The 68,562-nt window shown below is 41.6% G+C and overlaps 1 protein-coding gene across 1 annotated transcript; it reads left to right on the plus strand.

Moving 5' to 3' along the window:
• Positions 1-12,329: 12,329 nt before the first annotated feature.
• Positions 12,330-28,011, plus strand: LOC128124011 (uncharacterized protein C2orf78 homolog). The gene is made up of 4 exons (XM_052760244.1): positions 12,330-12,518; positions 12,743-12,902; positions 24,022-24,900; positions 26,135-28,011. The coding sequence occupies exons 1-4, from the start codon at positions 12,330-12,332 to the stop codon at positions 28,009-28,011; spliced, it is 3,105 nt and encodes a 1,034-aa protein (XP_052616204.1).
• The last annotated feature ends 40,551 nt before the right edge of the window (positions 28,012-68,562 follow it).

The following is a 68,562-nucleotide window of genomic DNA, read 5'->3' on the forward strand; positions in this document are numbered from 1 at the left end:
CTAACAATCATTAGTCATTTAATATCCCTTAATATCAATGGACTTAATTCACCTATAAAAAGACAAAGGCTAACAGAATGGATACAAAAGCAGGACCCATCTTTCTGCTGCATACAAAAAACACACCTCAATTTCAAAGATAGACACTACCTAAGAATAAAAGGCTGGGAAAAGTCTTTCCAATCAAATGGTCTTAAGAAGCAAGCTGGTTCAGCTATCCTAATATCCAACAAAATAGACTTCAAACTAAAATCAATCAAAAGAGATCAAGAAGGACATTATATATTCATCACAGGAAAGACACACCAATATGAAGTTTCAGTTCTGAACATTTATGCCCCAAACACAAGGGCAACCACATATGTAAAAGAAATATTACTAAAGCTTAAATCACACATATAACCATACACATTAATAGTGGGAGACTTCAACAACCCACTCTCACCACTGGACAGATCTGACACATTGAAAATTAACAGAGAAATATGGGGCTTAACCAAAGTTATGACACAAATGGACTTAATAGATATCTACATAACTTTCCACCCTAACACAAAAGAATATACCTTCTTCTCAGCACACAATGGAACCTTCTCTAAAATTGACCACATACTCAATCACAAAGCAAATCTGAACAGATACAAAAAATAGGAATAACCTCCTGTATTCTATCAGACCACCATGGTTTAAAGTTAGATTTCAACAACAACAAAAATTACAGAAAGCCTACAATCACATGAAAACTGAATAATGCTCAATTTAACCACCAATGGGTAAAGGAAGAAATAAAGAAATTAACAACTTTGTAGAATTCAATGAAAATGAATGTACTACATACACAAAATTATGGGACACTATGAAAGCAGTGCTAAGAGAGAAAGTCATAGCACTAAAAGCCATATAAAGAAGACTGAGAAATCTCACACTACTGACTTAACAGCACAACTGAAAGCTCTAGAACAAGAAGAAGCAAACTCACCCAGGAGGAATAGATGCCAGAAAATAATCAAATTGAGAGCTGAAATCAATAAAATAGAAACAAAGAGACAATACAAAGAATCAATGAAACAAAGAGTTGGTTCTTTGAGAAAATCAACAAGATAAACAAGCCCTTATCCTGACTAACAAAAAGGCAGAGAGAGAGTATGCAAATTAGCAAAATCAGAAATGAAAAGGGAGACATAACAACTGACAATGAAGAAATCCAGAGAAACATCAGGTCATATTTCAAAAACTTCTACTCCACAAAATTGGAAAATCTAAAAAGAACTGACAATTTTCTGGATAGCTACCACATACCTAAGTTAAATCAAGACCAGATGAACTATTTAAATAGACCAATAACCCCTAAGGAAATAGAGTCATTAAAAGTCTCCAAACCAAAAAAAGCCCAGGACCAGATGGTTTCAATGCAGAATTCTACCAGATCTTCAAAGAAGAGTTAATGCCAATAATCTTCAAATTGTTCCACACAATGGAAACAGAAGGAACATTACCAAACTCCTTCTCTGAGGCTATACTTACTCTGATTCCCAAGTCAAACAATGATGCAACAAAGAAAGAAGATTAAGACCAATCTCCTTCATGGATATTGATGCAAAAATACTCAATAAAATATTGGAAAACAGACTCCAAGAACACATCAAAACAATTATCCACCATGATCAAGTAGGCTTCATCCCAGAGAGGCAAGGTTGGTTAAATATACAAAAGTTTCTCAATGTAATTGACCATATAAACAAACTCAAAGAAAAAAACCACATCATCATTTCATTCGATGCTGAAAAAGCCTTTGACAAAATCCAACACCTCTTCATGATAAAATCAGGAACAAGACAAGACTGTCCACTTTCCCCATATTTATTTAATATAGTACTTAAAGTTCTACCTAGAGCAATAAGACAACAAAGGGAGATCAATGGGATACAAATTGGAAAGGAAGATGTCAAACTTTCACAATTTGCAGATGACATGATACATAATATACATAGTATACATAAGTGACCCCAAAAATTCGATGAAGGAACTCTTACAGGTGATAAACACCTTCAGAAATATAGGATACAAGATTAACTCAAAAAAAATCAGTAGCCCTCCTATATATAAATGACAAATGGGCTGAGAAAGAAATCAGAGAAACATCACCCTTTACAATAGCCACAAATAATAAAAAATACAGTTGGGGTAACTCTAGCTAAGCAAGCAAAAAACTAACCTGTATGACAAAAACTTTAAAGAGAGAAATTGAAGAAGACATCAGAAGAAGATATGAGAAAATGGAAAGGTCTCCCATGCTCATGGATAGGTAGGATTAACATAGTAAAAATGGCAATCTTACCAAAAGCAATCTATAGATTCAATGCAATCCCCATCAAAATACCAACACAATTCTTCACAGACCTGGAAAGAACAATACTCAACTTCATATGGAAAAACAAAAAACCCAGGATAGCTAAAAAAATCCTGTACAGTAAAGCAAACTTTGAAGGTATCATGATCCCTGACTTCAAGCTCTACAAGAGCTACATTAATAAAAACAGCTTGGTACTGGCATAGAAAACCGACATGTGAACCAATGGAATCAAATTGAAGACCGTGACATTAATCCCCACATGAATAAACACCTAATTTTTGACAAAGAAGCCAAAACTATAAAATGGAAAAAGGAAAACATATTCAACAAATGGTGCTGGCATTGTCAACATGTAGAAGATTGCAAATAGATCCATATCTGTCACCATGCACAAAACTTAAGTCCAAGTGGATCAAAGACCTCAAAATAAATCCAGTTACTCTGAACCTGATAGAAGAGAAAGTAGGAAGTAATCTTGAATTCATTGGCAATGTAAATCACTTCTTAAATACAACACCAGTAGCACAGACACTGAGAGCAACAATTAATACATGGGACCTCTTGAAACTGAGAAGTTTTTGTAGGGCAACAGACACGGTCAATAAGACAAAACAACAGCCTACAGAATGGGAAAAGATCTTCACCAACCCCACATCTGACAGAGGGCTGATATCCAGAATATATAAATAACTCAAGAAATTAGAATGAACAGTCTAATTAAAAATGGGCTATAGGGCTAAACAGAATACTCAACAGAAGAATCTCAAATGTCTGAAAGACATTTATGGAATTGCTCAATATCCTTAGTCATCAAGGAAATGTAAATCAAAACAACACTGAGATACCATCTTACACGTGTCATGAATGGCTAAGATCAAAAACACTGAAGACAGCTTATGTTGGAGAGGATGTGGAGCAAGGGGAACACTCCTACACTGTTGGTGGGAATGCAAACTTGTACAGCCACTTTGGAAATCAGTATGGCGGTTTCTCAGAAAATTGAGAATCAGTCTCCCTCAGGACCCAGCTATAGCACTCTTGGGCATACACCCAAGGAATGCTCAATCATACCACAAGGACACATGCTCAACTATGTTCATAACAGCATTATTTGTGATAGCCAGAAACTGGAAACAACCTAAATGTCCTTCAATTGAAGAATGGATAAATAAAATGTGGTTCATATACACAATGGAGTACTACTCAACAGAGAAAAACAACATCATGAGATTTGCAGGCAAATGGATGGAACTAGAAAATATCATTCTGAGTGAGAAAACACAGACTCAGAAGGACAAACATGGTATGTACTCACTCATAACTAGATACTCGATGTAAAACAAAGGATAACCAGACTGCAACCCACAGCTCCAGAGAGGCTAAGTAGTAAGGAGGACCCTAGGAAGGACACATAGATCATCTACTGTAGGAGAAATACATGAGATCTACTTGAGCAGACTGGGGCTGGTGGGGCAAAATGTAGGGCAAGGGTTGAGTGAAGAGAACATAGAGGAATGGGAGGTTCAGTCAGGAACAGGGAGAGAGTGGGAGAGCAAGGAAAGAGATACCATGATAAACGAAGACATCATGGAAATAGGGAGAAACAGAGTGATAGAGAAGTTCACAGAAATCCACAAGGATTATCCCACCATATACTACTGGCAATAGTCAAAAGGGTGCCTGAGCTGGCTTACTCTGGTGATCAGGTGGCTGAATAACCTAATTGTCATCATAGAGCCCTCATCTAGTGACTGATGGAAGCAGATGCAGAGATCCACAGCTGGGTGCCAGGCCGAGCTCCAGGAGTCCAATCCACAAAAGAGAGGAGGAGATATACCCAGAGAGGCCTGCCCTTAGGTCCCATCCCTGGGCACCAGTCATTCCGAGGAAGACCTGCCCAACTTGGCTCCAGGTTCTGGCCATCAGGTGGGCCCGTGGGAAGGTTCCCCTTTTTCAAGACCCCTTGGCAGAACCTGCAATGTCCACACCCTGCCACCACACCTATCCGCCCGAACCCCAGCCACTTCCTGAGACTTAGAGACCAGTCCCCAGCTCCCATCCAGCCCTGAACTCCCATCTGGACTGGAGCTGAGTACCTGGGGTCATACCCAGGGAGGCCTGCCCCTAGGTCCCATCCCTGGGCACCAGTCATTCTGGGGAAGACCTGCCCAACTTGGTCGCAGGTTCTGGCCATCGGGCGAGACCCCTCTCCCCCGAAGGTTCCCCTCCTCAAAGACCCCCCTGGCAGACCCTGCAATCTCCACACCCTGCCCCGACACCCATCAGTCTGAGACCCCTGCCACTTCCTGAGATTCAGAGACCAGCCCCCAGCTCCCATCCGGCCCAGAACTCCCACCTGGACCAGAGGCCCCACCACTTCCTGAAACTTAGAGAACAGCCAGGCTCCAATTCCACCTGGAACTCCCATCTGGACGAGAGGTGAGTGCCTGAGGCCATACCCAGAGAGGCCTGCGCCTAGGTCCCATCCCCAGGCACCAGCCTTTCTGGGGAAGACCTGCCCAACTTGGCCCCAGATTCTGGCCATAGGGCAGGACGCCCCCCTAACCCCCACCGGGAAGGTTCCCCTTCTCCAAGACCCCCAGGCAGACCCTGCATCTCCACACCCTGCACCCATACACATCTGCCCGAGACCCCAGCCACTTCCTGAGACTGACATGACAAGAGAGAGATCGGTCTGTAGTTCTCTTTCTTTGTTGTATCTTTGTTTGGTTTATGAATCAGGGTAAATATAGCCTCATAGAAGGAGCTTGGTAATGTTCCTTCTGCTTCTATTGTGTGGAACAATTTAAAGAGTATTGGTATTAACTCTTCTTTGAATATCTGGTAGAATTCTGTGCTGAAACTATCTGGTCTTGGGCTTTTTTTTGGTTGGGAGACTTTTAATGACTGATTCTATTTCCTTAGGGGTTATTGGACTATTTAAATAGTTTATCTGGTCTTGATTTAACTTAGGTATGTGGTCCCTATCCTAAAAATTATCCATTTCTTTTAGATTTTCCAATTTTGTGGAGTAGAGGTTTTTGAATTATGACCTGATGATTCTCTGGATTTCCTCATTGTCTGCTGTTATGTCCCCCTTTTCATTTCTGATTTTGTTAATTTGAATGCTCTCTCTCACTGTCTTTTGGTTAGTTTGGATAAGGGCTTGTCTATCTTGTTGATTTTCTCAAAGAACCAACTCTTTGTTTCATTAATTTTTGTATTGTTCTCTTTGTTTCTATTTTATTGATTTCAGCTCTCAACTTGATATTTTCCTGGCATCTGTTCTTCCTGGGGGATTTTGTTTCTTTTTGTTCTAGAGCTTTCAGTTGTGCTGTTAAGTCACTAGTGTGAGATTTCTGTGGGCATTTAGTGCTATGAATTTCCCTCTTAGCACTGCTTTCATAGTGTCCCATAAGTTTGGGTATATGGTGCATTCATTTTCATTGGTCTCTATGAAGTCTTTAATTTCTTCCTTAACCCATTGGTGATTCAGTTGAGCATTATTCAGTTTCCATGAGATTGTAGGTTTTCTGTAGTTTTTGTTGCTGTTGAATTCTAACTTTAGACCATGGTGGTCTAATAGAACGCAGGAGGTTATTCCAATTGTTTTGTGTCTGTTGGGATTTGCTTTGTGGTCAAGTATGTGGCTGATTTTAGAGAAGGTTCCATGGGGTGCTGAGAAGAAGGTATATTCTTTTTTGTTAGGGTGGAATGTTCTGTAGATATCGATTAAGTCCATTTGAGTCATAACATAAGTTAAGTCCTTTATTTCTCTATTAAGTTTGGGAGATCTGTCCAGTGGTGAAAGTGGGTTGTTGAAGTCTCCCATTATTAATGTGTGTGGTTTTATGTGTGATTTAAGCTTTAGTAATATTTCTTTTACATATGTGGTTGCCCTTGTGTTTAGAGCATAAATGTTCAGAATTGAAACTTCATATTGATGGATCTTTCCTGTGATGAGTGTGTAATGCCCTTCTTGATCTCTTTTGATTGATTTTAGTTTAAAGTCTATTTTGCTGGATATTAGGATGGCTATACCAGCTTGCTTCTTAAGACCATTTGATTGGAAAGACTTTTCTCAGCCTTTTATTCTTAGGTAGTGTCTATCTTTGAATTTGAGGTGTGTTTCTTGTATGCAGCAGAAAGATGGGTCCTGCTTTTGTATCCATTCTGTTAGCCTTTGTCTTTTTATAGGTGAATTAAGTCCATTGATATTAGGGGATATTTATGACCAGTGATTGTTAGTTCCTGTTATCTTTTGGTGATAGAGTGTGTGTATTTCTCTTCTTTGGGATTGACCACTGTAGTGTTATCTATTGCCTGTGTTTTCTTGGGTGTATCTGACTTTCTTTGGTTGAAATTTTCCTTCTAGTGCTTTCTGTAGGACTGGGTTTGTGGATAGATATTTTTTAAATCTGGTTTTGTCTTGGAATGTCTTGTTCACTATGTCTGTGGTGATTGAAAGTTTTGCTGGGTATATTAGTCTAGGCTGGCATCCATATTCTCTTAGTGTCTGCACTACATCTGTCCAGGACCTTCCAGCTTTCAAAGTCTCCGTTGAGAAGTCAGTGTTATTTTGATGTATCTGCCTTTATAAGTCACTTGGCCTTTTTCCTTTGCTGCTCTTAATATTCTTTCTTTGTGCTGTATGTTTAGTGGTTTAATTATTATGTTGCAAGGGGACTTTGGGGAAGATCTAGTCTATTTAGTGTTGTATAAGCTTCTTGTATCTTCATGGGCATTTCCTTCTTTAAGTTGGGATAGTTTTCTTCCATTATTTTGTTAAATATATTTTCTGTGCTTTGAGTAAATATTCTCCTTCCTCTGTCCCTATTACTCTTAGGTTTGGCTTTTTCATGATGTCCCAGATTTCCTGGACATTTTGTGCTATTACTTTTTTGGCTCTGGTGTTTTCTTTGACTGACAAATCTATTTCCTCTATTGTATCCTCTACACCAGAGATTCTTTCTTCCATCTCTCTTATTCTGTTGGTTATGCTTTCATCTGTGTTTCCTGTTCATTTACTCAGATTTTCTATTTCCAGCATTCCCTCTGTGTCTTCTTCAAAGTTTCTATTTCACTTTTCAGATGTTGGGCTTTTTCCATCACATGTTTAATTGCTTTTTTATGGTTTTCTTGGCTTTCTTCAAGGTATTTATTGATTTCTTCCAATTTTTGTTTGTCTTTTCCTCAATTTCTTTTAGATTTCTTCCAATTATTTGTTGTCTTTTCTTCAATTTCTTTAAGGGGATTTTTCATTTCTTCTTTAAAGGCCTCTAGCATCTTCATGAAGTTATTTTTAAGGTCACTTTCTTCTGTTTCTTCTACATTGTGATATTCAGGTCTTGCTGTTGTAGGAGGGTTAGGTTCTGGTGATTCCATATTGTTCTTTATGTTATTGTATATATTTTTGCACTGATGTCTATCCATCTCTTCCTCTAATAGGTGCAAGAGGTGACTGTGTCTGAGTGAGCTTCTATTGGTCCACTCTGTGCTTGCTGTGTCTGTGTCTCAGAGGGCCCCTCTGGGTCCAATCTTAGCTCTTGGTCTAATTGGAGATGGCAGATTCTGTACCTCAGGGAGCTGCTCTTGGTCCAACCCAAGCAAGCTGATTCTGTGACTCATGGAACTGCTCTTGGTCTCAGGGCTCTTGGTTCAGTCAGAGCTGGTGGATTCTGTGTCTCAGGAAGCCTCTTGGTCCAATGAGAGCTGACAGATTCTGTGTCTCAAGAAGCAACTGTTGTCACAGGTATTGGGGTAGGGCATGTGTCTTGTAGTTTGCTTGGTCCATTGGGTGGGAGGTTGGTTGGGAAGCCTGCCCACAGGAATCTTCCCTGCTGTCCAGCAACTCAGGCAGAGATTGGTGTGGGTTCCCTGGAACTGGCTGTGTCCCAGGGCCTTGGTCCTAGAGGCAGGACTCTTGGTTCAATGAGAGCTGGCAGGTTCCTTGTCTCAGAAAGTTACTGGGGTAGCAGGCAGATGTGTGTTGGGTTAAGGGGTGGGTCTTGCAGATTGCAGGGTCCAATGGTGGGTTTTGGTTGGGGAGTCTGGCCACAGGAATTTTCCCTGCTCACAAGCAACTAGGGCAGAATAGACTGGGGGTTCCCTGGGTCTGGCTGTGTCCCAGGGCCTGGGTCCAAGAGCCAAGACTCTCTGAGTAGGAGAAGAGTCACTCACCTCTTAGTCCAATGAGAACTGGCAGATTCTTTGTCTCAGGAAGTTACTGGAGTAGTAGGCAGATAGGTGTTAGGGTAGGTGTTAGGATTCTGCCACCACTCCAGCTGCATCACCACAAATGCACAGTTCATCAGCTAAGTAAGGGGTCTTACATCTTGCATCATCAGTACACTGCATGATTGTGCACTGTTACAGCATGGGCATTTGTGGCATAGCTCCATAAGCTTACCTGTGCATGTGCACAGGAATCCTTAAAAAGACAGGCACAGACTCCTCCTCCCTCCTCTGCTCTCTTCCCCCCAGGCCTGGTTCTTTTGTCCCCCCCCCAATAAAGCTCTGATACTGGATTTTGTCATGGCTCATGCCCAATGACCTTTCTGCACAGTAACCAGTGCCACTTATCATTTTTTAAAACAACATTGGTGCTGTGACAAGACAGGCTCTCTCAGCACTCTGCTTTCAGGGCTCTGTGTCCAGGACCCTGTACCAAGGTTTATTGGACCTGCAACTGCCTACTCTGCTTTTCTCATTTGCCCAGCCTCCAGACCACTACACACAATACATCATCTGCCAAAATTGGTGAGTTTTCCCCTTTTGGATCCCTTGCCATTTCTCAAGACTATAGCCTGAGATATACATCTTACACCAAGCCCCAGGGGGTCCTAGGTTGTGTACTACAACACATTCTCTCTTGACAAAGTATTGAATGCTGTCCGGACTCCCAGAGAGTCCTCTGGTACGTATGCCCCCTAGCCCTTGCCCTTCTCATGATGACAATTGGAGTAACTTGTGCTGATGCTGGTCCACAGATTACCTATCCTCGGGGATGCCTGAGATAAGGGCCTGGGATCCCATTTGTTATTTTTTTTATTTTTTTCTCTCAGCTGCAGTCATGGGACATGGATGCTTCCTCCTCTTGCTTCCACTCCTCCTTTGAAAAATGCCTTAAGTATCCTCAGATAGATACCAGTAATTTTAGTCACTTAACAGCTGCTTCAATCCCAATACTTCACAGGAATTATCTAACTTCTGCCAGTGAACAGGCAAATGAAAAGTTGACCTTATCCCCATGCTTTTACCTAAGCTCTAAACCCTCCTTTTCTGATTCTCTCTCTCCCCTGCCCACTTACATTCCTGAACCTAAAGAATCTCTGACTCAAAAGAACCTTATCTGTTCTCCAGTGCTGGGCAGGCTGCTAAGCATGGACAGGTCAGGAAGCGGCTAGGATGCATGCAAATTAGTTTAATATCAGGCCCACATTGGGGTCATAATAATCTGGATGGCTCTCTAGCCAGAGATCAGTTTACAGCCTGCCTCCTGGCAGGTCTTCCTAAAGCTGTCCTCAAGCCAGCAAACTATCAAAAAAAAAAAAAAACGTAGTTCAAGACACAGAATAAAATCTGTTTCTTGTCTCCCAAAGCTCCCTGATATTAGGGCCAAAACTTCAGCATCTGGAGAGTAAGGCTCCTAACCCCATAGGCAGAAGTTTCAGCTCTGGTACTTAAGATATACCATGGGAGTGATGAGAATGCCCATGAACAGAATTGCCAAATGCTGGCACACACTATCCAAGCAGCTGCATAAGGGCTTCCAGGTCTCTGTTTTAGAAGGTCATGTGGGCTAGTGCATGCCCTGCTGGGCCATCAGTTGAGCCTTGTTCAAAGTGCCACCTAGAGGGATAACTGGTCAGCCCTGGGGGACCCAGTGGCATGGGGACATCAAACTAAGACATCCAGCAGATCTCCTAGGCTTGGCCACAGGCTCTTTGGGAACTCAGGATGCAGCATGGGGTGATCTGTTTCCTTCCTGTTCAAAACCAAGTCACTTACTCACTCCTGAGGGAGTTTTGGGGTCCTACCTCTCCTCATTTCCCTGCTGTTGGGATAGGGGAACAGCCTTACCCACCACACCAGACTTAATTGTACTTTCAAAGTTACTTAATGGGAAGAGATTTTCCAGCTAAGGTAAGAGCTTTCATTAAATTTGCTCCCTCCATGTGCCTCACTCCAGACCAGTCAGAAGTGCTTCTCCTTCTCATATACAGTGACACAGACAGGACCCTGCTCTCTCTCTCTCTCTCTCTCTCTCTCTCTCTCTCTCTCTCTCTCTATCTATCTATCTATCTATCTATCTCTCTCTCTCTCAAGTTCCAGAGGACACCAGGATCCACTGCCTTGTCACCAATTCCAGAAGATTTTCTCTTCCTGGTTCCCTCTTCTAATTAACTACTCAGGTAATTGTTACATGATCACCATAAAGCTGGAGTCCAAGGATCATCAAGTATATACCCAGGTGCTAAGAAACAATAACAGTTAAAAGGTATTTACACCTCCAGACCCAAAAGTGTCTGGGCTCTGAAAAAAATAGACTTTAATATAACCATCTATTACTGTTAAATGCTCTCAACGATTGATCATCTGTGTCTCCTGGATGCTAAACTAATAAAGGAAACAGGTGCCTTAAAATAATCTGCCTCTGATAAAGCTTATCTCAGATAAAAATTAAGAACATGTTCCAATCTATCTCTATCTCTCTCTCATTAACACTAACCAATATAAGCAGAGTACTAAACACTACAATGATCACTAGCCCAAGACTTTAATTTTCTTGTAGCTGCTTCTTAATATGTTCAATTTCTTTTTTTTTTTTTTTTTGAGCTCCAGAAAATCCACCTGGACAGGTCAGCAAGCTCCAGAACCGGCTTGAATCCACCTGGACAGCACCTTGTCAGACGATTTCCAAGGCAGCAGGTGACCCCAGGATGCCTGTCTACCCCAGAATCCCCCTACCCTACCCCCCAAGAGTCAACCAATGCCTACCACCTCAGCTGGAAGCAGTTTTTCCAGGAGAAATGATGCCCCTATTCCTGTTTACCTGCTTTTTATAATAAGCAAAATATCTGGAATGTTAGAATTCTGCTGCCACTCTAGCTGCATGGCTGCACATGCACAGTTCAGCAGCTAAGCAAGGGGTCTTATGTCTTGTGTCATCAGTGCACTGCATGATCACACACTGTGTGCAGCATAGTAACACAATCAGTGCATGTGTGGCATAGCTCTGTAAGCTTGCCTGTGCATATGCACAGGAATCCTTAAAATGTCGGACACAGACTCCTCCTTCCTCCTCTGCTCTCTCTCTCTCTCTCTCTCTCTCTCTCTCTCTCTCTCTCTCTCTCTCTCTCTCTGTGTGTGTGTGTGTGCTCTCTGCACATGCTTCTTCCCCAGGACTGGTGCTTTTGGCCCCCCTTCCTCCTAATAAAGCTCTGATACTGGATTTTGTCATGGCTTGTGCCTCATGACCTTTCCACACGGTAAACAGTGCTGCTTATCACATTTTAAAACAAGAGTTGGGTGGGTCTTGTAGATTGCAGGGTCCACTAGGGGATTGGGGGGGCTGGCCAAAGGAGTTTTCCCTGCTGGCCAGCAACTGGGGCAGAGTTGAGTGGGAGTTCCCTGGGACTGGCTGTGTCCCAGGGTCTGGGTCCTAGAGCCAGGACTCTCTGGGTGGGAGAAGAGTCACTCACCTCTTAGTCCAATGACAGCTGGTGGATTCCTTGTCTGAGGAAGTTACTGGGGTGGTAGGCAGATGGGTGTTGGGTAGGAAGTGAGTCTTGTAGACTGCAGGGTCTGCTGGGGAGGAGGTTGGTGCAGGAGCCTGGCCACAGGAATTTTCCCTGCTGGCCAGCAACTAGGACAAAAGTTGGGGCAAGTTTTTGTTGACCAATGTGATACGGAGAGAGAAGACTTGCTCTCAAATGTTGACATATTCTCAGTAGCTTCAGAGATTGTGAAAAATATGCTGAAGAAGCTGGAGTCCATCATTGAGAAAAAATGTGTGCAGGTGTTTTCACAAGAAGATTTGACAGTTGATATTAAAACAAATTTCTCAGATAATGCTGAATATTTCTCATCCTTAGATACAAAACCTTCAGAAGATACACTGACTTCTACCTTGGAGCCAATGTGCAATATTGCAGAAGATATGGTAGGTGCCATTTTAGAGAAGTTGATGACTCTTGCATCTTATAAGAAAAGTGAACTTTCTCTTGAAGACACAACTAAACATTTCCACCAACAAACTAAGACAGAGCCAATGTTTGATAAATTTTATCAAAAAAACCGACCAAAAGAAATCTAGTCCTGAATCTGATACTGCTAAACTAATTGTGAAAGACGAAATACAAAACTTAATATCGAATTTTTTCACAGTCCTCTCTAGTTGGTTATGAAGAAGAAATAAGCACTATATTAGGCTATGTACAAACTGAATTTAATAATGAGAGACTAATTGCAACTGAAGAAACAGTAGTACTTCTTCAGATACTGGATGATGTCTTAGCTCAACTTCACCAGGGGCCAGCAAAAGCAGGTATTAAAAAAAACATAGACAACCTTGAATAAGAAATCTTCCTGACTGGGAATCAATCTCCCCCAAGATCCAGCTATACCACTCTTGGGCATATACCCAAGGAATGCTCAATCATACCACAAGAGCACTTGTTCAGCTATGTTCATATCACCATTGTTTGTAATAGCCAGAACATGGAAACAACCTAGATGCCCTTCAACTGAAGAATGGATAAACAAAATGTGGTACATATATACAATGGAATACTACTCAGCAGAGAAAAACAATGACATCATGAGGTTTGCAGGCAAATGGATGGATCCAGAAAAATTCATCCTGAGTGAGGTAACCCAGACTCAGAAAGACAAACTGGGTATGTACTCACTCATAGGAGGATACTAGATGTGGAACAAGGATGACTCACATCACCAGGGAGGCTACCTGGAAAACAGGACCCCAAAAAAGACACAGGGATCACCCAATGATGGAGAAATGGAAGAGATCTACATGAACAGCCTGGACATGAGTGGGGGTAAGGTAGGGTGAGGGTCGAGGGAAAGAGAGTTTGGGTTAGCAGGAGATCCCAGCTGGATCAACAACAGAGAGGGAGAACAAGGAATAGGAGACCATGGTAAATGAAGACCACATGAGAATAGGAAGAAGCAAAGTGCTAGAGAGGCCCACAGAAATCCACAAAGATACCCCCACAACAGACTGCTGGCAATGGTTGAGAGACAGCCCAAACTGACCTACTCTGGTGATGGGATGGCCAAACACCCTAATTGTCGTGCTAGAAACCCCATTCAAAGACTGAGGGATCTGGATGCAGAGATCCATGGCTAGGCCCCAGGTGGATCTCTGGGAGTCCAATTATTGAAAATGAGGAGGGTTTATATGAGCGAGAATTGTTGAGACCAAGGTTGGATAAAGCACAGGGACAAATAGCCAAACGAATGGAAACACATGAACTATGAACCAATGGCTGAGGGGTCCCCAACTGGATCAGGCCCTCTGAATGGGTGAGACAGTTGATTGGCTTGATCTGTTTGGGAGGCATCCAGGCAATGGGATCGAGTCCTATGCTCATTGCATGAGTTGGCTGTTTGAAACCTGGGGCCTATGCAGGGTCGCTTGGCTCGGCCTGGGAGGAGGGGACTGGACCTACCTGGACTGAGTCTACCAGGTTGATCTCAGTCCTCGGGGGAGGCTTTGCCCTGGAGGAGGTGGGAATGGGGGGTGGGTTTGGGGGAAGGTGAGGAGGGCAGGAGGGGGGAGAACAAGGGAATCCATGGCTGATATGTAGAACTGAATTGTATTGCAACATAAAAAAAAAATGAACTCAAAAAAAAAAAAGAAATCTTCCTGATGCTGAAGAAAAGTATAGACTCACTAGCACTAGCTCATTTCATGGTATTAGAACTAAAAGACCGTTTCCCCCTCAGGCATGGTTCTTTGTTCTGAAGATGAGGAGAAGGAAGTAGATAACCTTGTGAAAAGTGTGCTTGATTCATCCTTCAGTGATAAAAAAATAAAATCACAAGAGCAGATTCCTAACCATTGGCCTACAAGGAGAGACACTTGTTTTGAATCCAAAAGGAGCAATAAACTACCAACAAAACCTACTTCTCAAAGCAAAGTTGGATCTCATGACTGCAGATTAAAGTTGGAGGTATCTCTTATTAGTGAAGACTTTATGAAGACAAAGCATTGCTTGACTAACGATACTTCAATTTTCAGCCAAGATAAAAAGCATCAAATACAAAAGGCTTCAGAAAACATAGTCAAACACATTTTAACAGAAATGCTCAAGGATATGACTTCTGTTTCATTTCATTACCCAGGAAGCAAAATTGGTGAAGAAACCTCTGCCTTTACCTCAGAAAAATCTCAAGGATTATCAGATCAAGAATGGATGGAAGAGATGTTTTCTGGGTCAGAAATCTGTGCATTTGCACATGAAATAACTGATTCTGTGATAAATATACTTCACAAGGCCTCAAAGTGCACTCCTAATACCATTAAAAATGTCATTTCATAAGTTCATCAAACCTGTCTAGATCATTCCCAAACCACCAAAGAAACATCAAGTAAAATGCCATTCAAAGTATGGTTTGACAGTGAAAAGAAAATGAAATATTTATCTTCACTCAATGGTAGAACTTGAAAAGACTTTCCAGTTAAAATCTCAAGAACGTGAACCTATGCATGTAACTGATATTACTGATAAGATCATTAATACAATTTTTTTTTAAAGTCTGAGGTTATTTGTCCAAAATTACAGACGGGCAAAATAGTCAACATTGTTTTAGATGCTATACAGAATGAACTAGAATTCACCAAGATAAACCCAAATCCTAGGAAGACAGATTATACCAAGTGTCATACAAGCAAAGGATTGTTTGTTGATTCCAATGAAGCAGTAGACTCCCATACCACCAGCATCAATGACATTATAGAAAGTCCATTAAAGACATGCATTTGTGAAATGATATCAAGTACAAATGAAAATCAAACAAATACTTCAACCTCTACAGATAAGGCAGTTTCTACAATATCATGTGGGTCTGAAAATGCTAATAAACAGAACATTTTCTCAAGTAAACAGGATAAAAATTCTTTTTGACAATATTTGACTACACCTTGTATTCACCACAGTGTCATTAATGGAAAGGATTTGAAAGATAGTTCCAAGTTGCAGGTGTTAGATCGAACTGGAGAAACACTGCATGAAATGTTAAGCAAACTCACAAGTTCCCACCCTGATTATCAGCCATCTTGTAGTCAGCAAAACACAGAGAAGTTACATAAAGATCCTCCAACACTATCTAATGTAAAATTCATTTCCAAAGCAATTCTGGAATATGTCCTTGCAAAATTATGTAATATTAACATAGATACCAGCATTGTAAATTCTGGATTGAAAACTGGTTCAGAGTCACTTGACATTGACAACCTATCATTTGCTTCAACTATGGAGGAAATGACCAAATGCACCAACATCATCGCTAATATAATTTCCAAAATGATGATGGGTAATAAAGAGATTTGTGCCCAAATAAACTGAAAACTATTGCTTCAGATATTCTTAACATGGTTTTTGCTAAACTGGAATGATTTGCCAGTGGAAATGTAGAAAATATTGGTGTTCTTAATGATGAAAATAAAAGAGAGAATAAAATGGATTGGGAATGTGAAAGCAAAAATTCTCCCACAGATTCACATGATAAATCATTACAGTCTACTTTATACACTCACACAAAGAAGGCATCAAGTGCTATTTTGAAAGCCACTCAAACAGAATTAAATATTAACCCATCAGATTGTAAGAAAAAAACAAAAACTCGCCACAGGAGACAAAAATGCTTACAAACATAGTTGATTTAATTTTAGATGTAGTATCTTCAGATATGTTTATTGAACCTGAATCTGAGGACAGAGACACTGAAAATTATTGATATTGACCAATTTATGGAAGTTTTCTTCCTGGAGGAGCTAAATAATGGTCATTTCTAGATGATGTCACATAAAATAAAGAATTAACTGGAGACAGAACATGACCCAAAGAAGAAACTAGAACCTTTTCTACTGATCAGTGGGTTCTAGAATGAATATTGAACAAAAATCGAAGTGAAACTCAAAGAACCATACAAATCTCCAATTGTTCTCATTATAAGAAATATTTTGAATGAAATTTTTCCAAGTGCTTTAGTCAATTAAATGTAGTTTCTCTCACATATTATTTTAGTAGTATGCCTTATAATGTTCCTATGTCAACTACTCAAACATCTGCTCAATTTTTGGATCCTTTGATGGGCCCTTTAGTGTCTGACACAGATGAAACTATAGTGTTAAATGATGTTGTTAGGACTGTATTTCACAAACTGTATTCAGTGCCATGACAGAAAAACATGAAAGTGAAAAAGATGCGAAACAATCATCTCTTCAGTCAATGTTTCTTTTCGTGATCATACCTACCCAGGAAATGGACCTGTCAGTGTCTTAAATGGAAATGTATGTGACATTCAGTTGAGCTGGAATGTTGACAGACAAAAATAAATGTAGTTGAAGATACTGTGCAGGCAATATGAGAAAATTTAGAAACTTTTGCTGCTTCCAAAGTAGAATCTCTCTTTCACCCCCAAGTCAACTTCAGAGTTCCAATGACTTTGCCAGCACAGCAGGAAGGGGGGAACATTAAGCAAAACATTGTCAGGCAAAGACTCATATTCTGATAAGCAATTCCCCTGTTGTTCAGTGTATTATAGCAACCCAGGAAAGATGGACTCATGGTGTCAACTGTCTGTATCTAAATTAAATATTTATGCAAAAGAAGTGGCTAAGAAAATTTTACAAGGCATCAAGCATGATCTCCCATGCTCATGGATAGGCAGGATTAACATAGTAAAAATGGCAATCTTACCAAAAGCAATCTATAGATTCAATGCAATCCCCATCAAAATCCCAACACAATTCTTCATAGACCTTGAAAGAACAATACTCAACTTTATATGGAAAAACAAAAAACATAGGATAGCTAAAAGAATCCTATATAATATAGCAAACTCTGGAGGCATAGTGATCCCTGACCTTAAGCTCTACTATAGAGCCACAGTAATAAAAACAGCTTGGTACTGGCATAAAAAATGGCATGTGGGTCAATGGAATCAAATTGAAGACCCTGACATTTATCTGCACACGTATAAACACCTAATTTTTGACAAAGAAGCCAAAATTGTACAATGGAAAAAAGAAAGCATCTTCAACAAATTGTGCTGGCATAACTGGATGTCACCATGCAGAAGATTGCAAATAGATCCATGTCTGTCGCCATGCACAAAACTCAAGTCCAAGTGAATCAAAGACCTCAACATAAATCCAGTAACACTGACCCTAATAGAAGAGAAAGTATGAAGTAGTCTTGAATGCACTGGCACAGGAGATCACTTCATAAATATAACACCAGTAGCACAGACACTGAGAGCAATAATTAATAAATGGGACCTCTTGAAACTGAGAAGCTTTTGTAGACCAAATGACATGGTCAATAAGACAAAATGACAGCCTACAGAATAGGGAAAGATCTTCACCAACCCCACATCTGACAGATGGTTGATCTCCAAATATATAAAGAACTGAAAAAACTGACTTCAAAATACCCAACAGTCCAATTAAAAAGTGGGCTAACAGAGCTTAGCAGAGAATTCTCAACAGAAGAATCTCAAATGGCTGAAAGACATTTAAGGAATTGCTCAACATCCTTAATCATCAGGGAATTACAAATCAAGACAACTCTGAGACACCATCTTACACCTGTCAGAATGGCTAAGATCAAAAACACTGAAGACAGTTTATGTTGGAGAGGATATGGAGCAAGAGGAACACTGCTACACTGTTGGTGGGAATGCAAACTTGTACAACCACTCTGGAAACCAATATGGGTTTCTCAGAAAATTGGGAATAAGTCTTCCTCAAGACCCAGCTATTCCACTCTTGGGCATATACCCAAGAAGTGCTCAATCTTACCACAAAGACATATGCTCAACTATGTTCATAGCAGCATTGTTTGTAATAGCCAGAACCTAGAAACAACCTAGATGCCCCTCAACTGAAGAATGGATAAATAAAATGTGGTACATATACACAGTGGAGTGTTTTTTACTCCTCAGCAGTAAAAAAAAAAAAAAAAAACAATGATATCATGAAATTTGCAGGCAAATGGATGGAACTAGAAAAAAATCATCTTGAGTGAGGCAACCCAGACTCAGAAGGACAAACATAGTATGTACTCACTCATAAGTGGATACTAGATGTGAAAGAAGTGATGGCCAGACTGTAACCCACAGCTTCAGAGAGGCTAGCTAACATGGATGGCCCAGCGAAGGAGAAGTGGATGAGATCTACATGAGCGGACTGGGAGTAGGGGGTTGGCAGAGGGTGAGGAGTGGGGGATGACAACATAGGGGAATGGGAGGGTCAAGCTGGAACAGGGAAAGAGTGGGAGGTCAGGGAGGGAGATACCATGATAGATTAGGACATCATGGGAATAGGAAGAGGCAGAGGGCTGGGGAGGCACTCAGGAATCCACAAGGATGACACCATCTTGGACTGCTGGCAGTGGTCCAGAGGGTGCCTGGACTGGTCTACTCTGGTGTCCAGTCTAGTGAATACCCTAACTGTCATCATACAAGCCTTTGTCCAGTGACTGATGGAGGCAGATGCAGAGATCCACAGCCAGGCACCAGGCTGAGCTCTGGAAACCCAATCAATGAGTGAAAGGAGGAATTCTGCAGGCAAGGGACATTGAGATCATGATGGAAGACATGCAGAGATGATTGGTCACACTAGTGGAATCCCATAAACTGTGGACTAGTGGCTGTGGAGCTCCCCATGGGCCAGACTAAGCCCTCTGGAAACGGAAGACAGTTGTTTGGTTCGAACTGTTTGAGTGGCACCCAGGCAGGGGGATCGGGATCCATTCCCAGTGCATGAGCAGGCTGTTGGGAGCCTGGTGCCTGCAGTGTGGTGCCTTGCGCAACCTTGGTGCAGTGGGGAGGGGCTTGGACCTGCCTAGGCTCAATGTGCTGGGCTCTGCAGACTCCCCATGGGAGACCTTGATTTGGAGTATGTGAGGTGGCTTGGGAAGGAGGGCTGGGGGGTGGGAGCAGGGAGGAGGTTGGATCTGTGGGTGGTATGTAGAGTGAGTAGAAAATTTCTTAATTAAGAAAAATGAAAAAGAAAAAACACAAAAATGATGAGAATTTAAAAAAGAACAGTTTTTCTTATCTATCTATCTATCTATTCATCTATCTATCTATCTATCTATCTACCCATCTATCATTTTCTCTCCACTCTCAGACATCTCAATAACACAGTTCCAGTGACATTCTACTCACTTGTGTCTACACTGCTACAGGAGGACAAGTGTTTTTTCTGAAAAGTCTACAACCAGGAGCCTGGACTGAAAGGAGACTTTGAGTCATTGCCACTTGGAATGTTTCACATTATCTGACAAGTCATGAGTCATGAAGAAAACTGGAAGGGGAAAGACAGAAGCAGTCAGCTGGCCTATAAAAAAGGACATTATTATTGCAAAGTCTTGCCAAGCACTACAAAAGAACTATGAACTAATGGCTGAGGGGTCCCCACTGGATCAGGCCCTCTGAATGGATGAGACAGTTGATTGGCTTGATCTGTTTGGGAGGCATCCAGGCAGTGGGACCAGATCTTGTGCTCATTGCATGAGTTGGCTGTTTGAAACCTGGGGCCTATGCAGGATTGTTTGGCTCGGCCTGGGAGGAGGGGACTAGACCTACCTGGACTGAGTCTACCAGGTTGACCTCAGTCTGTGGGGAAGGCTTTGCCCTGGAGGAGATGGGAATGGGGGGGGGGTTGGGGGGAAGGTGAGGGGGACGGGAGGGGGGAGAACAAGGGAATCCGTGGCTGATATGTAGAACTGAATTGTATTGCAAAATAAATTAAAAAATAAATAAATAAATAAAAAACAATCTGCATGGAGGAACAGGTCTACTGATCTGGGAGTGTAGCTGCATGCTACAGCATTAGCTCAGTGTAAAAGAGGTCCCAAGGGAAAGTGCTGACAACTCATGTGAATGCAGGAGGAGAGCTAAACAGGCTCCAGGGTCATTTTCAATAAGGACTGACACACACTGTCATAGTAGTGCTTGTTGAGGCAGTTATAATAAGAAATGTATATAAATGCATACTACACTTATGCCATAATACAGTCTATGAACCCACCAGTGAATGACTAAAAAGAATAACAATCTAAACCAAAATGAGGAAACACACAAGATTTCCCCATATTTCAACAAAATGTCTCATTCCTATCTGTGAAGATACACTGAGATGGAAAATGGGCTGTTCTTTTTTTTTTTTCAAATATAAAGCAAAATTGTAGGATAAAAGAGCCAGCCAAAGAAACATGCTGACCCTGAAACCAGAGCCAAAGAAACACACTCTGCCCCTGACTCAGCACAAAAACCAACCAATCCCTGAGCACAAAATCTAACCAATCTCCAAATTTTCCAAACTAGGGAACTGAAATTTGAGAAGCTTCACCCTGTAAAAACTCCCCCACTAAGAAGCCCTAAATAAGCCTTGTACTTGTTCAGTTGGGAACTGACTTTTTCCACCCTGGTGGAGGCAGGTACCCTCCTCTAATCTTCCCTCCCAATAAATCTCTTGAATGAGGTTTGGGTGAGACCTTCTTTTGCCAGAATGGAGCAGCTCAGAGAAGTAACATTAGCCAGAGTGGGAGCAGAGCAGAACAGAACTGTAACACTTTCACTGGGGAAACCTTCCTGTAGCAAACCAGAGTTGTTACATTGGAGAAACCTTTCCCTGGAGCAAGAATGTAAGCTGCTATGCATAAGTTGACTTTGTAGTATTCCTTGGCTCTCAACTGCCAGGATCCCATTCCACCAGTTGCAACACTTACAAAAACACCTACATTGCTTTTTTCATGTAACCCAACACCACACACCAACAAAAGCCTTCCTGCTCCAGGTGTTCCATCTCTATTTAGCCTTTTCTCAGAAAAAAAAAAAGCATGGTGGAGAATGCTAGAAGACCAGGATTCTGCAGAGACTGTTGCCAGGAGGAAGAAGGTTCAGTAACTGCCACACTCATTATACTTGTGGATGAAGAGAGAAGGCAGCCAGACGCAATGCCTAATAACCACTATAATATAAGAAGGGAGGCAAGATAAAAAGAATGCCCACATGTCTGAAGCCAGAGTGAGATACACAGTGAGTTCTCAACAACAGGGGCTACAGAGACTTGCCTATCTCAGGAAAACAAAAGACCAGAAGGAGAGAAAACATCCAGAGGTAGATGTGTCTGGGCAGCAAAGGAGCAACAAGTTTGAAAGAGGTAACATGTGCAGCCAGGGTCACCATAAGCCCCTCAAGTGTTTGCTTCTACAAGCAGCATCCAATTACAAGCATCTTCACAATGAACAGAAGACCACTGCTTCTGGAAGTTCACCATGATACTGTCCACCACTACCACTGTAAGGATACAGGGTCACACCAGTCCAAGAATCAAACCCTACCAAAAAGGGATGAAAAGCAGAGAAGAGAGATGTGAGTAGTACCTGGGCCAACACAGACTAAGGAAGGCCTCTAGGAGAAGACAAATAAAGAAAAGAGTCTTGGAGTTCATCTTCAAGGTGCACTCAATACTCTCAGTCATGTCCTTCAACACAGCCACAAAGGAGCCCTTTGATCTCTTCCTTGGGTCATAGTCAGATGCTGATGGCTCATAAATCAGATCAACTGAAACTGTTTCTCACCTGAGGTCCCTCCACCTAGGTGTTCCTCTCTTTCCTGCCCAAAGCTACTGACTGTACAGACAGTGTATGCTGATAGGACACTTTCTGCTGGAAGGTGACACCTCATAGGAACAGTAGACACAGCTTCATCAGGGAACCTTATATGAAGCACTGCCAATACCCTGGACTAAACCTCATGGGAAGGGGGACTTCCATGACAGGATTGCCTCCTTTCACTAGTCCACACCTCAGCCTCCATGGCTACAGTTGATCTCCTGGCATCCTTTCCAACCAATCCCATCTTTTAGCTCAGAATCAGACCTTTCCATTGGCTGCTGCCCCGTTTATGACATCAATCTCCCTCCAGCCCTACTACCACCTGGTAGGTTCTTGTGGTTGCCATAGCGATGCCTGTAAACAAATTTGGATCATCACAGGTCACCTGTGACCAGTGACCAGTAAGTGCTGTCTGATACTGGACACATTTGCCACTCAGGTCAGCTGATCAGACAAGGACAACCAATTCTCTTGCTCCATTGTACTGTGGACTGCTGATACTCTCTCCCACCATGGCAGGTAAGAAAAGAAATTTTGAAACATTTCTTTTGATCACTTCTCCCTTATTTTTACTATACTTTAAAATTTTTGATTAACAGGGATACTATTGATGCTGATAGAGATATCTGGAATTGAATGTCACATTTAGATTTGGTTCTTACTGGGGTTAGAAAATATAGAAATAAAAGAAAACAAACTGCAGAGATGACCCTGGATGTACACAAAGGTAGTTTGGAACTGAATGCTACAGATAACCACAGATTAAATAAAAAGGCAGAAGACATTGTCACATCCCAACCCATTATTATGCAGCCACACTTTTGAGATTAGTCTAGGTAAAGGTTTCCTGTCACATATAGAAAACAACATCCTCCTCTGATCCCTGGCTCTTACAGTCTATCCAGGCTATCTTCCACAGCATTCTCCACATCTTTTGAGCACTGGTTATGTTGGATGTTATCAACATGGGTTGGGTACTCCACAATCAGTTTTTCTCTGGACAGAACTGAAACACCAGTGTGTGCAGGAATTCTCACAAGGATTCTGAAATAGAAGAGTTACAAGAAATTAACAATTACTGAGGAAGTGTTCATTGAAGAATCAATTTAACAAACTATTAAATTAAGAAACAATCTTATTCAGAGATGAACCCCATACTATATTATTAGTCCCAAGATGTCACATGAAACACAGGCAATCAACATGAAATGTTATCAGCAGGTTATATTCATGTAGTCATATATGCATATGTGCTTAATGGTTATATAAAAACAAGAAGTAATTACTTATTCAAGGAGTAGAGGGGAACAGGAAGAGCTAGAGGAGGAATGAATTCTTAGCTAAATATAGTACATATCTATGAAATTCCTGATACATCATTTCCTTAAGAAAGCTCAGATTAGATACAAGTCTGGTGGACATGGAAAAAACTACAATACAAGCACTCTGGATGCAGAGGAAGGCCAGTCCATGGGATTTCAAAGCCAGACTGACCTTATCTCTCTACACAGAGGAAGATCGGCACAGAACAAGACAAAGGCACAGGCATGAGAAGCTGTCTAAGGTTCTCCTATATTTAAACACTTCTGTTCTGGGACACAGGTGTGATGCAGTGACACAGCAGGTATCAGAACAAGACAAAGCAGGGCAAAGAAAGGTGTTGTCTAGATCAGAGCAAGGGTCAACATGGATCAACTAGGAAGTCCATGGCCACACAGGAAGAACAGGCAGCTCATCAAATGAGTGTCATCCTATCCATTACCTAGAACCATTTTGTTTGGGATATGTAAGGGAACATAGGTCTTAGACTCTCCCAGACAGTACAAACTGACGATAACACAGCTCCCCACAGGAAACTAGAAGGATTCCTTCTCACCATTTTTCCTACTGTCCTCTTGCTTCCTACAGAAAATTTCCAAAGTGCACCTTTCTTTGGGACAGAATGTGCTCTGCAGCCCCCTGTGCCTGTGCTGAGGAGTGTCATGCCCTTAGCAGGAAGTGTGTGCAACTTCTCCAGGGTCTCCACCTCAGCTGTGAGTTCAGCATGGCTCCTGCCATCAGACTCTAGCACTTGTTGCCAGCAGCTCATGGACAGTGCCTACCCCTACTTACCAGCTGGCACGACCATGGTGACTGCACTGACTGACCAGGGCCAGAGCTCTGCCTCACCACTCTCCTATCCAGGTGTTCTCCAGTGGGATCTCACGGGAAGCACTGACAGGAGGGGAGCTGCACTCCAGGACTTCACTGTAACTGTCATTGACCAGAATACCACATTCTCCTCCTTGTCTATGACAACCCAGGGTGATAATATTTTAGATCCCAATGCCTTAGTCCTTTCCTGTCCAACACTTTCTGCCAGTCTTGTTCAGGCCACACCACCACAGGTACCAAATCAAGGATACAGCCTGGCACCTTCCTACCAGGAGGGCAGCCAAGTCTATTACTATGACCTCAACAGCCTGGGCCCTCTGATGGCTGGAGAACTTGGGCAGTGTCTGCAGGCCTGTGACTCTGTGTCCTACTCTGAGTGTCAAGCCTCTGCCCTGCAACGAGGGATGGTGGTGATGCTAAAGGAGATTCAGCCAACAAATGTCCAAACACCTTTCTCCACCTCTGCCATCTCCTATCCCACACCTGCTCAAGACATGCCAGACACCAGTGTTCAAAGTGAGTAAAGCCAAGAGGGGAATGAGTGATATCAGCACTCAAAGGAGACACAGCTCTACATTTCATCAGTGGATGTCCACATGGGGGAAGAATGGGAGTCCTGAGAGGCTCTGGCTCACCATCCCCATCTTCAGTCACTGTAATGACAGACAATTCAGGGTAATGAGTGGCATCCATTCTTCATTAAGACATGTCCATGGAGCACACCACAGACATACATCACTGACCTAGCTAATCAGTCCCATGCACCAGTACACTGCAATCACCTCCTTCCTAATCTATTGCTCAGGGATTTAGAGGACACCAAGGCCTTTCTGTTTGGTAACACTTTATTTTCTCTGGGTTCAATTCTGACTCTAGAGCAGTGCAACTCCAAATCTGTCCTAGAAGAAGTATTATTCGCAGATTCCAAGTGCTGGCCCTGCCCTTCTCTTACAAGCATAAGTGCATTGAGAGTCCAGTATACTCGGTGTACCAGTGTACAACTGCTAAGTTGGGCAAAGCTTCTCTCTCTTCTTTCTCTGTCTCTCTGTCTCTCTGTCTCACTCTCTCACTCTCTCGCTCTCTTTCCTTTTCTTTAGCTATGGTTATTCAGAGGTGAGCCAAGGCTATGCATGATCATTAGGACATGTTCTCTACTACACAGTCACACAAACCCAAAGATTTTACCTTCTTAAACCAATTTTCACATCATTAATAACAAGGCTGTGAAATGTGGAGCTGGAGGAAATCCAGAGCTATTGAAAGAATTGCCTTGCAGGAGTGAGGAACTGGGTTTGGATACCTGAACCCACTTAAAAAGCCAGGCTACTGGGGTCATTTGAGTAATGGCAAGAAGTTGGCAGACACAGGTAAGTTCTTGAAAATTATGGACCACACAAGCTGCCTAATAGCAAACTTCCAAGGAAATGAGGGTCACTCTTTCAAAGACATGGGAAAGGAAAGGGAGGACCACACCCCAAGGGAATTCTGTCACCTCTCCATGATCACTATGCATGCACACAACACACAAACACTGAGGAAAACACAAACATCTGAGAAAACATGATATCACATGGTTACCAGAAATAAGACAGTGGTCACAAGTCTCCCCAGCAGAGATGCTGCCTGTGCTACTCAAGGAGAGCTCATAGGAATGCCTTTCCCACTGCAGTAGGGGTCTGAGTACTGAGGTGCACCAAAAGTGAGGAGCACCCCACTTACCAGGCATTGACTTCTTCCATGACTCTTTCAGTGGTGAAAATGGAGACATCTCTGGGATTTACAACTTCAGGCCAGACAATCTGTCTACTGCAGAGTCCAGACCTCTGCAATGCCTGCACCCAGGATGTCCAGAGGAAGACACCACCTGCTGTTGGGGACAGGTCATTAACTGCCCCCATCGACAGTACTTCAGAATTCCTGCCCTTGCCTTCTGCTCCAAGCTTGGAACAAACAGAGAATAACAACTTGGATTTGATGACAAATGATCTATCAACTCCTCTGGATGCCTATGAGGGCATAAAAGAAAACCAAGACCCCTCACTTCTCCCTTTAGCACATGCCAACATGCAGCAGGCCCTGAACTACACTGATTCTGGGGGCCTTAGGCAGAAGCTTTCTCCTGACAATGCCACCTTGGGAAGCAGCAGCCTTGGTCAGGATGAGCCTGCAGAGTTTGTGATGGGCTCCAGCATGGACTTTGCAGACATGACTACACTGGTGGCAGATATTCACCTTCCCCAACTCTTCAACTCCCTCACTGAACTGAACCCATTCCAAGATCCCACAGCAACCCAATCCAAAGACATCAGGATGGATCAGGCCCAGGAAAGCTCCAGCATCATCAGTGTACCCTTGGACCAAGTGAAAAAGAATAGTCAGAAAGCCTCTGAGATGCTTGATTGGACTCCTCAGGACAGAATCCAGCTCCAGGGCCTGGTGGAGGGAGAAGAGGCTGTGGGCAGTGCTGGATCCAGTGAAGGGGCTATTGACAACATGTCCAAGCCCTTGGAGGGCAAAGCCCAGAAAGCCACAGCCAGCATGCCCAGCAGAGGTAGGGCTCAGGGGCAAGACAAGACCAAGAGAACCAGAGAAAACAACTCCAAGAAAACAGAGGAGCTGAAGCAGTCAAGGAACAGAGTCAAGGCAGAAGAAAACAGCACCATGCCAAAGAACAAGAGGAAGAGGAATCCTCCAGAGCTCAGCCACGACAGCTTTAAAAAGCCTCGAACTCACCTCGGCATGCACATGCTGGCATCCGTGCAGGTCTTTCACCCACTGGGGAAGAAGAGTGAGAACAAAACTGGCAACTCCTCCTCCCGGACTCTGCTAAACTTCAGCAGCAACAAAGATCCCAGGACAGGCCCAGCCACCACATCCCTTCTGGATGTGCCATGTGATGGCCAAGGCCCTATTAAGCCCCTGGGTGATGCTCAGAGACCAGAAAGCAGTGCTCACAAGGAGTGTCCATCGCCATCCCACTATGAGCTGCCCCCACCTGGGAAGGTCAAGTTAGTACCGCTGCCTTTCCCAGCCCTGGACAAGCCTCAAACTAGACCTGTTTCTAGAAAGCCTCTCTCCCTGGCTTCACGCAGGCCCACTACAGTTTACCCTGTGAGGCCTCATTCATACTCAGTTCAGCCTAACACACTCAAGCCATCCCAACCAGCTCCTGCCAGCACTTCTTTGATGGCCTCTGACAAGCCAGTTCTGCCTATTGCTACCAGTGCCACACGAGCTAACGTAACCAACCCCATCCAGCCTTGCACTGGGTCTCAGCCAGCTCTCTGTAGGCCAGTATCCTACAGGGCATCATCTCACACTTCACTACAGAGGGAGCTTGCTTCTGCTGACAAGAACAAGGTCCCATCACCTCCCAAACCTCAAATCCAATATCTGCTGCAAGACTTCAGCCGCCAACCAATTCCATGGAGGAAAGTTGACATTCCAGGGCCAGTCATCTCACAGCCCATCACAGAAGAGCAGAGACCAGAGCGGGAGGCCATGAAGAGGCAGGCTCAACGGGAGAGAGAGAATGCTGCCAAGTACACCTCTCTGGGCAAACGGCAGCTTTTCCTTCAGAGGGAGAAGGATATGGAAATTTCTCGATATTATGGCTATGCAATGTAAGAGCAAACCAGGCTTTTGGAGCAAAGTGCTTTTCAATGTGGACAAGAAGAGGCATAAATATGATACACATGTACACATGGGGTTTAAAGACTTAAATGAAATGTATAGATACATGGGTCCAAATGTAGGAATACAGATGACTATGTAGATATAGATGGATATACAAAATATCTATATTCACATATATTTGAGTACTTAGTAAAACTCCCTAAAAAGTCTTAAGTCTGTTATTTCATTTGTGAGTAATGTATCTTTCAACATTTACCTTGACTTTGATAATTTAATTTTTACATTTTCTAAGTACAGTATCATATTCTATATGAAATAAAACTCATAAAATATTTTTAAATATTAAGTCAATTAAATGTTCTAGTTGTATTAAAATTATTATCCTGGAGTTTTTCATTCACTGGACATGGTATGTCTTGAAGCACATACTGAGTATTGAGCACACCTCCTCCATGTCCACAATCTGACCATTTCTCACCTCTCCCGACAGCACTTGGACATCATTTTTCTGCTACAGAGCTTTGCCTCTAATTTCATGAAACATACACACATTGGATTTCATTTATGTAAATATAATCTAGGAATGAAAGAAAACATGGACAGTTTACTGAGCCTGGTTAATTTATATGATAATCTCTACAGATTTTTTTCCTGAACAAAACATAATTGCATTCATTTTATGAATTAATAATTTTCCACCATGTTAATACATCACATTTTCTTTATACCTTTCTCTGTTGTTGACAGGCTATTTCCCTAATGTTACTGCTGTGGACTGTTGCAAAGGCTATTTTTGGTGTCAACCTGAATACATGTGGAATTGGTTGATTAGGTCCACCTGTGAGGGATTTTTCTTCATTAAAAAAATTATTAAATCATATGAAGTCTTTTGAGATGGGAAGATATGCCTTTAATTTGGGCCATACCTTCTAGTGGCAGACTATATCAAGGGCATGGAAGAAGGAAGCTCTTTGCTCTTTGCTTGCTTGCCCTTGCTCTTGCTAGCATATCCATTCCTTCACTGGCATTAGATACTACTTCTTCAGGATTCCAGAGCATACTGAAGAACAACTGAGATATCCGGCCTCATGGACTGAACAACTACTCTACCTTTGAACTTTCTGTTGGTAGATAGTCACTGTTAGACTTGATAGACAATGGCCTGTAAGCCACTCTAATAAATCCCCTTTCTATATAGAGAGAGATGGATAGATTGAATGATTCTATCAGTTCTGTTCCTCTAGAGAACCCTGACTAATATAATTCTTCTGTAATCAATATTGATGTGCAGATATGTCCCTAATATAATGAGTTGAAATCCTTCTTGTAAATACCCAAGAGTGGTATAACTGGGTCATGTGGAAGATTCATTTTTAATTTTTTAAGAACCTCCATTGTGATTCTGTTGTGTGGTGACTCTAGCAAAAAGCACACATGGACACTCTTATGGCTGAATAGAAAGTCTGTATTTCTGTCCAGCAGCTGCCTGGGAAACCTGCACAAATCATGCAGCCCTGAGCCTCACTGCCTCTGGTCTTTAAAGCACAAAAACTATGTCCTGGATTGACATGCTTTAGTGAGCAAGAACAGTTAGCAAGAAGCACAACTACAGAAGCCCAAAAACAGGCAAGACTTGTACATTTAGGGGCTTTCCTGGACCCTGGAGTTATTGATTTTGTCTTTGAGGATTAGGACTTTGTTCCCATTTTAGCAGGTGTTGGGGCCTACATGCTAGGTTCTGAAGTCAGAATGATGCCTCCAACATGGTGTCCCTTGTGCTAAGGTCTGGGAGCCTGTTACAACTCCTGTACTTGATAACTTATCTCCTCACCAGTGACATATGTTTTTCTTCAGTTTGTGTTCTTGACACAGTTTGTCATTTCTTGACTTAATTAGTGTCATTCTAACTGAGGTAAAATGAATCTCATTGTAATCTTAATTTGGACTTCTCTGATAACCAGTGAGGTTGCACATTTGTGTGTGTGTGTGTGTGTGTGTGTGTGTGTGTGTGTGTGTGTGTGTGTGTGTGTGTGTTGGCCAGGTGAATTTCATCTTTTATGAACTATCTTTTAATTCATGAGTTATTAACTAGGATGTTTTCTCTTAACTTTTTAGTTCCTTGAACTCTAGATAATAATCTTCTATCAGATGTAGAGACCTAAAGACTTTCTTCCATTCTATAGGCTGCCTCCTCACTGTTTCTCTTGCTTGGCAGAAGCTTTTTGAGTTTATGAGGTTCCACTTGTTAATAGTAGGCATCACTTCCTAAATGACAGAGGTTATTATCAGTCATTGTTTGGTTCTGCATTGTTTACTTTTTCCTCTAACAGTTTCAAGCATTGCATTAAATTCTCAGGAGTATTTGGACTTAAGTTTAATACAGGGTAAGAGATAGGAATCTAGTTTTATTCTTCTACAAGTGAACATCCACTTTTCCCAGCAAAAAGTGCTGATTCTGTTTTTTTCTGCAAGACCTATGCTTGGTATTTTTGTCAGAAAACAGTTCTCTGTAGCTGTGTGGGTTTATATCTCAGTCCTCTATATACCATTAATGGATGTGTCTGTTTTTGTGCCAGTGCTATGCTGATTTTGTTACTGTTGCTCTGTAATATTACTTTATGTCAGGACTGGCAATATCACCAGCATTAATGCTTTTGCCCAGTCTTAATTAGGGTATCTGGGGGACTTTTTGTGTCCATATGTAACTATTCAGAGTTTTTTCCTACACCTGGGAAGACTTGCATTTGGATTTTGGTGGAGATCACTGTTCAACTTGCAGACTGACTTGATAGCCATTTTCACAATATTAATTCTTGCCATCATAAGTATGGCACAGTTTTTAGCCTTCTAGTATCTTCTATGTTGTTAGTTTAGTGACCATGAATGACTTTTGCCAGTTTCTATCATGGAAAGCTTTTCTTTCTACTTTAGTTATGGAAGAGTCTTGCTAGCTACAGTTCAATAGGTCACAAGTTGTCTTTCAAAGCATGAAATATATTATTCCTAGCTCACCAGACTTTTCAATATTATGTTCTTCTGATGGGTTTTCCATTATATACCACTTGGTATTTCTCTCTTGCATCTTTCAATATCACATTTGTTTTATATAGTTAGTATTTTGAATATATGGTTACCTGGGGAGACCTTTCATTGCATTTATCTCTTTGATACTCATAGTAATAAATACCTCCTGTACATAAACTGGGAATATCTTCCCCAAGATTTGAGAAAGGTTGTTATGAGTTTATTGAAAATGCCTTTAGAACAGAATCCTTGCCTTTTTTCCATGCTCATGATTCATAGAGTTGCAGTCTTAGTTTGGTTTCTATTGGTGTGATAAAGACTATGACTGGCTAGTTTTTTGTCAACTTGACACAAGCTAAAGACATCTGAGACGAGGGACCTCAATTAAGAAAATGCCTCCGCATTTATTCAAATATCCTTCCTTTTGGCATATTGTTAATGAATGTGCTGGATTCATTCATGTCTTCAAAATATTAAAAACCAATTAAAACACTGATTCCAAGAAAGCAAAAGAAAGAAAATGCCTCCATAAGATCAGGCTGCAGGCAAGCTGTAGGGCATTTTCTTCACTAGTGATGGATGGAGGAGTGCCCAGTCCACTGTGGATAGGGCTATGCCTGAGCTTGTGGTCCTGCAATTTACTGGAGAGCAGACTGAGCAATATATGAGGAGCAAGCCAGTAAGTAGCACTCCTCTGCAGCCTCTGCTTCAGCTCCTGCTTCCAGGTTCTTTCCCTGACTTCCTTCAGTGATGGACAATGATGTGGAAGTGTGAGCCAAATAATACCTTTCCACTCTGACCTACTTTTAGTTATGGTGTTCAGCATCACAATCATAACCCTAAGAGAAGTTGGTACCAAGATCATGGGGTATTGCTGTGACAGACATGACCATGTTGTTTTGGGGAGGAATGTGGAATGACTTTGGAACTCTGGGCTAGAAAAGCCTTTGAATATTGAGGGCTCAGTTGGCTGTTTTGTGGGAGATGGAAAATAAGAATTTTGACAGTAGTGTTAACAATGAAGTCCTGGCTTGTGAAGTTTCGGGAGGAAATAAAGACTTTTCAAAGTCATTTGTATGAAGAATCTGTGATGTCTGGTCAGCTGGAACTGAAAATCAGTTATGATTAACAAGAGATCAGAACTGCTGTGGGATGGTCTGTATGTCAGATTGCTCTGATTGGTCAATAAATAAAACACTGATTGGCCAGTGGCCAGGCAGGAAGTATAGGCAGGACTAACAGAGAGGAGAATTGAGAGAACAGGAAGCTGAGTAGGAGACACTGCCAGTCGCTGTCATGACTAGCAGCATGTGAAGATGCCGGTAAGCCACAAGCCACGTGGCAAGGTATATATTTATAGAAATGGATTAATTTAAGATATAAGAACAGTTAGCAAGAAGCCTGCCACGGTCATATAGTTTGTAAGCAATATAAGTCTCTGTGTTTACTTGGTTGGGTCTGAGCGGCTGTGGGACTAGCGGGTGTCAGAGATTTGTCCTGACTGTGGGCCAGGCAGTAAAACTCTAGCTACACAGAACCACTAATGTAAACATTTGCTTTACTGGAACAATTGATGCTGTTTATCTGGAGCTCAGAAATTATCAGTGATTGCACCATTAAAGTGAAATCTCCAGGTAAGTGTTTCCTCAGAGTCAGCACACAGAAGCTGTGTTCCAGAGACAACCAAGGTTGAACTTCAGGCTGGCAGCCGAACTTGTTAGCGTAAGAGTCTCCTGGGAGGTACTGGTTTTAAAGGCATGAAGGGGTCCATGGAGAAAAGTTGAGACCTTGCACCATGACAAGAGCCCAGAAGAAGCTATTGGAGAAAGTGCAGCCCACTTGCAGCAGAAGATGCCAGCATTTTTGAGACCAGTACTATGAGACCACCACCAAAAACAGCAGCAGTGGTGCAGCAGAACTAGCCTGATCTTAGAAGACAAGCTATGTATGATGCAGATGGCAGAGCCAGAGAAGTGACATAAGGCTTTTGAGAGAACCCCAGAAGACCATCATTAGATCACAGACATTGGACATTGTGATATTTACACAGAGTTTGGTTGGCTTTGGTCTGGTTGTGACTATGCCCTAGTTCTTCCTTCTTAAAGTAAAAGAGTAATAATTTTTTTTTATTTTATAGGAGCCCACAGTTGAGACTTTAAAATTTTAAAAAGATCTTGGAGTTTTACAAAGAACCTGAATTTGGAAAAGAAAATTGAGATATTTAAAGATACTTTATTTGAAATTTTAAAGAACCAAGGAAATCTTAAAACTTTGAATATTTTATATTGTGATATTAATATTAATGTGAGATCTTGGGGATGAATAAGAAAGGAAAAGTTATGGCTTTAAACTAATGTGTTTGTGTCTCAAGACAAGGGGTCAATTGAGTTGACTAGTTTTATCTCAACCTGACTCAAACTAAAGTCATCTGAGAGAAGGCTCTTCCAGGTTCCTGGCCTGACTTCCTTCAATGATGGACTATGGTATGGAAGTGTAAGTCAAATAAACCCTCCCCTCCACAACCTGCTTTTGGGCACAATGTTTCATCATAGCTAGAGTTACCCTAACTAAGACAATGATCACAGCAACTTGGGGAGAAAAAGATTTATTTCATCGTACAGCTCACAGTCCATCATTGAAAGAAGACAGGGCAAAGTAACTCAAGGAAGGAACCTGGAGGCAGGAACTGAAGCAAAGACCATGAAGGAATGCTGCTTACTAGCTTACCCAATGAGTGTTATTACAGCATCCAGGACTACCAGCCAAGGGGTGGCAATGCCCATAGTAAGCTGGTCCCTCCCACATCAATCATTAATCAAGAAAATATCCCCACAGACTTGCCTAAGGAAATCTCAATTGAGGTTTCTCTTCCTCAATAACTTGCTTGTGCCGAATTAACAAAAGCCTAACCAAGACAGTGGGTGTTTCATATCATCACATAGACCTCAAATGTCCTGTTTGTACCAACTTAAAGACCTCAAACTTTCTGCTTTCCCATCCCATGGAACCCAAGTGTTCTGTTTTCATCATCTCACCTACTTATCTTCACCATGGTCTGCAAGTCTCACTTCCTCCCTGATATAGGGATCTCCCTGATTCATTCTCATGCTGAAGCTTTCCAAAGAGCTTTTTGGTTGGTTTGATTGTTACTTAGTATTTCTCTTTATTGAATTACATTTTTATAACCTCTATTAGCTTCCATTTGTGTCTACTGGAATACACTCAGAAGTTATTTGTGTCATTTGAGTTCTTTAAAAATACTTATAAGTATTCTTTTGAATTCTTTGTCTGACATTTCATTTATTTCATTATCAGTAGAGGACATTATTGTGGAAACAGTAATTTTGGAGCTGTCATGTTGCCATCACATCCAGATTGATTCCATCTAGTCTCTGTGTTTCATAGCCTCACCAGCCAGAATATAAGAGAGCATTTCATTTTCTGCTTTAAATTCTTTCCCCTTCATACTTAGCTGGCAGGGGAGATACCATGACCATGAAGGTGTTCTTCCCAAGGCAAAGCATATCCATTGGACTTGGGATGTGGTAGCCTCAGCATTTTCCACAAATGAAGGGAATTTCACTGAATAATTTGGAGGGAGGCAACAAAAAGCAAAAACAAAAACCTTTCCCAACTCAATCATTTCAGAGGCAGAATAAATACTCCATGATTATCATGGTTTCATGCACCTGGCCACTTGGTTTTTGGTGTGTGTGTGTGTGTGTGTGTGTGTGTGTGTGTGTGTGTGTGTGTGTGTTTTATGGTTAAATGTGGAACATCCGTGTCTTACAATTTTTTCATTGCTGGGATGAGACACTAGAACCAAAAACAATTTGGGAGGAACATTACATTTACAATTCCATATCACAGTCCACCATTGAAGGAAGTTGGGGCAGGCATTCAAGGCAGAAACCTGGAAGCAGAAGCTGATGCAGAGACCATGGAGGAAAAATGCTTACTGGTTTGCTCAGTTGAGTTTCTTATAAAACCCAGAACCACCAGCCCAGACATGCCTGCACATAGAGTGGGTTTGGCCCTCTCCCATAAATCAAAAATTACAAAAATGCCTTGTTCGTTTGCCTGCCTATAGCTCAACTTTATGGAGGCATTTTCTCAATTAAGGTTGCCTCCTATCAGATGACTCTCTCTTGTGTAAAGTTAATGTGACAACTAGTCTGCACAACACAGATATTATACTTTAATAAAAAAAATCACAATCATGTAGAAGTATTCTATCATCAAATACACAGAATGATTAAAATAAATTTTACCTCAAAACCTTGGATTTTACAAACAGAAACATGAACTCAGAATTACCTGTGGAAATTTACAAAAACATTTAATGCCTCACTGTTTGGGAATTTTTAATTTTACATATATGAGTGTGTTGTCTGCATGTCTGTATGTACTTCACATGGGTGCAATGCCCATTGAGACCAGAAGAGGGGACAAGAATCTTGAAACTGGAGTTACAGATGACTGAGCTACTGTATGGGAGCTGGAAGCCAAACTTGAGTCCTCTGCAAAAGCAGTAGGAGCTCCTAGCCACTAGGCTATGTCTCCAGCTTTCACCTGGCCATTAATAAAGGCCTCCATCTGAATGATAAATCATGGAGTTTTCCCTTCCCTGTGTTCAGCATCAGACAGGAGGAGTATCCTCCGTCACCTTTACCTTGTTCTTTTCTCATACCTTGCAAGTACTGGGATCCCAGGATGGGCTCTTTAATACCAATCTAATTTAGATTCTCTTTCCCTTCCTGCTTTCAGTAGTAAGAAACATCAAGTGAACACCTCTATCTTGTCCTCTTTCTTATCCAATTACTCGTCTCTTGAGACGATAACATGGAAGATACTAGCCACAAGTCTTTCTTTTTTAAGAATTTTTTTATTTATTATGTACAGAAGAGGGTGCCAGATCTCATTACAAATGGTTGTGAGCCACCATATGGGTGCTGGGAATTGAACTCAGGACTTCTGGAAGAGCAGTCAGTGCTCTTAACCTCTGAGCCATCTCTCCAGCCCACAAATCTCTTTCTTTAATTCCTTCCTTACACCAGCAAATGCTGGTCAGCCATTTCAGCTTCAGTTGCATGTCTTACATTGATTAGCAGCAGCCATACAACCTCATAGATGGCTTTTCAGCAATACTGTCCCATACCTGCTACTCTTAGTGACTGCAAATCGTGCTCTAGTCAAAGAACCTCATCAAGAAGGTACAAAATTCATACTACATAGAGGAGATGGCTCAGCCTTAGTTGTATGTTGTTCTACCCTGAGCAAAGGCTATGCAACTGCAAACATAGCAAGGCACACTGCCACATGCCATGTGGGGAATGGTGACCACATTAGGATTTCCCACTGCAGATGCTCTACCTTCAGACAGTTCAGCTTCAGTTGAGGGCCTTGTCATCCAAAGCAAGGTCCATGAAATAACAACTCCCAAATGCATCCTTTCATTTTTATTACATCTATTTATGTGCCTATGTGCACATGCATGCACACATATCTGAATATGACACAGTGCACATGGGGAAGTCAGAGGACAACTTGTGAGAGTCTGTACTCTCCTTCTCACTCCATATGGGTCCCTGGAATTTGTCCAATGTCATCAGGCTAGAAGGCAAGAATCTTTACCCATTGAGCCAGCTTACCAACTCCCCCAAGTCATCTCTGGTGCTGTCCTCTTCCACAATGGACACCAATTTGTTGCATTAACTTTATCTGGAGAAGATATGAACAAATATGTGTTTTCCCTATGTAGGGCACCTATTATAAACCAAAGTAAGGTTTCCTTTCACCAAAATCCAACTTGGTGAACCAATAAATTTATTTATAAATAAGAGCATGAGTGTCCCCAAAATGGCTTTCTCACTGCAAAATCCCACTCCATCATGGATGCTGGCCTCATGGAAGTGACATTGCCCAGGCCTACTTTCAGTTAACCTTCTGCTTCTATGTAAAGTATCTTCTGTGTACATACAAAGATCACTGGTAGCTGAGTAGGAGATCAGGAGAAAGTAATGGCTGCAATCCCTGTTGAGAGTCCTATGATGCTCCCTTCCTTCTACTAAAGAGTGTTAATAACTCCATTACCATTATCATTACCATTACCATATACTAGCTACCACTATAATTTTCTGTTTAGTAAGTTGCCATGGCTACCAGAACAAAGTAATCTAACTGGAAAATGGCAATGAGATAATCCTGTTAAGCCATACTCTAACAGAGAGATGAGAAGGACAGAGCTAGCATACTGAATTGACACTGGATATTAAATAAAGGAGGAATCAATTTGGAGGAGAGGGAGCTAAATGGGAGTATAGAATCTCAGTTGCTGATTGTTTCTTGCAGCCTAGATGTCTTCTCAGGATCCCAGATACCTGTTACAGCCCTAGGCAGCCCTTTGTGAGGCCAAGTCACACATGCAGGTCCTGTCACTTGATGGTCCTTCATGGGCTGGATTGCAAATGCCTTTCTTGCCTATGAGTAGTTTCTGTGGGATTAAGATCAGGTCATAGATACTGGTCCCATTGGTGAACAGTCCTTCATGAGATAGGTCACAGATACAATGTCATCACCAGGTGGTCCTTCAGGAATTGTTTGTTAATGTCGGTCCTGCTTCTAGGTAGTCCTTCCCACATCACTGAGAACCTGAGTCTGTTTCCTTGAAGACTCTGTCTCTGCCCAGGTTTCTACCTTACTGAATTGCAGGGTTGTGATGCAAAGATTCTTCCCTGTAGTCTAGATACTCTGTTTGCCTGATCTCAACACATACTCACATGGCTCACATATTCACATAAATTATTGCTCTGAATTTCCCAAGAGTATAGTTCATTGAGCGTCTAGAGCTGGCAAGCCTCTGACTCAGTGAGAGGCTTTTTTATATTTATTTTTACTTTTATATTTATTTTGGTTTTTCAAGACAGGGTTTCTCTATGTAGTTTTGGTGCCTGTCCTGGATCTCTCGCTGTAGACCAGGCTGGCCTTGAACTCACAGAGATCTGCCTGGCTCTGCCTCCCGAGTGCTGGGATTAAAGGACTGTGCCACTGCCGCCCAGCTGAGAGGCTTTTTTTTAATGATGTGTCTTGAGGGGCTGGAGAGATGACTCTGTAATTAAGAATGCTTGCTGCACAATCATGAGAACCAAATCTATCTCACAAAACCAATTGCATCTTGATTAAAAACCAGTAATAACACTAAGTAAATTCATTCAGCCAGGCTGTGGTGGTACACAACTTTAATCCCAGCACTTAGAAGAAAGAGGCATGTGGATCCCTATGAGTTTGAGGCCAACCTGGTCTACAGAGTGAGCTCCATGACAATCAAGGCTACATAGAAAAACCCTGTCTTGAAAAAAAATAAACAAAAAAAAATATTTGCCAGTCTTTCTAATGAACATGGAAATAAAAATTCTCAATAAACTGGCAAACCAAATTTAATGACATATCAAAAACATCATCCACTAATATCAGCTTGGCTTCATTCCAGAGATAGAAGGTTGGTTCAACATATGTAAAACAATAAAATATATATAAATTATATATATATATAAAATATCACATAAATTAACTCAAGGATAGAAACCATATGACCATATCAAAAAATTCAGAAAGATCCTTTGACAAAGTCCTAAAAGACCCTAGCCCTTCAGGCTTACACCCCCAAGCCTCAGGAAAAGAGAAACTCCAAGCCCCAGGAAATGAGAAACTAAAAAACTAGTTCCAAGGGCAATCTGACTCAGCCACTACTCAATCACCCCTGCAACAATATAACAATGTAAAAAGATTTCTGTTAAGAGATGTGCTCAACTGTGACTGGGATAGTTGCAGGTGTTCCAGGAAGGACCACTGTGACCTTTGTGTAAACTCCACTCCTACCCTGATACCCCCTTTGAGGTTTCAGGAAGAATGTGCATGCAGACGTGACTCTACCCACTCTGTGATCACCCTGTGATCAGGCCATGAAATTGTATGGGAATTGTAATCTTGTGGGCTTTGTGGGGTTTTCCCTTAAAAGCCCTTATGGGGCTTCTGTAAGATGCGGCTCTTGCTCTTAGGAGCAGAGTTTGCCCTTCTGTACAGAAGCCAATAAAATCCTCATGCTGTTGCATCAACTGGACTGGAGTCTGGGTTCTTGGGGCACCCACTTGAGACCCTAAACTTTGGGATCCAACAGTCCAACATCCATTTATGATTTAAAAAAAAAGCACCAGGTGGTGGTGGCATGCACCTTTAATCCAAGCACTCAGGAGGCAGAGCTACGTGGATCTCTGTGAGTTCGAGACCAGCCTGGCCTACAGAGCGAGATACAGGACAAGCTCCAAAACTACAGAGAAATCCTGTCTCAAAAAATCAAAAAAAAAAAAAAACTAAAGATCCTAGAAATAAAAAGAACATACTTCAACATAATAAAGGCTACAAAAGTATAGCCACTATTATACTAAGTAAGAAAAAAAGTATTTCCACTAAAATCAGCACGTTGGCTACATTTTCCACCTTTTTTAATATAGCACTTGAAGTCTTAGAACAGTAAGAGAGAAAGAAATAAAAGGCCTGACCACCACCACACCCCACAAGACCCTGTAACCTACAAGCCCCACTTCACCACCCAAACCCACCCATCCAACAAAGATTACAACTGCTTCCTGAGACACAGACTCCAAGAGCCCCAATTGGACCAAGAGCTCCAATTGGACAGAGTGTTCTAATTGGACCAAGAGTGACTCCCTGGGACAGAGACACCATTGGCACTGATTGGAGGAAGAGATGGGTAGATACCAGTGCAAGAATACATTCAACAACACAAAAAGCAACATGGCACCACCAGAACCTAGTGGTTCTACATCAGCAAGACCTGAACATCCAAACATAGAAGAAAATGACCTTAAAAATGACTTTAAGAAGATGATAGAGGCCTATAAAGAGGAAATGAAAAATTCCCTTAAACTGGGGAAAAGACAAAAAAAATTGAAAGAAAGAAATAAATCCTTTAAAGAAAGCCAAGAAAAGGCAATCAAACAGGTGAAGGAAATAGTTCAAGACTTGAGTGAAATAGAGGCAATAAAGAAGACATAAACCGAAGGAATATTGGAAATGAAAAATCTGAGTAAACAAACAGGAACTACAGATGCAAGCATAACCAACAGAATGAAAGAGATGGAAGACAGAATCTCTGGCATTGAAAATACAATCAAGGAATAGATTCATCAGTCAAAGAATACACTAAAGCCAACAAAGTCATAACATGAAGCATCCAGAAAATCTGGGATACCGTGAAAGTCCAAACCTAAGAATAATAGGGATAGATGAAGGCTCAAAGGCACAGAAAATATATTCAACAAAATCATAGAAGAAAACTTTCCCAACATAAAGTAAATGTCTATGAAGATACAAGAAGGTTACAGAACACCAAATAGACTGGACCCAAAAAAAGTTTCCTTGCCACATAATAATCAAACCATTAAACATATAGAATAAAGAAAAATGTTGGGCTACAAATGAAAAAGGCCAAGTAACATATAAAGGCAGACCCATCAGAATAATACCTGACTTCTCAATAGAGACTCTTAAAGCCAGAAGGTCCTGGAAAGACATTATGCAAACACTAAGAGATCACGGATGCCAGCCCAGACTATTATACCCAGCAAAACTCTCAATCACCACAGATGGAGTACACAAAGTATTATTCCATGATAAAAACCAGATTCAAACAATATTTTTCCATAAATCCAGCCCTGCAGAAAGCACAAGAAGAAAAAATACAACCTAAGGAAGTCAGATGCACCCATGAAAGCACAGGCAATACATAATCCCACACCAACAAATTCCAAAGAAGGGAAACGCACTACACTATCACCAAAAAATAACAGGATTTAACAATCACTGGTCATTAATATCCCTTAATATCAATGGAATCAATTCACCTATAAAAAGACAAGGGTTAACAGAATGGATATGAAAACAGGACCCATCCTTTTGCTTCATACAACAACACACTTCAACTTCAAAGACAGAAAATACCTCAGAGTAAAGGGCTGGGAGAAGTCTTTCCAGTCAAATGGACTTAAAAAGCAAGCTGAAGTAGCTATCCTAATATCTAACAAAATAGACTTCAACTAAAATTAATCAAATGAGGTCAAGAAGGACATTACATATTCATCACAGGAAAAATTCACCAAGATGAAGTCTCAATCTGAACATTTATGCCCTAAATACAAGGGCACCCACATATGTAAAAGAAATATTACTAAAGCTTAAATCTTACATCAAACCCCACACACTAATTGTGGGAGACTTCAACCCCAATGGACAGGTCTGCCAGACTGAAACTTAACAGATAAATAAGGGAAATAACAGATGTTATGACTCAAATGGTCTTAATAGACATTTATAGAGGTTTCTCTTGTTCAAATCGAACCTTTATCAATTTTGATGGTACCCACAGCTTATGTTCTCCTGTAGAAACAAAAGCAAAATGTAACACATACCCTGGTTTCCATTCTGAGGCCAGCATATCCTTAAAGTATATATAATTTAATTCTGTATTTTTTTCTATTATCCAATGTCTCTCTGCAGCTGTTGTTCCTTTCTCATTGGCATTAAGAAAATTCAAAGTTAATAGAGCATTATGCAGTCTATTTCTGGGGGGGTTTGTTACCCCTTTCTGTTTATTTAGCATATCCTTTAGAGTTCTGTTTGATCCTTCTATAACTGCTTGACTTGTAGGATTATGTGGTATGCCTGTAATATGCTTTGTAATAAGAAAAAAACTGTTTCATTTTAACAGAGACATATGGTGGAGCATTGTCAGTTTTGATTTGTGCAGGTATACCCATAATGGCCATAACTTCTAGCAAATGAGTGATTACAGAATCAGCTTTTTCAGAACTCAAAGCAGTTGCCCATTGAAATCCTGAATAAATATCGATGGTATGGTGTACATATTTCAATTTTCCAAATTCTGCAAAGTGAAACACTTCTATCTGCCAGATTTCATTCCTTTGAGTACCCTTTGGGTTACATCCTGCTGGTAATGTCATTTGATTGTAGAAGGAACAAGTAGGACATTTCTTTACTATTTCTTTGGCTTGTTGCCAGGTTATGGAAAAATCCTTTTTTAAACCTTTACTATTGACATGATGTTTTTTATGAAATTCTGAGGCCTCCAGCACATTTCCTATCAATAATTTATCAATCTTATCATTGCCTTATGCTAGAGGGCCTGGCAGGGCAGTATGGGATCGGATGTGAGTTATATATAAAAGATGACTCCTTTTCCTGATTGCATCTTGTAATTGAATAAATAGTGAAGTTAATTCTGAAGCATCAGGGATAAATTCTGCAGTCTCAATATGTAATACTACTCTTTCAGCATACTGAGAGTCAGTTACTATGTTTAGAGGTTCTGAAAAATCCATGAATACCAACAGAATAGCATACAATTCTGATTTTTGAACTGAATTATAAGGACTTTGAACCACTTTATTTAAATTTTCTAATTTGTAACCTGCCTTTCCTTGTTTGTTGGCATCTGTATAAAATGTCCGAACTCCAGATATGGAGTTTTTCCCATACAATTCAAGGCAAGATCCAATCAGTTCTCTTTCTAAGATCAATTCTATAGCTTTTGGGATATTTGCTGTTAATTTCTCCCCAAAAATTACTGCAAGCTCTTTGCCAAGGTTCACTTTCTGTCCATAATTTTTCAATGTCCTCCATAGTTAAACGTATGACAATTTCTGCTGGGTCTATTCCTGCTAATTGACGGAGTTTCAATTTTCCTTTCCAAATCAAGTCAGAGATTTTTTCCACATAAGTTTTTAATTTTTTATTTGGTTTATTTGGTAAAAATATCCATTCCAATATAATATCTTCCCTCTGCATTAATATTCCTGTAGGAGAATGCCTAGAAGGTAAAATAACCAAAATGCAATCCAGCTTTGGATCAATACGATCCACGTGCCCTTCATGTACTTTCTTTTCTACCAAGGCCAATTCTTTCTCAGCTTCAGGTGATAATTCTCTTGGACTATTTAAGTCCTTGTCACCTTCTAAGGTTTTGAACAAATTATTCAGTTCATCATTTTTAACCCAACAAAAATATCTCCAAATAATCTTTGAAAGTCATTAAGAGTCTGTAGTCTATCTCTCCTAATTTGCACCTTTTGGGGTCTAATTTTTTGTAGCTCTATTTTATATCCTAAATAATTAATAGAATCTCCTCTTTGTATCTTTTCAGGAGCAATTTGTAATCCCCGGCAAGGAAAAATTTTCTTTATTTCTTCAAACATTCTTTCTAAAGTATCTGTATTTGAGTCAGCTAGTAAAATATCATCCATATAATGATAAATTATAGATTTAGGAAATGTGTTACGTATCACTTCCAATGGCTGTTGTACAAAATATTGGCACAGAGTTGAGCTATTCAACATTCCCTGTGGGAGGACCCTCCATTGAAATCTTTTAACCGGTTGAGAATTATTATAAGTACGCACTGTGAAAGCAAATCTTTCTCTGTCTTTCTCTTGTAAAGGTATTGAAAAGAAACAGTCTTTTAAATCAATAACTATGAGAGGCCATCCTTTTGGTAAAAGAGTAGGCAAAGGAATTCCAGATTGTAGAGAGCCCATTGGCTGAATTGTTTTGTTAATTGCTCTAAGGTCTGTTACCATTCTCCATTTATCAGATTTCTTTTTCATAAAAAATACAGGAGAATTCCAAGGGCTGGTTGATTCTTCAATATGATGAGCATTTAACTGTTCTTCTACCAGCTCTTCTAAAGCCTGGAGTTTCTCTGTTGTTAAAGGCCATTGCTGGACCCATACAGGCTTGTCTTTTAACCATTTTAAAGGTAGAGCTGTTGGTGTCTTTGGAAGATCATCAGTTGTTGTGCCCTGTTCTTGTATAATATGGATGGCTGGTGACCACTCAGAATAATGCCTTCTAATATTTCTCTCAGAAACATGTCCTAGTTTATGATTTGTTTCTGAGATTGGAGGGATGTTAATCTGAGTATTCCATTGTTGCAACAAGTCTCGACCCCCCAGGTTCATAGCTATGTTAGCCACATATGGTTTTAATTTTCCTCTCTGTCCTTCTGGACCTATACATTCGAGCCATCTTGCACTCTGTTTCACCTGAGATAATGTCCCAATTCCTAACAGCTGAATGCTTACCTCCTGAAGAGGCCAAGTTGGATGCCAAAATTCTGGGGCAATTATGGTAACGTCCGCACCTGTGTCTACCAGACCAGACAACAAAACACCATTAATTTTTATCGATGATTTTGGTCTTTGTTCATTAATAGAAGTTTGCCAAAAAATTTTCTTATTGTTTTCTCCTGAATTTTCTATTCTCTCTGTTTTATCATCCTGACCAGCATGATTTATTCCAATAGGTATTTGGTTATTTAATTGCTCTGAGTAGGGGTTTCCTCTACGACTGCAGGAAAGGTTTGAACTGGATTTGTTATTGGGGCCTGCATGAGGCCCCTCTGGGAGTTTCCCGAAGACTGAGGCAAAGGATTACCCTGTCTGTCCCTTGTTGATCTATATTCGTTGGTCCAGTGTTTTCCCTTACCACACCTTCTGCATACTCCAGAAGGAAGGGGCGGTCTGTTGCCATTGTTCCTTGAAGAAACATTGTTTCTAGGAATGACCTGTTTACAGTCCCTTTTCAAATGTCCTTGCTTTCCACATCCAAAACATCTAACATTCCTCAAACCTTTCTAAATTGCTTCTCCTACCCACATATCTTCATGCTCATGAGCTTCAACATTAACTGTGTCTCTAATCCAATCTTCCAAAGGTGCAGATCTTGCCTTTTATGGCCTGATTATTCGTTTGCATGTTGCATTCGAATTCTCAAAGGCCAAAGATTCAATTATTATCTGGCTAGCTTCTGAATCCAGGACCATTCTCTTTACTGCTGAAGCCAGTCTTTGTAAAAAATCTGTGAAAGATTCTTTTGGGCCTTGTATAACCTTTGTAAATGACTCAGTTTTTTTTTCCTGGTTCCTCAACTCTGTCCCATGCATTCAAGGCTGCCGTTCAACATAAAATTAGGGTTTGGACATCATATAAACATTGTGTTTGTGCTGAAGCATATTGACCTTCTCCAATAAGCTGATCCTGGCAGACTTGTATTCCTTTATCCCTCCATTGTTTTTCTATGTTTTTAGCTTCATCCTTGAGCCAAGTTAGCCACTGAAGCCTTTGACTGGTGTGAGAGACCGGCTCCGGACAGCTATGTCCTGAACTTTGTCAAGCCTTGACAAAGGGTTCCTGGCCTAATTGCAGGGTATATGACTAGATAAAAAGCTTCCTGGCCAAACTGCAGGAGATGTGACTAGATAAGACCTTCCTGGCCTAACTGCAGGAGATGGGGATTAGGTAAACCTTCTGGAGCCTGTCAACTGCAGGGGGCCCGGGATCAAAGCGACCTCGCTCCTGACCCCCTCCTTAGGAATTTTCTCTATCCCTGCTTCCCCTGCTCCCCTCCCTACCTGAAGCCCTGCTTATAAGCCTCAATGCCCAGTCAATAAACGAGACCTTGACGTGACTCAGACTCTGTCTATTCTTTGCGCCTGGTCTCCTTTCCCTCTCCCCCCTTTGGTTTACAGGTGGACGCTCCTCGAGACCCTCGAATAACCTGGCCCGCGGGACGGGTCAGACTGGGTTCAAGAACAGCTTGTGCCAGCTCCTGCCAGTCCTGTGGTACAATCCTATTATATGTTGACCAAGAGTTTAACATTTGCTTTACATATGGGGAATGCATGCCATAAGATACTATTGCCTCCTTAAACCTTTTTAAATCTAACATTTCAATTGGAGCCCAAATATTTTGTGTAGTCATTTGATTAGGCAACTGCTGTATGGTTACTGGACAAATTAAGGGTGACTGTGTGAAAACAGGCTTTCTTTCTGTAACCTTATGATCCAATCTTGAAGCAACTTCACTGTTAATTTCTTCTGTCTGAATTTTTACAGGTTTAACAAGTTTTTCTAAAGCTGTCAACCTGGCACTTAAATTGACTATCTTTTTAAATAGTAAAATGAGGATAAGCATAGTAATAAACTGCATAATTCGATCAACATTAATCTTCTCATATAGTTGTTCCATTGTCAGACTGCCTAAAATTGCAAACAAAGCCCAATTTTCTTCCAATGTACACAGAAAACCAATTTTTTTAATGTGGAAAAAAATTCTCTTTTAAATAGTTTCCTTTAAAATATCTGATATGTTAAGTGACTTATCAAGTCTGCGTAGAACAGTAGAAATCTGAGAGAATTTCAAAACAGCCACCTAGTGTCCAAGGTGTGAATCGAGAGAGAGAGAGAGAAGCCACAAGTTCTGCCTAAGAGCTTGAATCCAGCCACGTGTTCCCGCTTGAGCCCAGTCAAGGCTTGGCTCTAGCTTCCTTAAGCTCCAACCACATGTGTTGGCTTTACAGGCAGGGGCCCTGTTCAGCAGCGGAGGCCTGAGTTGTTTGCAGCACCGGCTTTAAGCTAACCGCTTGGGGCTACGGTCAGTCTGACCTGAGGCCAAGCCGACCTGGGCCCGGGCTAGGGAGCCGGCCGCCCAGGCAGGAAACTGGACCTGCTGCCAAGCCAAGTTAAGCAGTTTTTAATGGATTCTTGTCACGTTGGGCGCCAAATGTAGATGTAACCAACCATCTTATTAAATAAGAAACACAGAGCTGATTCAGAGAAGAAAGCCAAGAGATCAGAGCTAAGAGCCTTACCCTTCCTGCTTCAGGGATCCTCTTCAGCCAAGAGAGCTCTCTGAAAAGGGACCTACTTCCTGTGTGTATGTCTATATATAGTCTAGCTGTTCTGCCTTCTCATTGGTTGTAAACCCAAACATATGACTGCCCTCGTCACTGCCTGTCTGTAGAGACTTCCAGGTCTTCTATGGTTGGTATTGAGATTAAAGGCGTGTGTCTCCAATGCTGGCTGTATCCTTGAACACACAGAGATCTACCTAGCTCTGTCTACCAAGTGCTGGGATTAAAGGCGTGCGCCACCACCACCACGCTCTTGCTATGGCTCTAATAGCTCTGACTCCCGGGCAACTTTATTTATTAACATACAATTAAAATCACATTTCAGTACAAGTAAAATACCACCATAGGTGAGAGTGCAAACCTGTACAGCCACTTTGGAAATCAGTATGGTGGTTTCTCAGAAAATTGGGAATAAGTCTTCCTCAAGACCCAGCTATACCACTCTTGGGCATATACCCAAGGAATGCTCAATCATACCACAAAAACACATGCTCAACTATGTTCATAGCAGCATTATTCATAATAACCAGAACTGGAAACAACCTAGATGCCCCTCAACTGAAGAATAGATAAAGAAAATGTGGTACATATACACAATGGAGTACTACTCAGCAGTAAAAAAAACAATGATATCATGAAATTTGCAGGCAAATGGATGGAACTAGAAAATATCATCCTGAGGGAGGTAACCCAGACTCAGAAGGATAAACATGATATGCTCACTCATAAGTGGATACTAGATGTAAAGCAAATAATAACCAGACTACAATCTACAGCTCCAGAGAAGCTACGTAACAAGGAGGACCCAAAGAGGGATGCATTGATTGCCCTGGGAAGGAGACATAGATGAGATCTTATGAGTAAACTGGGGGTTGGGGAGGGCAATGGAGGGTAGTGGATGGGGGATGAGAACATAAAGGAATGGGATGGTTGGGCTAGAACAGGGATGGAGTGGGAGAGCAATGAAAGAGATACCATAATAGAGAGAGAGAGACATCATAGGGATAGAGAGAAACCAGGTACAAGGGAAGTTCCCAGGAATCCACAAAGATGACCCCAGCTTAGACTGCTAGCAATAGTGGAGAGGGTACCTGAACTGGCTTACCCAAATTATCAGATTGGTGAATACCCTGTTGTCATAGAGCCTTCATCCAGTAACTAATAGACACAGATGCAAAGATCCACAGCCAAGCACCAGGCCAAGCACCAGGATTCCAGTCGAAGAGAGAGAAGAGGGAGTCTATGAGCAAGGGGCATCAAGATCATGATGGGGAAACATACAGAGACAACCAAATCAAACTAGTGGGAACTATGAACTGTGGACCAATAGCTATGGAGCCTCCGTGGGACTGGACTAGGCCTCTGCATAAGCCAGATAGTTGTATAGCTTGATCTACTTAAGGGGCCCCCTGGCAGTAGGATCAGTTCCATCCCTGGTACATGAGCTGGCTTTTTGGAGCCTACTACCTATGGTACAGCCTTGATACAGTGGGTTGGGCCACTACCTTGTACAGCCTTGATGCAGGTGGTGGGGCTTGGACCTGCCTCTACTGAATGTACTGGGCTCTGCTGACTCACCATGGGAGGCCATACCTTGTTGGAGGAGAGAATGGGGAGTGGGTTGGGGGTGGAAGGCTGGAGGGGCTGGAGGAGGGAAAAGAGGGGAATCTGTCATTGATATGTAAAATGAATAAAAAATTCCTTAATAAAAAATCAGATTTTTAAATTCATATAAAAACAAACACCTAGTTGGACAAGCCTAAGCTAAAGGTCAAGCTTTCATAATTAATAAGAAATCTTCCTGTCATTGTTTAGGGGCTGGCGATCCAAAGATAGTCCCACAAGAAAGCTTGCTACAGGAGGCTGTACAAGGGAAGCTGCACCTGCCACACAGCATCAAGAGAGAAAAGCTGATTGTAGCCTGCCAGCAGGAGATCCTTCAGGTTCACTGGCAGGCACCCAGGACTGTTGTCAACCAAGTGGTGCCCTTAGCACATGCCCAATGCTGCTGGACTCCATCTACACCAAGCTTCTGGAAAGCCAAGATGATGAAAACAAATTGGTGAGAGAGCATTTCAATGTTGCCACTTTTCTTCCTGGTGGACAATAAGCATATCACATGTGCATGCAGATGCTGCAGCCATTCCAAATGTGAAGTGGCAGACCAGAAGCTGGACCCTGCATGCCACAAGGTCCTGTGTGTGAACAGTACACCATTATTCTTCAAGCAATGGTTGGTATCAGCGACAACTTTTTGCTATAGTCAAAATGACAGCCATAGGAAGGCTACAGGACACAAACAAGAGCCACAAGAGTTGGTAAGCTAATGAGTCCCAGAAGAGGAAAAAACAAAAAGCGCTTGCCAATCAGGAGGAGGGAGCCCAAAGACTACACATAGCCAGAGCCCTGCCAGCCCTGGGACACAGAGTCAAAAGCAGAGGACACTGCAGCTCATGGTTCTGAAGGCTCTCATTCCAGGTCACATGGCCCCACTGCTTTGGGTTTATGACAGGTGTGCTGAGTGGCAGAGACAGAAAGCACTGCTCATCTCATAAGCCACAAAGCAAGGAAGGTCAGGAAGGGCCCAGGTCTTACACTCCTCTTTATAACCTAACTTCTCCCACATCCCCACATCCTAATGGTTCCATTGCTTCCCCTTAGAGCCCTCCCCACAAGGACCAAGCCTTTAAGACATGGGCCTTAGAGGGACATTCAAGATCCAGACCATTGCACCTGAGTAATAGGCCTTCCCCATCTACTTCCTGACCAGCGGTCAAAACATCCCACATCTGCCTTCAGCCCATAAGTGTTCACCATGAAGGTGACAGTTATGAAACCCTCTCTCAGACCACACACATGCACACGCGCACACACACACACACACACACACACACACATACACACACACACATATGCACACACACCCATGGTTGGTCAGCACTCAGACTAAAACCCTGATGCTGCCTTTGATGTTGAACTATTTCTGCTATTTCTGACTTTCTGATTTGACACCTCAATTGTCACCTTTCAACTTAAAGTTTCCTCTCAATGATGACAAAATATATGGATTGGGAAAGAAAGGTTACACTGGGTGGAAAGAGGGGGTGGCTCCCATCTGGATCAGAAGGGGCAGAGTCTCCTGCAAGCTCTGCACTGTCATTTTCTTGTCACTGGAACCCAGAGAGCATAAATGGTCATACATGTGACATTTGGGAGCAGCTTTTAAACATTTATCTTCAGGGCTCAACTACCAGGGATGATTTCCCACTTCATTATCTGTTAACTAGTAGGTAAAAGAAAATCTCCTGGGCACCCTTTGAGTGTCTGTCTGTCCTGGATCTCACACTGTGATCCATCACACAGCTTTATCCCTTCCAATTAGTGCCTAGTACAGAACTCACATACTGAAAATTAACATCATTGATTATCATCCAGGAATATGGTCAACAGGCATAATTTTTTGATCAATGTTACTGATCAACTTCCTAATTAAAGAGAAGGAAGGACCTCTCTGGCCATCAGAGTGAATTTATGTGCAGCTCTCAATCCATTGGGGATGGCTCTCTGCTCACTTTGCAAGAACAGTGAGAAATGCTTGTGTGCTCTGTGGCTCCAGAAGAGAATGCATCTCCAGAGAAAGGAGAATGCTTTGAAAATCACAGTGCTTGGGACAGACAGAACTCAGCAGGCCTGCCTCAGCCAGGAAAAACTAAGTGGTCAGTTCAGGGAAGTGACAAACAGAGGTGAGCTCCTCACACTTTGTCCCCTCACATACTGCCTTCCTGAAACCCTCTATGGGGATCCTTGGTGGGTGGGGTCCAGGGGATAATGAAAGGAAACAAACTACTTGTCCCTAGTTACATCCACCAGAGATAAAGTCAAAATCCCAGAGGCTCTGTCCTAGTCAGATGAAATCTTTTATTTTATTTATTTATTATGTATACAGTGTTCTGCCTGCATGTATCCCTGCGGGCCAGAAGAGGGCACCATATCTCATTATGGATGGTTGTGAGCCACCATGTGGTTACTGGGAATTAAACTCAGGACCTCAGGAAGAGCAGCCAGTACTCTTAACTACTGAGCTATCTCTCCAGCCCATCAGATGAAATCTTACTATCATTAGGAGGGAAAGTGAAACCAGTGTATACAGTTAGTCTGATCCACAACCCAAACTATCCCCGAATTTTGATCTTTACCTACTCCCTTGCTCCCCTTCAAACCATGACTCTTTCAGAGACACAGGCTACAGATGTACCTTGGGAGATGGCAGGGCTTATTTAGTAGCTTCTCCAGGGGCATTTGCATTCCAGAATATGACCCTGAAGAAAGCTGGTAACCTCTGCTGATGGAAGGACTCTCCTCTCTTGTTTGGATCTTAGGCCCTGCAGTCCCCTGGAACAAGAGCTTGCTTGTTACTCCACTGACAGTGACAGGGGATGTGGCATGTTATGGTGTTCCCTGGAATCACACCACTTAGGAAGCATGGACCAGCTGCTCAGTCATTGCTGCACTCCTTGACAAATGCTGTCTGCACCCCACATACACACCTCAGCACTGTGGGACCCTGCCATCCCACCTGCTTTAAGCCCCTCTTACAAGAACTTTTCTCCCACGTTGAAAAAGAGGTAAAATCTAAATCCCGATGAGATGAACCGATAAATGTCATCAAACACATACTAAGTGCCAAAATAGATCAATAATCACGATTAGTAACAATTTTCCTAAGTGACTTCAGCTCCCTCTGTCTGATTTCTACCTGTTATTGGAAAATGACACTGGCATCTTAAATTTGTGAGCTCGTGATCGTATATAATGCATAGACACTCTGCAGATATGAACGTCCCTCCAAAGCCATAACAAGGTCACTGGGCAGAAAATCTGTAGTGGGTAGCCATTCCAGCTTTGATCTGGAAGTTCCAACCCCCATTGAGACTTCGGCAACTGTCACGCCTACAAGGCGGGGCCAAGGGAGGCACCTGGGGACGAGAGATCTGGATCAGAGGGCACTCTCTCTGTTGTGGGACCCTGGATAGTGGAGGTGGACCTAGCAGAGCTCCAGAGAACACCTCTGGACTGTGATACACCTTCCCCAGACTCCGTGACCTACCTATCCCTTAATTTGTAAGTTATGCCATTAAATAAATCTCCCTTTAACTACGTGGAGTGGCCTTAATAATTTCGCCAATATCTGGTGCTCACGTGGGGCAAATTCCAAAGGCCTGGGTGGCTCCCACCCTCAGCCTCCTCCCTGGCTAGCGGGTACCTAAACCCGCCTGCAAAGTTCTATATAACCAGGGAACGCCTACACGGTTCCATTCCCTAAAGAGGGAGCAGCTAGTCCGGTCTCAGCTCCCTAGCTTAGCCCCGAGACCAGCGAAAGAGGCACTCCCCGGCTTCCTGAGTGCCGGCACCGGCTCCGGCTCCCGCCATCTTGACTCCAGCGAGCTGCAGTCAGCCAAGATCACCAGCAGGCCCTGCTTTGGAGCTGTACCAACGCCACCTGCTGGCTGAAAAGTGCTACTACATCCCCCAAAACCACAAAAGGTAAGTAAAAGTACCTGATAATTTTACACCTTAAAATTGACTAACAAATTTTGAGCAATTCTTGTAATATGGCTGACAACATTACCTCACAAGAATTCAAAAACCTTTTTGCCTGTATGATGAATGACATCTTCCTGGAAATATACGACCTTCCTAAGGCATATCTGGCCTGTACCATTTTGGCATTCATTGTAATAATCCACACAGTGTTCAAACACTGGTTTAATAACAAGAACAAAGATGAGTTATTATTGGGACTGATACAGGCTTTAAGCGAGAGCAATGAAGGCTTACAGAAAAAGATTCTATCTCTGGAATCTGCTTTAATGGATAGCAATGAGACCTTAGAGAAAAAGATTCTTTCTCTGGAATCTGCTAACCAGGATTTACAGGCTTTCAAAACTAACAATGAAGGCTTACAGAAAAAGATTCTATCTCTGGAATCTGCTTTAATGGATAGCAATGAGACCTTAGAGAGAAAGATTCTTTCTCTGGAATCTGCTAACCAGGATTTACAGGCTTTCAAAACTAACAATGAAGGCTTACAGAAAAAGATTCTATCTCTGGAATCTGCTTTAACGGATAGCAATGAGACCTTAGAGAAAAAGATTCTTTCTCTGGAATCTGCTGATCAGGATTTACAAAACAGGCTTGTACCAAAAATTGATCTTATTGATAATAAATGTGAATATTTAATGGACAGAACACTAACACTCCAGACACTATATAAGGAAGAAAGATTATCATTAATTGATAAGATAAGGTCCATGGAATCATGTGTTTCTGAGGAAAATAAAAACTTCTATGATTCCATGAGAAATCTGGAGTCCCTTGCCAGAGAGGAGGTTCACTCCATAGAACAGACTCTAGGTGCTCGTTTGCAGGCCTTAGAAGAAACTCTCAGTAAACTTGACAAGGGACCTAATAAGCAGAAGGGCAAGACCATAGAGGTTGTAACATCTCCAAATGGCTCTCACACAATGGCTTATCCTGTTATCATCCATGAGAAGCCAGCAGATGACACACATCCCAAGCCATATAATACATATACATTACAACCAATTTCAACAAGGGACTTTAAAAATATAAAGGAAGCAGTAGTAACGTATGGGATACATTCCACATATGTAAAACAATTGTTAAATTCGTAGTCTACCTCACATAGAATCATCCCAGATGACTGGCATCAGTTAATTTCAGCTGTTCTAGAATATAGTCAGCAGCTACAGTGGAAAAGCTGGTTGAGAGAAGAGGCAAAAAATTTAGAACAACAAGGTAAACTCAGAGGTTTTGTGATCTCCCAAGATCAAATACTTGGTGAGGGATGTTTCGCTGACAGGAATGTACAAGCCATTTATGATGAACATACAATATCCCTATGCCGTACAGCAGCTCTAAATGCTTGGGGAAAAATTCCAGAACCTGGAAAACCAACTGAGGTATACACAAAGATATTTCAGGGACCGCACGAACCCTTCACTGATTTTTTACAAAGAGTGAACACAGCTATAACAAGAGCTGTATCAGATAAAGAATTAAGAAAAGTATTAACTGAGTCCTTGGCGTTCGACAATGCTAATGCAGAATGCAGAAGAATACTTACACCATTAAAGATCAGATCAGCTCCTTTGGAAGAGTAGATTCAGTATACTAATGGTGTTGAGTCTCGTAACTACAGTAATGAGGCTTGGATAGGAGAAACAAATCCCAGAGGTGAAAGAAGGCCCCGTGTTACCAAATGTTTTAAATGTGGTACACCAGGTCATATAAGTAAAAACTGTACGTGGGGTACTCCTAGGAGTAATACTCCTTTTAGGAATAGCCTAAACAGGAGACCCCAACCACCTCCCGGATTATGTAGGTGTGGCAAAGGCCGACATTGGACCAGTGAGTGCAGATCTAAAATAGATATACAAGATAACCCTTTACTGGCGGGAAATGTCTCAGGGGGCCTCTTGCAGGCCCCCAAATCAAATGTAGTACGAACATTCCCAGCCACTGTGGAAGAAATTCCTCTCCAAGACAACTGAATAAACCAATGCCTAATGTAAAAATCGATACTGCAATGGATGATAAAACAGCTCTGATGGGTGGATCACAGTTTACAAAGAACACTATAAAACAAATATTTTGGCAGACTTCCATAAATGATCAAAGACCAAAGCTTAGAATTCAGATTAATGGCCTGGTTATGGAGGGACTGGTAGACACAGGTGCAGATGTGATTATAATTACACCAAAATCATGGCATCCAAATTGGCCTCTTCAAGAGGTAGATGTCCAACTTTTAGGGATTGGCACCCTATCTCAGATAAAACAGAGTTCGAGATGGGTTGAATGCATAGGGCCAGAAGGACAGAGAGGAAGGCTGAAGCCATATGTAGCAAATGTAGCAGTAAATCTTTGGGGCCGAGATCTGTTACAACAGTGGAATACCCAGATTAAAATTCCTACACTTTCAGAAAAAGAATACAGACCAATGCATGTTTCTAGGAATAATATCATCACATGCTATAAAAATCAGTCACCAACCGTTCAGGCTGTTCACAAACAGAGCACAACTGCTGTTGAACTCTCAGAAGTACCAACTGCCTTACCTTTAAAATGGCTAACTAATAAACCTGTCTGGGTTGGACAATGGCCTTTGACAAAAGACAAGCTACAAGCTTTAGAACAGCTGGTTCAAGAGCAGTTAAATGCTCAACACATTGAAGAATCTACCAGCCCTTGGAATTCTCCTGTATTTGTTATTAAAAAAAAAGTCTGGTAATTGGAGAATGCTGACAGATCTGAGAGCTATTAATAAAGTAATTCAGCCAATGGGCTCCCTACAGACTGGGATGCCCTTGCCCTCTCTGCTACCTAAAGAATGGCCTATAATAGTTATTGACTTCAAAGACTGTTTCTTTACCATACCCTTACAAGAAAATGATAGAGAAAAATTTGCCTTCACAGTACCTAATTATAACAATTCTCACCCAGTCAAGAGATATCAATGGAAGGTCCTCCCACAGGGAATGTTAAACAGTCCTACTTTGTGCCAATACTTTGTGCAGAAACCATTGGAGATAATTCGTGTAAAGTTTCCACAATCCATAATTTATCACTATATGGATGATATCCTATTAGCTGATCCAAAGTTAGATACATTAGAAAGCATGTTTATAGAAGTAAAAAAAGTTTTGCCTTGCTGGGGACTGCAAATTGCTCCTGAAAAAATACAAAGAGGAGATTCTATTAACTACTTAGGATATAAGATAGAGCTACAAAAAATTAGACCCCAAAAGGTACAGCTAAGGAGAGATCGATTGAAGACTCTTAATGATTTTCAAAAGTTATTAGGAAGCATTTCCAACTTACTGGGTATCATGGGAATACCCAAAGATGGACTACAAAATTTGGCTAATACTCTTGAAGGGGACAAAGAATTAAATATTCCAAGAGAATTATCAGCCGAAGCTGAGAAGGAATTGGCTCTAATAGAAAAGACAATTGGAGAAGCACATGTGGATCGTGTGAATCCAGAACTTAAATGCATTCTTGTCATATTCCCCTCCAGACATTCCCCAACAGGTATTTTGATGCAGAGGGAAGATGCTATATTGGAATGGATATTCCTACCACGTAAACCAAATAAGAAATTAAAGACTTATATAGGAAAGATCTCTGATTTGATTCAAAAAGGTAAGCTAAGACTTCGCCAGTTGACAGGAATGGACCCAGCAGAAATTGTAGTACCTTTAACTAATGAAGAAATTTCATCACTATGGAAAGATAATGAATACTGGCAGAGAGCCTGCAGTAACTTTTTGGAAGAGATTAACAACCACTATCCCAAAAGCAAGAGAATAGAATTCATAAAGAAGACCGAATGAGTCCTTCCTCACATTGTACGACAAAAGCCAATTTCTGGAGTCCTCACATTCTATATTGATGCAAATAAATCAGGGAAAGCAGGATATAAATCAGGAGACTTAAGTAAAGTGGTACAAAGTCCATACAGCTCTGTACAAAAGGCAGAACTGTATGCCATTCTTATGGTACTGATGGACTTCACAGAACCCCTCAATATAGTCACTGACTCTCAATATGCAGAGAGAGTTGTTTTACATATTGAAACTGCTGAATTTATTCCTGATAATACAGAATTAACTTCATTATTCATACAATTGTAGGAAATCATCAGAAAAAGGGAACAGCCTATATATATATAACACATATCAGATCCCATACAGGTCTGCCAGGACCTCTAGCACAAGGTAATGATGAGATTGATCAGTTACTAATAGGTATTGTGCTAGAAGCTTCAGAATTTCATAAGAAATAACATGTAAACAGCAAAGGTTTGAAGAAGGATTTCTCCATCACTTGGCAACAGGCTAAGGATATTGTGAAAAAATGTCCTACTTGTTCCATCTATAACCAACTTCCATTACCTACAGGGAGCAATCCAAAAGGTATACAAAGAAATGAAATTTGGCAGATGGATGTGTTTCATTTTGCAGAATTTGGAAGATTAAAGTATGTACATCATACCATTGACACCTATTCAGGATTTCAATGGGCAACTCCTATGAGTTCTGAAAAGGCTGATTCTGTGATTACACACCTATTAGAAGTTGTGGCCATCATGGGAATACCTGTACAAATTAAGACAGACAATGCCCCAGCTTATGTCTCCAATAAAATGAGACAATTCTTTGCTTATTACAATATAAAGCATGTTACAGGTATACAACACAATCCCACAGGCCAAGCAGTCATAGAAAGATCAAATCGAACTTTAAAGGATATGCTAAATAAACAGCAACAGGTAACAATGACTCCTAGAAACAGATTGCATAGTGCTTTATTAACCTTAAATTTTCTCAATGCTGATGAGAAAGGAACAACAGCTGCGGAGAGACATTGGATGACAGACAAAACTCCTGAGCTAAACCAACTGGTTTATTTCAAGGGTGTGCTGACCTCAGAATGGAAACCTGGATATGTTCTACGTTGGGGAAGGGGTTTTGCCTTTGTTTCTGCAGGAGAAGAAAAGCTATGGATACCAACAAAATCAATAAAAATTCGATTTGAACAGGAAAAACCCCTTGATGAGGTGAAGTAAAAGATCATCCTCCAATGTGACATCTCTACAAGTTGTAAGAAAAATTTAACAATCAAGGTTGGGGTAGGGTTCTGTTTTTGTCTTTCCAGGATAATGGAAATACCCATCTTCCAAAAATCATAAGGCCTTGGATATCCGGATGTTTACAGCAGAAGGAAAGAATCTATTGGTACCAATCTACACACGGTAAAATCTCACTGTCTTAACATCTATCTCTCTATCAATCTAGAAAAGTTGTGGTTCCAATTCAATTATAAGCCAAGCTGGCTTTGGAGATGGAATTGGCTCACTCCTTCTCTAAACCCAAGCACATTGCTAAAAGAAAAGTTTGAGAGATTCTTCAGTCCCATATCAGAAGAGCCCTCTGGTGTGGGACAGAAGGAAACCAATAAAAAGGGACCATTGTCTTCTAGATTCTAATTCTCCCCATGCTTACTCTTGATTTCTCAGAATCCTTTCTTACATGCTATGTCCTCTTTAAATCCAAATCTTCCATTTTGATAACAAATAAGTTTTTCTAATAGCAATCTCAGAAGTCTCCAGAAGGAAGATGGGGCCCCAACAACAACTCTACCCAATCCAGAATGATGCCATGGTAATCATCATCATACTAAACTTCTTACCAGAATTTCAGACAATCTTACCCATTACTCCAAGACTTGCTGCAGAACCTACAGTTAGTCTAACTGAGATTTAACTATCTGAGCTTTCTCACAGTACCCAACAGAGATAACATCACCCCCTAAACAGCAGGAAGCAATTCTAAGAAAATGACGCCCCTTCTCCCTTAGGTTTCATAATTCTCAGGGTTATGGATGATGGTTATAGGGTTGGGGTGGAAGGAAATATTAAACTCAGTATTCTAAAAAAAATGAAAAGAAGAAATGGAATGGATAGGTATAAGATATTATGGTAGATTATTATGTATACTAGTAAACAAATTTAGTAAAATAGCAGCCTTAAATAATTTGCACTGTAATTTGCACTGTTATGGATTCTTATATGTTGATACAAATGTAAACTATTTTTATATTCCTGTTTAAGATAATTTGTATATTGATACAAATACAGAACTATATTTGTTATAATGTACATATATTTCTACTCTTATTTGAAATATTTGTATATTGATACAAATGTAAATTTATATCTGTCATACTTTATGTAGGTTCTACTTCTGTTTAGGATATTTGGTATATTGATATATATTTAAGATTATTGTCATATTGTATATCACACTACATACTCCTACCTCTGTTATAAATATCGATATATATTTAAGATTATTGTCATATTGCATATCGCACTATATACTCCTACCTCTGTTATAACATCTTGTGTATTGTCACAATTTTGAAGTCATTGTTCTTTACCATACACTTGCTTATAGACTGTTTACCTTGTTTACGTGAAGCCTTAGTCCTTAGGTTATTTCGGTAGATAAGACTTATAGATTTATAGTCACCTATGCTTGTCATCTCTATAGTTATGTTAGTTAGGTTATCCAGATTTACAGATACATAGGTCAGATGGACAGGTAATCTTCAAACACTTCATAGACCTAGAGAATATGGCATTTAAATAACTTAGAATTCTAGCCGGGCGGTGGTGGCGCACGCCTTTAAACCCAGCACTCGGGAGGCAGAGGCAGGCGGATCTCTGTGAGTTCGAGGCCAGCCTGGGCTACAAAGTGAGTTCCAGGAAAGGCGCAAAGCTACACAGAGAAACCCTGTCTTGAAAAACCTAAAAAAAATAAAATAAATAAATAAATAAATAAATAACTTAGAATTCTGTTGATGTGAGACACAATTGCTCCTGGCTGCACCAATTTGATCTCAAGAGAATGTTGGGCTTCTAAGACATTTCCATTTGGAAGTTTGTCTTCTTGGCACAAAATGGCCTACTGGGCAAAGAACTGCCCTTGCCTCAATGGCTGACAGTACAAATGCAATGCTATCCTTTCTGGACAAGCGGGACACAAGGAAAGTGACCACTGTACTCTGCCAAGACAGGGTAAGATGGTCTTTCAGAATTCCTGCTTCTGAAAATGGTCTGTCAGATACTTTAGGCCTGTAGCCAATTTGAATGCACCAACAATGCTGAGAAACATTAGGTGATTGTCCAGGCTGCCAGCTGTCTCAGTCTACTCTCACAAGATTCCCGAAAGTTGCTTGCATCCATCTACCATTTCTCAGGTACCATTATATTCCTTCTCAGGTCTTTGATGGAATTGAAGACTAGCAGTTATAGTTACAACTTAGTAGATAAAACATATTAAGTATTAGATTCAGGTTCTTTAGGATAGGACATTTTGGAATGATCTTTGTAACATGCCATTTACCTATGCTCTATACTTCTCTGGATTTTAGTATGTGTTTCTTGCTTGATATTGTTTGCATTGGTTGTACTTCCATCTTATCTAGGTCATTATCCCTCATTATTCCTGGACAATATTTGATATTTGTATATAGTCTTGTATTAGGTTAGAACTTTCTTATTTAGACAAAAAGGGGGAGATGTAGTGGGTAGCCATTCCAGCTTTGATCTGGAAGTTCCAACCCCCATTGAGACTTCGGCAACTGTCACGCCTACAAGGCGGGGCCAAGGGAGGCACCTGGGGACCCGAGATCTGGATCGGCGGGCACTCTCTCTGTTGCGGGACCCTGGATAGTGGAGGTGGACCTAGCAGAGCTCCAGAGAACACCTCTGGACTGTGATACACCTTCCCCAGACTCCGCGACCTACCTATCCCTTAATTTGTAAGTTATGCCATTAAATAAATCTCCCTTTAACTACGTGGAGTGGCCTTAATAATTTCGCCAATAAAAATCCTTTCATAAAAAAAAGAGGAAAGAATACATTCAAAAATAAATAAATAATAGACATAAGATAAAGTCCATGTAGTGGTATTGTGTTCCCCAAAATATTGTGTACCTTAATAAACTTATCTGGGGTCAAAGAACAGAAAAGCCACAAGATACTTAGGCTAGAAAATGTTAGCACACGCCTTTAGTCCTAGCATTCCAGAGACAGAAATCCCTCTGGATCTCTATGAGTTCAAGGCCGCATTGGAAACAACCAGACATGGTGACTCACGCCTTTAATCCCAGAAAGCAGCCTTTAATCCCAGGGAGTGGTGGTAGAAAGCAGAAAGGTTTATAAGGCGTGAGGACCAGAAACTAGAAGCATTTGCCTGGTTAAGCATTTGGCTGGTTAAGCTTTCAGGCTTTGGAGTAACACAGTTCAGCTGAGATTCATTCTGGATAAGGACTCAGAGGCTTCCAGTCTGAGGAAACAGGACCAGCTGAGGAACTGGCAAGGTGAGGTAGCTGTGGCTTGTTCTGTCTCTCTGATCTACCAGCATTGACCCCGATAACTGGCCTTGGGTTTGATTTTATTAATAAGAACTTTTAAGATTCCTGCTACAAGTCCAAGTGACAAGACAACCCCCTTGCATCATCAGAGCAGCCCTGTATTGGACTCACTAAAACCTACCTGTGCATCCTGTCCTCTGGGATGGCCAGCCTCCTGCCCTTCCACCCTCTTGAGCAGCCTCAGGAATGCCATCTGTAACCACACCTCTTCTTTCTCTTTCCCTTTAACCTCCATCTCATGGAAGCCCCCTGGCTCTGTTGAGATATTAAACCAAAATCCAGCTACAGTGTTTACAGAGAAATAACTCTGATCCTGAATGTCCCCAGCTCCTTCTTACAAGAACCAGCTGTGACCCCCAGAAGTAGTGGGGAATCCTGACTTTTAACAGGCATGGAGGGAAATCACTGACTCAGGAAGAAGGTGCCAGCCCTGTTTCATTTCTGATCCTACACTGACATCTAGTGGGAAACTAAAGAATCATTCTGAAGACCCCCTGCAGCTTTCATGATCAGTTCTCCAACCCAGCCACTTCCATGTCCAAGACTTCAGGGAAAGATCTCAGAGCTGGCAGAAGATGAGTGTTGCTAGGCCTGGTGATGCAAACTTGTTATCCCACCTACTTGAGTGGCTGAGGCAGGGAGATCACAACTTCAAGGCTAGCCTGGGCACCCTACTCTGGGCTCAAAATAAAATGCAAAAAGGAGGGTACTGATTGGGCTCGGTGGCAGAATACTTTCCTCAGCTGCTAAGGTCATCTTACATGTAACTGTTTATCAGAAAACTAAGCAGGAAGTGTGTCTGTGACCTTGGGGCGGATTGATGTTCAGTAATTATCCATATGCTTACTTTATACATGAGACTGCCAGTGAGAACCATGAGCATGGTCTTTATAGCTCTTATTGTGGATCATTTGTTCACCTACTGAGTCCATCCTTTCCTCTAAACTGTTTGATGTATCTGTCATAGTATCTTATGGGTCTCTTCTTCCTGTTCAGGTAGCTAGGACATCCACAGCTCTGTCCTCTCCTGGTCTAGCCTACCGTTTCCTGCTTCTGATAGCAATATCCACTCTTGGTCTAACCTGTAGTTTGCTGCATCTGCGTATTTTTCTTTTTTCTTTCTTTTTTTTTTTTTTTTGGTTTTTCGAGACAGGTTTCTCTGTGTAGCTTTAGTGCCTTTCCTGGATCTCGCTCTGTAGACCAGGCTGGCCTCAAACTCACAAAGATCCTCCTGGCTCTGCCTCCCCCATGCTGGGATTAAAGGCATGTGCCACCACTGCCCAGCCATTAAGTTTTGTTTTGCTTTTGTTTTTGTTTTTGTTATTGTTTTTGTTTTTCGAGACAGGGTTTCTCTGTGTAGCTTTAGTGCCTTTCCTGGATCTTGCTCTGTAGACGAGGCTGGCCTCAAACTCAGAGATCCACCTGCCTCCCGAGTGCTGGGATTAAAGGCGTGCACCACCACCACCCAGCACATATTTTTCTTATACATTGCTTTTACATATATTCTTCTATACTGCTTTTTATAGTGTAAGCTACATGTTGCACATTAAAGAACAGAAGAGACATTAGAAGCTAAAGGTATTTCTGCCTTTCACAAAGCATGTGCCTTTTAAACTGTTGCAAGCAGCTGTGCTGAGGGTCTCTCTTCTTCACAGAACTAGGCTAACCTCACTACAAGTCTGCTGTGGCCTGAAGGGGAGGTAGGTCTCTTCCTTCCAGCTAGGTGTTAGGACACAAGCAACACAGCCAAACTTCAGTATTTGCTTGCACTCCTTTCTCTCTCTCTCTCACTTCCCAGTATTAGGAACCACTGTGAAGGCATGCACAGGGGAAAATGAGGCCTGCAGCCAGCGTCTGCTTCTCTGAGACTGAACATGTCAGAAAGGAGAGTACAAGTACGAATTAAGTGCATGCCCTTGCAACCTACAGTGAGGACCCTCCAGGGTCTCAGGAATAACTACTAAATCCAAAGAGCCTCAAATTCATGTGAGCCCCTCATAGAAACCAAACCAAGTTGTACTCGATGGAATCAGCTCACAGCAACTTGATCTACTGAAAACCTGGTATAGTGGTTCACACCTTTAATCCCAGCACTCAGGAGGTAGAGGCAGGTGGATCTCTTGAGTTCAAGGCCAGCCTGGTCTACAGAGTGAGTTCCAGGATAGCCAGGGCTACATAGTGAGACACTGCCTCAGACAAGAAAATAGATGAAGCCCTATAGTACACAACATGGAATCAAGATAGCCTAAAAAGTGACTTTCACAGGTTGAGAGACTAGGGAACTGCATTTGAAAAACTGATGTTGGGCTGGCTACACATGGTATGTGTCATAGTCTCTACTGTTGATAATTCCAAATATTAAAATATGGTGCCATCTGTTGGCCAGGGGAATGCATGTAATCATGCCTGTGATTTCTATTGCCAATATGTCAACTTATTCAACGTAGAAAATGATTTGCCCTGCAGAAATGCCCAATGCTGAGATGGGGTAGAGCTCAACAGTAGATCTGTTGCCTAGCAAGTGGGAAACCTGGGTTCCATCCACAACATTTTGGAGCATCACAAAATAAAGTCAGGGAAGTAAATCTAATGGCAGTCTCTTTATTCTCCAGCGGCCTCTGATGATATTATTAAAGTAGAAGAACAGAGCCAGCAAAATGAGGCAGTGAGTAAGGAAGCTGGCTGCCAAGCCTGACAACCTGAGTTCAGTATCCTAAACTTACATGATAGAAGGAAAGAAGCAAGGGTGCCGGAGAGATGGCTCAGGGGTTAAGATCGCTGGCTGTTCATCCAGAGGTCCTGAGTTCAATTCCCAGCAACCACATGGTGGCTCACAACCATCTATAATGAGATCTGGTGCTCTCTTCTGGCATGCAGGCAGAATACTGTACACATAATAAATAAATCTTAAAAAAAAAAAAAAAAGAAGGAAAGAAGCAACTATTTTAAGTTGTCTTCTGAGCTACACATAAATGGCATGGTGAACACACACACACACACACACACAAACACACACACACACAATAAATAACCAACCAACCTGAAGAATGCTAGTGCCATTGGATCCATGTTCTCCTCTATCCAACACCTGTAGTTCTGCTTGCCAGTCCTCTCTACTGACACCAGAGTTTGAATCAAGTGCAAAACAGAGTCAGGAAGCTCATAATCTGTGACTTGTATTTTTGAGGGCACGGATAAAGCTGGTATCTAATGTCAAGCAGTGCTGTCTTGCAGAGTAGTCCAAGTCAGCCTATGAAGCAAGCACAGGAGAACCCACAATTCAAGAAATGCAATGACCCAGAACCCAAAGTGTCCTGAAAAACCTTCAGATTTCAGATCAATTTACAGCTTTAAGTTTCAGATTAGCATTGTTCAATCAGCAAATCCATGCCAACATTCCCACAGTCCAGAAAGCTCCAAAGTATGAGACACTGCTGGTCCCAAATATTTTGGATAAGATGAGAAATACTCACCCTGATGTAGCATGAATCTTAAAGAGTCTTATTAATAAAAAAAGGCCTGGAGCTGGGTATTGGGGTGAATGCTGGAAGGTCAGAGAAGCAGAACAAGCCACAGCTACCTCACCTTGCCAATGCCTCAGCTGATCCTGTTTCCTTAGACTGGAAGCCTCTGAGTCCTCATCTAGAATGAATCTCAGCTGAACTGCTGCTCAAAAGCCTAAAAGCTTAAAAAGCTCTAGTTCCTGGTCCTCGTGCCTTAAATACCTTTCTGCTTTCTGCCATCACTTCCTAGGATTAAAGGCATGAGTCACCATGCCTGGCTGTTTCCTTGCTGTTTTCCAGTGTGGCTTTAAACTCACAGAGATCCGGATGAATCTCTGCCTCCCAAGTGATAGGATTAAAGGCGTTTGTGCCACTATTTTCTGGCCTCTATGTCTATCTAGTGGCTGTTCTGTCCTCTGACCCCAGATAAGTTTCTTAGGATGCACAATATATTGGGGGACACAATTTATCACCACACCCTCTGCTGTTTTCATAGTATTTCACACAGGGCTTTCTTGTGTGAAAGCCCAAAAGGCCTGTAACTCTCACATAAAATAACCTTTGGAAAGAACCAGAACTGGACCTGATAGTGATCTCCTATAGTCCTGTCACTGGGCAGGCTGAGGCACATGTATGCATGTGTGTATACATATTTCATACAACAAATGAAATAAAAGAGTAATGAAACAATTTACAACTCTCATGATTAACAAGGCCTCTGGTTCTAATTGCATGCTTGGAGGTAATTTCTTTCTAATCACTAATTTTTTAAGTGGTGACTGGAAACTCCTGTAGAAATGTTTTTCCTTAATCCAAAAGTGAAGAGGCTACAGAAAGTAATTCCCACTGTCACCAGAAGTCATTAGATAAATGGATCTCATTCACTAATGGAGCACATGGTTTGAATCTGCAGTGTCTCCCAGAGGCTCATGTTTTGACCACTTGTTCCCCAGCTGGTGACACTATTTGGGAATGCGATGGAACCTTCAGGAAGCCCATCTTCCTGGCAGAAGTAGATAATTAGGAGTGGCCTTTAAGGTTACAGCCCAGACATAGTTCTGGTCATTCTGCTTGTCCTGGTCAGCCATGACATGAGTAGCACTGCCACACACTTCTGCAGCCATGGACTGAGCCACTGCACCATGCCCACCCTGCTGTGATAGACTGCAGATCACTGACCCTGAGCCAAAGTTAACCTTTCCACCCTTGTTTCTGTACGTATAGTGTCAACAGCAGCAAGAAGTAAACTAAGGGGCTGACAAGATGGTTCTGTGGATGTGCTGTCTAGTTTTGTGTCAACTTGACACAAGTTAAAGTCACCTGAGAGCAGGCAAAATGGAGGTTTTGACTGAGAAAATGCCTCCAGAAAGTCAGGCTGTAGGCAAACCTACAAGGAACTTTCTTAATTAGGGATTGATGTGGGAGGGCCCAGCCCATTGTGGCTGGTGCCACCTGGGCTGGTGGTCCCAGGTTCTGTAAGAAAACAGGTTGAACAAGCAATGAGGGGTAAGTCAGTAAACATCATTCCTCCATGGCCTGTGCATCAGCTCCTGCCTCCAGATTCCTTCTCAGTTTGGGTTCCTGCCTTGACTTCCCTCAATGGACTGTGACTGGGGATATATAAGAGAAATAGACCCTTTCCTCCCCAAGTTGCTTTTGGTCATAGTGTTTCATCACAGCAGTTGAAACCCTAACTAAGACAGTGGGTAAATGTGCTGGCTGCTAAGCCTGATGACAGGACTTCAGTTTCAGGGACACATAGAGTGCAGCATGAGAACTGATTCCTTCAGCTCTTCTTAGACCATCATACATGCTGTGGCACACACATGCCAACACACGCAGACACACATAATAACTGTAATAGAAAAAGGGAGGCTGGAGAGATGGCACAGTGGTTAAGAGCACTGGCTGTTCTTCCAGAGGTTCAATTCTCTGTACTTACATGGCAGCTAACAATTGTCTGTAGCTCCAGTTCCAGGTACCTGACACACTCATATAGATATACAAGCAGGGAAAACACCAATGCACAGAGATGAAAAAAACAATAATAAAATAAGGAGAAAAAGAAAGTAATCCAATTTATGGTCTGATCTTCAAATATTCATGTGTTTAATAACTGAAGTTTTTCTTGAGTCTCTGTATGAAAATGTGCTTCTCCTGTCTTTGATACAACAGCCTGAAGGTCTTAAGACAGCAAGCCAACATAATCTGCACAAATGTAGCAAGATGTCAACAATAGAAGTATACTGGTACTGACTGGAGTAGGTGTACGTGAGTGTGGTACACACGCAGCATGTGTGGGGAGGTCAGAGGTCAACTTTCTGGAGTCAGTCCTTTTCTGTCCTGGTGGAATTTGGTGATGGAATTCAGGTGGTCAGATTCAGATGGCAAATACTTTTACCTGCTGAGCCATCTCACCAATCCTACTTCAAGTTTTCCATAGTAAGTTGTTGGAGGTGGGTGGAGTCACCATCATGCCATTGAACCTCAAATTCTCACAGAATTTTCATAGATTCACCCATGAGAAAATGCATGAACATCCATGATGCAAAGTTTACCATTCATTGCTACAAAGGGAAAAAAATTAAGATGTCACTTTCATAAAATGAATTTTTTAAATAAGCAAAACAGTTTCCTTTATAAAACCTTCCAATGTATTTGTATAATTTTTCTGTACAGATTTGTTTTTATTTACTAATATTTCTATAACCATTCTAAAAATTGTGACTATCTAACCTATAATGAGACCCTACTAAATACCTGAATATAAGAAAACCTTACTTGCCAGGTGGCAGTGGTGCACACCTTTAATCCCAGCACTTGGGAGGCAGAGCCAGGCAGATCTCTGTGAGTTCAAGGCCAGCCTGGTCTACAGAGCAAGATCCAGGGCAGGTAAGAAAACTACACAGAGAAACCCTGTCTCAAAAAAAAAACCCTCACTTGAGAACACTCTGTAAAAATACAAATTCTGGAAGCTGGGGAGATGGCTCAGGGGTTAAGAACAATTACTCCTTTTCCAGAGGTCCCAGAACCCACATTGGGTGGCTCCAAACCACATGTAAATCAAGATCCAGTGGAATTTTCTTCTGGCCTCTGTGGCTACTGGCACATGCATAGTGCACACACAGACATGCACATGTATACACACACTTTGATGTGTGTGCATGCAGCAGCACAGGCCCACACACAGATACATACACACTTTTAAAATCGTTTTTAAAAACATAGATTCTAGGTACTCATTTGCTAGGTAACTCTAAGAGATGCCTAGAAATCAGAAATTTTGAAACCTTTAATTTGTTTGCTTTCTCAGACAGGGTCTCACTATGTATCCTAAGAGGACCTCAAACTCTCTATCCTCCTGGCCCAGCTTTCTGAGGGCTGGAGTTATAGGTGTGCACTCTATCGCCCATGTGATAAACTTTATTTACTAAATAAATCAGCATATACTTCATTTTCTCAGTTCATCCCTGTCAAATATTGTTCTGAGTACTTTGCTATCATAAATAATAATCACAAAAACTCTAATAGGTATCTCTCTTCATACACTGTTTTCTGAAGATGATAAAGGGGGGCAGATCTCCTTAAAAAATAAATATTTTAGTAAGCAGGCACTGGTCACATTTGCTCTGGGGAACACACCACCCTACTGTAATCTGAGAATCACAGGGAACACTGTCAGATATCCAAAGCTATGCTTGCTATTTGAAAAGGATTCATTAAGAGATTCCTAATAACTGGGCTAGAAAGAGGGCTCAGTAGCTAAGAGCACCTGCTACTCTTGCCGAGGATCAGGGTTCAATACACACATTGAACACATGAAGGCTTACAACCATCTCTGTAAGTCCAGTTCCAGAGAATCTGGCACCCTCTTCTGGCCTCTGCAGGCACCAGCCACACACACACAATGCACATACTTACATGCAGTCAAAACACTATAACAGAGCTGGGCATGGTAGAACATGCCTTTAATCCCAGTACTCAAGAGGTAGGCAGGATGATCTCTGTGTGTTGGAGACCAGCCTGGTCTACAAAGTAAGTTCCAGGACAGCTAGGGTTGTTACACAGAGAAACTCTGTCTCAGAAAACCAAAAAGAAAAACCACTCATAAAATAAAAATCATTCTTTTCAAAATGACAGACTCCTAATTACCTGAGAGAGGCTGGCCTTTGCCTCTGTCGCTATAGGCACAGAAGCCATGCT

The sequence above is a fragment of the Peromyscus californicus genome, unplaced genomic scaffold (genome assembly GCF_007827085.1).
Source record: "Peromyscus californicus insignis strain IS unplaced genomic scaffold, ASM782708v3 Scaffold_4__1_contigs__length_199733344, whole genome shotgun sequence".
Classification (NCBI taxonomy): domain Eukaryota; kingdom Metazoa; phylum Chordata; class Mammalia; order Rodentia; family Cricetidae; genus Peromyscus; species Peromyscus californicus.

Bases quoted from the DNA above. Each gene is read 5' to 3' on its own strand.
- LOC128124011 (XM_052760244.1), top strand. From the start codon at position 12,330: ATGCTGAAGAAGCTGGAGTCCATCATTGAGAAAAAATGTGTGCAGGTG. The intron at 12,519-12,742 runs GTAGGTGCCATT...ATTTTTTCACAG, and splicing joins GCAATATTGCAGAAGATATG to TCCTCTCTAGTTGGTTATGA. The intron at 12,903-24,021 runs GTATTAAAAAAA...GGGATATGTAAG, and splicing joins CCAGGGGCCAGCAAAAGCAG to GGAACATAGGTCTTAGACTC.